This window comes from Microcaecilia unicolor, chromosome 2, assembly GCF_901765095.1.
Source record: "Microcaecilia unicolor chromosome 2, aMicUni1.1, whole genome shotgun sequence".
NCBI classification, from domain to species: domain Eukaryota; kingdom Metazoa; phylum Chordata; class Amphibia; order Gymnophiona; family Siphonopidae; genus Microcaecilia; species Microcaecilia unicolor.
Genome location: NC_044032.1, coordinates 485061535 through 485133623, shown reverse-complemented (window position 1 = coordinate 485133623; position 72089 = coordinate 485061535).

Sequence of the window (72089 nt, the reverse complement as noted above, 5' to 3'; positions counted from 1 at the left end):
AGAGTTAAGTGACTTGCCCAGAGTCACAAGGAGCTACCTGTGCCTGAACTGGGAATTGAACTCAGTTCCTCAGGACCAAAGTCCACCACCCTAACCACTAGGCCAGTCCTCCACTCCATTATTGTGGAGTTGACACAACTCAGCCGGCTTTCAGCAACAATGCCTGTATCAGGAGTCCCAATATTTCAACAAGGACTGATTGAAATACAAAGCTTGCTTTCCACCTTGGAAACCTCGGAGCAGAACTCACCAGGCAGCAGGAATTGTTGCCGAAACCCAGCTAAGTTGTCACTTCCATAATAAAGTTATCCTCAGTCATGCCTTGGTTGTTTCTTGTATATGTTTTTGAAGAGGTTTTCTTCTTCTTGTTTCTCCCTGCATTTTAATGTTCAAAACTTACCTTCTGTGAATGAAGCATACATTACATCATATAAAACATTGCAAATCTTCTCATGTACTATCATAATCAATGATATTGCTATAGAACCCAACAAACTCGTTATTAGATTAAGCTTTTATAATATATCTATCATCTGAGAATTACTCACATTACTAAATTGCTCTCCTGAGCTTTTTTGAACACTTAATCCATCCACTTGATCAGAATTATACTGCTTAACCACAATTGAGGAAAGCCTATCAATCTTCATTGCAAAATAATCCGAAAAACTTTGAGCAGAAGGTAAATTAATATCAATAGAAGCCTGAGGGACACATAAAAGCCTCTGTACTACTAAAAGCAATTCACAAGGCTGAGATAATGATTTATGAGTCCTTTAAGTATAATACTTCTTCTTTGCTTCATCAGTGTGGCATCGGCATTCTACTAAATCAGTACTATATGCAACCTTATTTTCAGTTGAATATTTCTTACACCATCTGTGCTCTAGGTATCGTTGTTGAGTTCTGTCTCTCAATAATGCACTATAAAACCTAAGTAATATGACTCATTAAAGGTAGCTCATATAGAAATATTTCTGTGGACCTTCAGACAGTATGTCATAAGACATTTAACATTCTGATGCTCAAGCCGCCATTCCTCATCAGTCCAGTTTTGCATTTATTTTTTTTATTTATTCCACAATCCTGCTATACCTCAGAGGGTCTGGCATAGGCTTCATAGTGGTTCACATGTAATAAAAAGAACCGGGTAAGAAAATGTCTAAAGGTAAGGGAGGGGGCTAGAAATTCAAAAAGGGGGTTAAAGAGTAGCTGTACACAGGGAGTTATGGTCAAATGGAGACACAGGTTGTCATGGTACGATGGAGAAGGTAGCAGTGAATAAAAGTGGACTTTTAGTGCTGTTTGAACATGGAAACAATCAGTTGGTCACGGATATGGCGTGGCTGCTCACTCCAGAGATGGGGACCTAAGTAGCTGAAGGCAGAGTCACGGGTGATGTTAAGGGGAATAATAGAAGCTGGCGGCAATGTGAGGAGATTGTTGTTGGCCGATCTGGGACAACGGAGAAGTGAGTAGGGAATAAGTAACTTGTTAAGGTAGAGGGAAGCTGAAGAAAATCTGGACTTTACACTAAAAGTAATATTTTGAACTTTATACATGCCAAAAGAGGGAGCCAGTGTTCAGACAGTAAAAGGGGGTCACGTGATCAAAGCGGTGTGCATTATGGAGTAACTTGACTGCTGTAGATTGAATCAGTTTTAGACACTTAATGTAATGCAGAAGCAGGCCAGAAAAAAAGGGAATTACAGCAGTCTAAGCATGAGATAAAAAGGGTATGAATAAGTGGGCATAATGAGGTTGAAGAGAGAATAGATCGAACAGCAAAGCATGAAGCACGAAGAACAGAGTCTATGTGAGATTTGACTGTTAAGGCTGAATGTGACCCTTAAAATCCTAACTGAGTCTTTGATGGATAAAAAAGCACCATCCAGAGTGGGTGCAGGCAGAGAAGGCATAACGCTATGTTTCACATTAGCTGCATCAGGGAAGCATTCTAAATTATTAAATCTCTTTCGGCACATGCTCCATTCTTCCCACTGCTGCATGCTTTCAACTGCCAATGTTGGGACTCCTCACACGTGCGTGAGAAGTCTCAGTGTCAGTAGCTGAAGGCATGTGCTGACTTCTGCCTTAAGAAAGCAGAGCGAGGAGGAGAGGAAGAGGTAGAGATCCTTTATCTTCCTTTTCAAAGGTCAACATTTAGTGCTTTTATATATTTACTAGGAAAAAAGGCCCGTTTCTGACACAAATGAAACGAGCGCTAGCAAGGTTTTCTTCGGCTGCCCTGCAGCCACCCATGTCCAGCGACCCTCCTCTCCCCCTGCAGCCACCCATGTCCAGCGAACCTCTTCTCCCCCTGCACCCACTGCAGCCACCCATGTCCAGCGAACCTCCTCTATCCCCTGCCCCCCTCCAGCCACCCATGTCCAGCAACCCCCTGCCCCCCTGCAGCTACCCATGTCCAGCGACCCTCCTCTCTCCCCTGCCCCCCCTGCAGCCACCCATGTCCAGCGACCCTCCTCTCTCCCCTGCAGCCACCCATGTCCAGCGAACCTCCTCTCCCCCTGCACCCACTGCAGCCACCCATGTCCAGTGACCCTCCTCTCTCCCCTGCCCCCCTCCAGCCACCCATGTCCAGCGACCCTCCTCTGGACATGGATCAGCTGTGAGGCATGTTTCCCCCCCCCCCCCCGGGTTCTGAAGTTGACATCATAATGGCTACGGTGATGTCAGCCTGATCTACAGAGCCTAGCAGACCAACTCGGAATGAGCCACGGTCCCAGGCAGCAAGTCAGAACCTTGGAGGTGAGAATTATTATATAGGATACTGTTCTAAGATTAGTTTCCACCTGAGTGAGGCAGGATCAGAAGCTCTGTGCAGATCAACATGAAACCCAGAATACGTACCCGAACTCTACCAACTAAAGAGGGACACAATCCAGTTAATTTTAATGATCTACCAATTTTAGGCCTTCAAATTTTCTACCAGATCTTTAAGTCTTTAATAATATCAATTCTCTTATCATTATTGCTCATATGGTGGCCCTTTTACTAAGCTGCAGCAAAATGTGGGTGCTTGGATTTGTAGCGATATCAGGCCACTTTTTACCACAGCCAGAAATTCCATATATCTCTATTGAAATCTTAAATGGCCGTGCACTAATTAAAACAATTGGCACGCAGCCATTTACTGCTTGAACTCTTACCACCTCCTATTTAGAAGGCAGTGAGGGCTCATGCATTAACTCGTCAGTAATCGGTCAGCGCGCAGTATTGCCCAATTACCACTGGGTATGCCTACTCCCCATCCTATGTGCTAGAAAATTTTAAAGTATTTTTTATCACGGGAAACGGCACATGGCAAACTCAGAACTACTGCCAGGCATCTGGACCCTTTAGTAAAAGTGCCCTATAGTTCAATTAGTTTTGTTTTACTGTATTTTTGAGAGACACTATCAACCTTATAAATTTTCGATATCACATGTGAAACTGCATTTTGTTTTGCTGGACCACCCTTGTGGAACTCACTCCCTATCAACATTCACACTGAGCCTTCTCGGAATACATTTAAAACTTTATTGAAAACATGGCTATTTCAATCTAACTGAAAAACTAAGATATCCTCACTATAAACAAGAGTAGAAAAAACATTGTAATTCTTCTTTTTTTTAGGAGCTGAAATGAGTCTGCTTCGGGAAATGCACATCTTTTCAATTTGTATATTTTTCAGTGTACAGGAGGAAATGTAGCTCTGTTTCTCCTTTTTAGTGTTGCTTTCTGGGGTTTCTATTTCAGTTTTTGTCTGCATGTTTTCATTTCTAATTTGTAATCCCTATTCCATATTAGGTGAAGCTCTGTCCATGTTCTGTTCGTGTGTTAAGAATTCTACTAACATGTACAATAGTTCCTGTGTAGGAATGAATATGAATCTAGATTGTTCCAGTTTCCCAATTGCAGATGTACTGATACTCTAAGGCCCAGTGTAGTATATATAGCACTGATTTTTTTTATAGGTAGGATTTTTGCAGTTTTGGTTCCTAGCTAGTTTTACTGGGTGGCTAAAACAAATGGGGGGGGGGGGGGTGACTGTGGCGGCCTTGACCTTTTCTCCTATGGGATCTTTTACTAAAACTTAGCTCGAGTTATCTGCAGCAGGGCCCACAGGAATAAAATGAGCCCTGCTGCAGATAACTCGAGCTAAGCTTTAGTAAAAGATCCCCTTAGTGTCTTTTATAGCTAATTTAGGGCCTCTTTTACAAAACCACCCTAGTGATTCCCATGTGGCAAATGAGAGGAAGCCTATAGGAATTGAATGGGCCTCCTCTCATTTACCGCTCAGGAATCGCTAGCGGCGCTTTGTAAAAGAGGCCTTTAAAGATGGGGTGAAGAGGGCTGTGATGTGATGGTGGGTATGATGTGGAAATGTCACTTTGGATTGTACTTTCCCAATATTTAGTTTGTCCCCTGCTGCTACCCAAATATTTCTGTCTGGAGACACCACTGTTGTAACATCAGCTTTAAAAAGCCCAGTGGCATTTCTGCAAGGGATCCAAACAATTTTATCAAATTTTCCCTACCTTCAAAATCTAACTCAAATCCATATGATTAAAGCTTTTGATCCCTATATATTCCAAAAGAATAAAAATCAGAGAATGTTTTAAAACACCATCATCTAATGTAACAGCAGAAAGATATAGAGCACCGAGCAAACATGTGCAGCCTGTAAGAGCTTCTATGCATTAAAAACCAGGCAGGGGTTAACTGACTGGTCATGTTGGTTTTTTAATAAAGCTATAGGTGGGAAGTGCTGGTTAGTTAAGCCAGTGAGGATCATGAAATGAAAAAAGCAAGTGCAAGGTGGCTTGCATCCTTGGCTACCTCAGAAAGCTGTGTTCACAGAAAAAAAATGGAGCAAATCGTAGCTTCTGCAACTGCTCTGCAGATCTTCTATGAATTTAGCAGGTTAAGAACTGGACTCATTTCTAGAAAATAAACAGGTAATAAGTAGAAATAAATCAAAAGACAGAAAAGAGAATAAGATGATACCTTTTTTATTGGACTGACAATATATTTTTTGATTAGCTTTCAAAGTACATAAGTATTGCCATACTGGGAAAGACCAAAGGTCCATCAAGCCCAGCATCCTGTTTCCAACAGTGGCCAATCCAGGTCACAAATACCTGGCAAGATCCCAAAAAAGTACAAAACATTTTGTACTGTGGTAACATTTTTTCTTCAAATCAAAAATAAACAAATGCTGACAAATATCAGTATGTATAAGTCAAACACAAAAGCATTCCAATGACAGTCTCACAGGAAAGAGGGTGGGGCAGGGTCCCTCTTTCTCATTGGAATACTTTTGTGTTTCACTTATATATTCTGATATTTGTCAACATTAGCTTATTTCTGATCTGAAGAAGAAGGGTTGCCTTTGAAAACTAAATTTAAATTGGTTCAATTTAAAAAAAGTATATTATTTTCTTTTCTATCTTTTGATTTATTTCTATTTATTACCTTTAAAAGTGGACTAACAGGGCTACTACATCACTTTAGAAAAACAGACAAGACTCAGCTGCTTTCTGTTGAGCAACAGTGCCATCTACAGTTGGGTTCTGGGATATAATGATACCAGAAAAATATTTTGCTTATCAAACTGAAATCTACCAGACAAAAATTTTGTCATAACTGTTAACAAAAATATAAATCTGGGGGAGGGGTTGATAGAACTCAAAATCTCTGATCCCAGAGGGACTGATATCATCCCAATCTGAAAATGACCTGGAAGAGGAAAGATCACAGAGAAATTAAATCAGGAATGCTCCTAGCAGATTATTTTTCTCTCTCTCTCACTGGTTGTGAGTGCAGCAACACATGAATTTAGAGTGCCAGGGGCTCTGACAGTGATATGGCTTAAGAATAGGCAGCAGTGCTACTCTAATGGGTAAGTAGAGAACCTGCTGCTGCTGACGTACAAAAAAAAACGGACTTCTTGCAGAGGATCTGAAATGTGCGTCCACTGGATTCCCCACAGATCCTCCCAATCCTAATGCCATTACCATCCGCTTCTACCTCATAAAAATCTCTGTCTAGTGCACTCAGCAGACCCAACCCTCCTGCAGTGAGAAACTGGTATGACCAACAACCGGGAAAGCAGTCAGAAAGAAAGTACAGTCCGGCTAATCAGTGCTATTTAACTGGCCGGGAATGGCTCCTGGCCAATTAAATAGCAATTAACCAGCTAAGCACTAATATTCAGAGCAAGATAACTGGTTATCTCTGCTGAGTATTACCTCTTAATGCTAACCACCTATATCACATGATATAACCGGCTAGCAGTAAATATTCAACACACCACCAGCTAAGTTTAGCAGCCAAATAGGACCACCTAAATAGCAGTCCTATCTTTGGCCACTATAAAATTAACCGGTCAGCACTGAATAGTAACTTAACCAGCCCCAAAAAACGGATACTTAATGCCGGTCACCGGAAATGGCCCAGCATTGAATATCCAGGATCACATGACTTAGTCGGCCTGCTCCCACGGTCTGAATATCGGCTGCTGTCTAAGAATTAAGGGGGCTCTGACTGGAAGGGGCTGATGATTTAGAGGGGCTAGACTAGAGTTTGTACTGGTGGAGGGGCTGATGCTGGGGAAGGGCTAAGATTGGAAAGGAGCTGATGGAGGGCTAGGGTGGGAACAGGGCTGATGCTGGGGCTGGGTGAGTTAGGATTGGAAGAAATTGATGCTGAAATTGGGGGGGCTAGGGTTGGTGATGCTGGGGGTGGGGGTAGGATTGGAAGAGGGCAGATACTGGGGAGCTCAGGGAGTTGGAACTAGAAAAGGAATGATATTGAGAGGGGGCTAGAGCTGGAAGGGGGCCCTGGCTGAATATATGTAGCTACTAATATTTTAGAGGAGTTTTATCGATATTTAGCAGTGATTCATTTAGAACATCGCATTAATGCCAATGACCTGGATCACCTACGGCCATGTGCATGTCAGGCACTTATTAGAACATAGGGCTGCTTAAATTCATAGTATGTTTTAATTGAAACAGATTTCTATATTTAATAGTCGTGGGAATACTTCAGGCTCTCAAAAGCAGGATTTGGAAATGTCCTATTGTGGATTAAAAACTGGTTGAAGGATAGGAAACAAAGAGTGGGGTTAAATGGGCAGTATTCACAATGGAGAAGGGTAGTTAGTGGGGTTCCTCAGGGGTCTGTGCTAGGACCGCTGCTTTTTAATATATTTATAAATGATTTAGAAATGGGAGTAACTAGCGAGGTAATTAAATTTACTGATGACACAAAGTTATTCAAAGTCGTTAACTTGCAACAGGATTGTGAAAAATTACAGAAGGACCTTACAAAACTGGGCGGCTAAATGGCAGATGACGTTTAATGTGAGCAAGTGCAAGGTGATGCATGTGGGGAAAAAAGAACCTGAATTATAGCTACGTCATGCAAGGTTCCACGTTAGGAGTTATGGACCAAGAAAGGGATCTGGGTGTCGTCGTCGATAATACACTGAAACCTTCTGCTCAGTGTGCTGCTGCGGCTAGGAAAGGTATGGAAAACAGGTGTGAGGATGTTATAATGCCATTGTATCACTCCATGGTGCGACCGCACCTTGAGTATTGTGTTCAATTCTGGTCACCACATCTCAAGAAAGATATAGTAGAATTGGAAAAGGTGCAGCGAAGGGCGACTAAAATGATAGCGGGGATGGGACGTCTTCCCTATGAAGAAAGACTAAGGAGGCTAGGGCTTTTCAGCTTGGAGAAAAGACGGCTGAGGGAAGACATGATAGAGGTATATAAAATAATGAGTGGAGTGGAACAGGTGGATGTGAAGCGTCTGTTCACGCTTTCCAAAAATACTAGGACTAGGGGGCATGCGATGAAACTACAGTGTAGTAAATTTAAAACAAATCAGAGAAATTTTCTTCACCCAACGCATAAAAAACTCTGGAATTCGTTGCCGGAGAACGTGGTGAAGGTGGTTAGCTTGGCAGAGTTTAAAAAGGGGTTAGACGGTTTCCTAAAGGACAAGTCCATAAACCACTACTAAATGGACTTGGGAAAAATCCACAATTCCAGGAATAACATGTATAGAATGTTTGTACGTTTCGGAAGCTTGCCAGGTGCCCTTGGCCTGGATTGGCCGCTGTCGTGGACAGGATGCTGGGCTCAATGAACCCTTGGTCTTTTCCCAGTGTGGCATTACTTATGTACTTATGGACTTTTGCATCTAGCAGGTATATTTAGTTTCTTGTGCAAGTAGAAGACGCCATTGGCCAGCCACCACTTTCAGCTTCAAATTACAGTAGGGCTCATCACATCTAAAGAGTCTAAAGGAAAAGAAAGCAATGATAGCATTATTATTCTTATTATCATTATTCTGTAAGACATAGGATCCTTCTATAAAGAGAAAATCTGCTGATCTAGCTGCCTGTGACATTTTGAACATTTTCTGTACTGAGCTATAAAAATACAACCTTCTTAGAAGTTTTTCCTGTCATGGGTTGATTCTGGTTTTGTAGCAGTCCAGGAATCTCAAGGTTTCAGTGTCCACTAGCAATCAAATCAGATCTTGTATACCGCTAAAATCCCCTTACCAAGGTTCAGTAGGGTTTAAATATTAGGAGCCAGATGCATCAACCAAACGTTAAAAAATCTAAATCGTTAAAGTCCCTAATGATTTTTAAAAAACGAAGAATGCACCAAAAAAACAAGTCGCACATGCTCGGTGCGGTATTGAAAAGTACAAAGAATCATAATCCCCATCCGTAATCTGCCCCTAAAGCATGCGCAGAGCAGCCAAGCGTTTTGCTGGCTGCTCTGCGCATGCCACAAACGTCAAAACACCACCAAAAAAAAAAAAACAGAAACACGTGGCTCCCCGCTTCCCTCTGCATATAGAAAACAAAAATCAAAAAAAGGATCGGGAGGGAGCAAAGGCGCTCATCAGTAGCGCCCTGTATGGATGGCCTTGCACCCCCCTTGCACCCCCCTTGCCCCCCCCCCCCCCCGAGGTTGCCACTGCTCCCCGCTTCTGCTCGTATAAAATAAAAAATTAAAACTAAACGGTTTAGCAGCCCCGGTCCCCCTCCCTTCCTGTGTTTCTCTGTACTCCTTCTCCCATAGCTCCGCCTCCCGGCATCCTCCACCCCCGTGCCCCACGCCCCTGAGGTCATCACTGCCGCTCCCCCCTCCACTGGACCCCCCCCCCCCTCCGCATTACCAGGCCCGTGCAGCGCCTCTCACCTCTGTATGAAGGTGCTGCACGGGCAAGAAGACCATCTGATCAGTGTGAGTCTTCAGGATGTCTCTCTCCTTCGTCTTCCCTGAGCTGGGCCCGCCCCCATCTGATGTAAGTTAGACGTAAGTTAGATGTAAGTTAGATGTAAGAAGACGAAGGAGAGAGACATCCTGAAGACTCACACTGATCAGACAGTCTTCTTGCCCGTGCAGCACCTTCATACAGAGGTGAGAGGCGCTGCACGGGCCCAGTAATGCGGAGGGGGGGTCCTGTGGAGGGGGGAGCGGCAGCGATGACCTCAGGGGGGCGGGACACAGGGCGGAGGATGGCAGGAGGCGGAGCTATAGCAAAAAGGAGACAGAGAGAGACACAGGAAGGGAGGGGGGCCGGGGCTGCAAAACTTTTCATCTTTGTTTTTATTTTTTATGTAATACAGGCAGGGAGCAGCGGTGACCTCAGTGGGGGGGGGGGGGCACGGGGCGGAGGAAGGCGGGAGGCAGAGCTATTGGCAAAAGAAGCAAGAGAGAGACACAGGAAGGGAGGGGGGCCTGGGCTGCTAAACTTTTCATTTTCAGTTTTGTTTTTATTTTTATTTTATATAGGGGGAAGCGGGGAGCAGGGGGGGGGGCAAGGCCGTCCATACAGGATGCTCCTGACGAGCGCCTTTGCCCCCTCCCGATCCTTTTTTTGATTTTTGTTTTCTATATGCAGGGGGAAGCGGGGAGCCACGTGTTTCTGTTTTTTTTACTGGGTAAGGCTCAAACATGCTCTGGATTGGCTAGTTTTTGTTTTGTTTTTACATGACAATCTTCGCGAGTCTTTGCGAGTCCACACAGCCACAACGAGAGGTACAGACCTCTCGTAGATTTTCCAGCGTTTTTCCTGCGTTACGTCAATCGGAAAAGGTTAGTGCATCTCGTTACAATACAATTTCTACAGGAATCCCTCATCTGCATTCTGTTTTCGTTAGCTGCTACCCTCGTCGGAAAATGTCCTTTAATGCATGCCACGGTTCAAAAATTGGTCGTTAAAGGGTCGTTAAAGTTTAGTGCATCTGCCTCTCGGTGTTAAAAAGCAGACAGAAGAAACCTTATAAGAAAATCAGATGAATAATAGGAAGATTCAGGCATCGTAATGATTGTTATGAAACAGACTTAGGGAAGAGAAAGCTTTTTTTTTTTTTTGGCCTCTTCCTGTTTTCCGTTCTGATGGAAATAGGTTGAGAGTTCCATATTGTAACTCCAGGTACAGGGAATAGAGAGACAAAGATTTTCTGATATCAGATTGCCTTATGAAATTGTGTCACTAGCATCAATTGTTCTTTTAGTCTGTTGTGATGGGCCAAACCCAGTGAAGCCACTTTAATTAGCAGCTCTGATATAAAACCCTGTAAGATCTGAAGTACTAAACATGCAGTTTTTAAACTTGATTCTATCTGATATGGTAAGCCAGTGAAATTTGATTAAAAAAAAAGATGAAACACTATTATATCCATTCAATTTGAAGATTAGTCTGACCACAATGTTGTATATGATCTGCAATTTTTTCTGATATTGACACTTAATACCAAGAAATAAGACATTGCAGTAATCCAGGTGTAGTAGGATTAAGCATGTGAACCAGCAAAGCAAAGACTTTTTGGTCAAAGAGAGATCTGATTAGACGAAGCTGTCTCATTTTGAATAGAGATTTCTTCCACAGCTGGTTAATATGTGAAGACAACGTGAGCTATGTGTTTAAATTATGGATGTTAATGTGATCATTTTTGTTGGATATAATTTTTAAAAAATAAGATTTCCTTTTACTAAGGCACGCTAACAGATTTAGCGCTCACTAAATGCTGTGCAGCACATTGTATACCTAAGGGGTGCATGCCACTTAATGCACACTAAATCTGTTGGCACCTTAGTGAAAGGACCCCTAAATAAGTTAAAATGTTGAGGCCATTTTTCTAATGTAGGGTAAGTTTTTGTATTTACTGAGGTTTAACAGGAAAAATTAAAATATGTCTATTAGATTGTAAGCTCTTTGAGCAGGGACTGTCTCTCTTTGTTAAATTGTACAGCGCTGCGTAACCCTAGTAGCGCTCTAGAAATGTTAAGTAGTAGTAGTAGTAGTAAGTGCAAAGGCTGTGTGGTAATTTTAGGGGCATGCCCAGCAGGTCTTCTGCAATTACCAAGACAGCTTGCAGTTAGCACAGATTCACTTAACACCTCCTCTTGAGCATAGCCGCCGAGAGGGGGGGGGCAGGGGGGACAAAATTCCCTGGGCCCAAGCCTCCAAGGGGGGCCCGGCACCACAGTCCCACCTGCCCTCCATCGTCGACCGTCTGCCCCCTGCATTGAAATCGCAGTCTCACCTCTGTGAAAACAGCACTGCAGGCAGCAGAATGCCTCCCTTCGACCCGCCATCCCTCCCTGTGTCCCGCCCTCGTCTGATGTAACTTCCGCGAGGGCGGGACACAAGGAGGGAAGGAGGGCCAAAGGGAGGCATTCTGCTGCCTGCAGCGCTGCTTTCACGGAGGTGAGACTGCGATTTCAACGCAGGGGGCCCGGCCCGGTGGCGGACAGAGGGGGGAGCAGCGGCGACCTCGGGGGGTGGAGGGGGGAGCGGTGGCAGCGACCTCGGGGGTGGAGGGGGAGCAGTGGCTGCGGCGATCTCGGGGGTGGAGGGGGGGAGCAGCAGCAGCAACCTCGGGGGGGCAGGGCAGCAGGGGCATGGCCACGGGGGCAGCCTTGCCCCGGGCCCAGCCCAGTCTCTCGGTGGCCCTGCTCTTGAGGTGCTAACTGCACAAGTGACGGTGCATGGTAAGTACTATACACTGTGCAGTCCATACTCATTCTCTTCCTATAACCTGCCCAGTTTCTGCTCTCTATCACAGTGTTCAGTTCATGTGCGAATTTTCATGCATTGTCGGGCCACCACGATAACAATTACTGCACTAGTATGGTAACAGCACACACTAATTCACACGTTAAGGACTAGATTCTATATATGGCACCTGAAAATCAGCACCAAAAATACTTCCACCTAGGCATTCTGTAAACCACGTCTAGATTTAGGCATGGTTTACAGAATATGCCTAGCTAGTTTATAGAATACACCTAGCGGCCATGCCTGCGCCTAAGTCTATCTAGTGTACAGACTTATTGTTATTATTTGTTACATTTGTGTCCCACATTTTCCCACCTTTTGCAGACTCAATGTGGCTTACATATAACCATTAACGGTGTTAGCCGATTATGGTTTGAACAAATACATAGTATGAATGAATACAAAGTGATATTGTGGTATAATGAGGTATATGTATGGTAGGAAATAGTTGGGGGGAACTTAGAGAGGGAAAGGGGGAAGAAGAGTCAGGTAATGTCTGTTGCAGTCTTTGGTTATGTTGTGTCGCAAGTGACCGATATTTTTATGTTGGGTCAGTGGGGTATGCTCTTCTGAACAGGTCTGTCTTTAGTGCTTTCCGAAAATTTAGGTGGTCGAGTGTAGTTTTTACTGCTTTTAGCAATGCGTTCTATAGTTGTGCGCTTAGGTAAGAAAAGCTGGTTGCATAGGTGGATTTGTATTTGAGTACTTTGCTGCTTGGGTAGTGGAGGTTTAGATATGATCGTGCAGATTTTGTGGAGTTTCTGGTTGGCAGGTCGATGAGGTCTGTCATGTATCCCAGTGCATCGCTGTAAATAATTTTGTGAACAGTCGTACAGATTTTGAAAGTGATGCGTTCTTTGATTGGTAGCCAGTGCAATTTTTCTCGAGTGGTTTGGCGCTGTCAAAACGTGTTTTTCCAAATATAAGCCTGGCTGCTGTATTTTGGGCGGTCTGAAGTTTCTTTATGATTTGATCCTTGCATCCCCGTGGCTTAATACCATGGACTGTACCAGGTTACGAAATATTTCCCTCAGGAAGAATGGTTTTACGCATTTGAGTTTCCACATTGAGAAAAACATTTTCTTTATGGTGGACTTATAATCTTTCAGGCAGATAGCTCAAAAGAGTACTCCATATAATATGGAAAAATCTACCTGGTTTAAGACCCCTGTTAGACAGATATTTATAGAAATTGTTTTATAGATATTTTTGGGACCTCAGTTTGGGTATTAAGCAAAACAGTTTGTTCTAATGTTGCTTAAGTGACCCCAAGCTCATCACTGGTCTGCTTGACTTTTCATAAACTTAGAATTCTTGATAACACTTTTAACTCTTGACTTTTAACTTGTTAAGTCAATAAAATAATACTTCGCTTATTCAGCGAAAACCCTCTGAAGCTGACATTATTTTGCTGAATAAGCTAAGTATTGTTCTATTGATTTAACAAGTTAAAAGTCAAGAGTTAAAAATGTTATAAAGGATTCTAAGTTTATGAAAATTCAAGCGGACCAGTGACGAGCTGCGCCTAAGTCTAGGCACATCTATTTACACCAAGTAAAAACATGGTGTAAATATTGGCGCCTAAGTTTGGTGTGGAGCAGGTGTATTCTATAACTGTGCATATAGATTTTTGGACCATCCACAGTCCGCCCATTCCACGTCCGTGGGCACGTCCTCTTTTTGGCAGCACACATTAGAATTGATGTGCACCACTTTATAGAATACTAGTAAAAAAGGCCCGTTTCTGACACAAATTAAACGGGCGCTAGCAAGGTTTTCCTCGGAGTGTGTGTGAGAGTGACTGTGTGAGAGAGAGTGAATGTGCAAGTGTGTGTGTGTGACAGAGAAAGAGTGAGACTGGGTGCGAGTGTGTCCGTGAGAGAGAGAGTGTAGGTGATTCTCCTCTCTCCCCTGCCCCCCCCCTCCAGCCATCCAGCGATTCTCCTCTCTCCCCTGCTCCCCCTCCAGCCACCCAGCGATTCTCCTCTCTCCCCTGCCCCCCCTCCAGCCACCCAGCGATTGTCCTCGCTCGCCTGATTACCTCCGTCGAAGCGGCCTCGTTATTGAAAGCCCTGCCTGTCTCTAGCCTCCCCTTCAAGTTTGTTCCCTCAGAGTCCCGCCCTCGCGGAAAGAGGAAATGACGTCAGAAGGCAGGACTCTGAGGGAATGAACTCAAAGGGAAGGCTGGAGACGGGCAGGGCTTTCAATGATGCGGCTGCTTCGACGGAGGTAATCAGGGGAGCGAGGAGAATCGCTGGGTGGCTGGAGGGGGGCAGGGGAGAGAGGAGAATCGCTGGGTGGCTCAGGAGAGACCTATGAAGTGACGCAGAACAGCCTCTGATACGTCCCTCATGCTGATGATGTCGCATTCCTTTGCCTAGCAACTCTGCAGCGTTCCCTTCCCTCTCACTGTTCCGCCCTCGATGTCATCATGTTTTGACGCGAGGGCAGGACAGAGAGATGGTTACAGAGTTACGAACCCTTCACTGCAGTCTGCCACGGAGTCAGCTTCAGAACATTGGAGGTGCAAATTATTATAGTAGATGCCTAGCAAGTTGTTCGCATGAATTCTAATTAATGCCTGATTGGCTTGTTATGTAATTAAATTGCATGCGCAAATCCAGAATGTGTCCAGATATGTGCATGCAATTTCGGTCACACTATTTAGAATCCAGGGGTAACTGCTTAATGCATTTGAGTGAAAAGGCGAAAATAGGCCATTTATGGCCTCAGTAAAAATGGCTTAAGCATGTGGGAAAGATCCACGTAAGAGCTCACTAAGGCCACTTTTTAATGCAGCTCAGTAAAAAGACCCCTAAGGCAGTTATGCATGTATGTTATAAAACAGTTTCCCAAGTCTAGTCCTGGAATACCCCTTGCCAGTCAGGTTTTCAAGATATCCACAATGAATATGCATGAACTTGATTTGCATGCACTGCCCCCATGATATGCAAATCTCTTTTATGCATATTCACTGTGGATATCCTGAAAACCTGACTGGCAAGGGGTACTCCACGACTAGACTTGGGAAACAATGTTACAGAATATTGCTGAGTGGGCATCTGGCACTTAAATGCATGAGCAGGATATGCAGATATATGCCACTATGCCATAATATATGCACACAAATGGGCCCGGATTCTATATATGGCGACTAAAGTTGTGAGTGCAAATTTAGCAGTGTGCTCAAATTATACGTGCAACTTAATTGATTAGCAAGCTAATCGGCGCTGATAATTGACCAATAACAATAACAGGCAATTATCAGCACTAATTGGCACTAATTAGAATTTGCGTGTGCAACTTTCTAAGCGTATTGTGTGAAGTAGTACGCATTAATTCTAAAGTGCGGATCACAAAATGAGGTGTGGAGGAGCATAGGTAGGACATGGGCATTCCTAAAAATTGCACGTAGTGTTATAGAATATGCCCAATCCGCTCCAAAGTTAGGTGCGAGCATTTACATCAGGCTTTAATTTTAGTTGTGGAGAAAGGCACTATGCGTATTCTATAAATCACGCTTAACTTTAGGTGAGGTTTATAGTATAGTGGTAAGCGCAGTTTCGTTCGGTGATGATCTTTTACACACCATTTATAAAATTTCCCCCATGGTGCCTAACCTTAGGTGCCCAGTGAAAGGATGAGGGGGATTGTGGTTTCTGATTTATTGTTTTGATGAGCATTATTTAAAAATAGCACATGCTAACATGAAATCACTTTCCATAACATGGAATATGATGGGCCAAAGTGAAATAGGCACAAAACAACATGAAAAAGGCACAGCTCCCATTCTCCTCCTCTGTCACTCCTGATCTTCTGTACTCAAACTCTCACATGCTGTAGACGTCTTTAATGCTTTGCCTTTCAAGCTACACACCCTAATACAGAGAAAGCTTGTTAAATATATATGTACTCATTCCTCAGATACCAAATACCCACCTTAGAATATTAACAAAGACAATTCAATTGTCTCATGGCAGTTGTATTATGAAATACAGTGTGGTCAGGATGGTACAAGAATTGTCATTTTATAGATGAACTTCTGGCCTAAAACAAATGGCTTGTAGTACTTAATCCGGTTTAACTGGTATGTGGGTTAGTATTTATAAACTGGGTTCCATATCTGTCCTGTCCACCAGATTCTGTATAGGTTGTTTAAGAGTCTGTTGTCAACTTCTATTTCTTATAAGGCAGTATCATTTTGGAATATATTACCTTTAGAACTTTGAATGATTAGAAATTATTTACTTTTAAGGAAGTCATTGAAGACTTTTTTATTTCAGAAATATTTTAATGCATTATCTTGAGTTTTGTGATTCTTTAGTTTTAATGTTCATTGTACCTAGTCTGCTTTGTATAATCTGAACATATGGTGGGGGAGGCGCACCGCCTACTAGACTGTTTACAGCCACCATCACACTCCCAGCACTGTAAATTAAAGAAAACTCCCTCCAAGTTGCTTAGCAGACTGAGAAATATGTCAGATTTTTTTTTTCTTCTCACTTCCTTTACCTGGTGTGTGCATGCAAGCTGCTTTGGTTTTCAAAGCTGCTATCTAACCACAGGTTATTAGTGGCACTTCAAGCCCATCCTGAGCATTCTTCAGTCTATGTCAGAAGCAATGCCTTCTCAAGAGCAGAGTGGAAAGAAAACAAGACCAACTTTAAAATGTCACTCATGACTTAAAATGGTTGTCAGCTCTGGTTCTGATCAGATTCTGTAGCCATTACAACTTCTTAATCCTGACCATCTGTGTTTACATGTTTACCATGTCTTTATGTCTTGCTCTTTTCCCACCACACCTTTCCTGCCTTAAGCGTCTTGACCTTGTCATTAACTTGGTTCTGTTAAGGGTGCGGCCTCATTTTTCCACCTTCTACATCTATTACTTCTAAATATTTGCTTATTATAGAGGTCATAAAGAACCAGGTTTACGTTTTAGGTGGAAATACGGCATAAAAGTATGAGAAACATCACAGAACACCTGCCTCATTATAATAGGCGAACTCTACGGAGCAGTGCTGTTTGGTTAGAATTGTTTTCCGAACTGATTACCTTGTGGCTTCCTTGATTTTGTCACGTATGTGAATGTTTCCTTGTCTGTGCTCACCTCGCCCTCTGGTGGCCAGAACCTGGACTGTCACACGTTCCAGATTTCAGCCCAATCCGGTCCAGATCTTCCAGGCTGCCAGACTTGCTTTTCTTGTTCGTACATGAGCAGCACCCGTAGTTGCCTTGTGACTCCTGCAGCTGAACTTCAGCTGCTGATGGGCTTTATTAGCCATCTGGAAACTTCTGTGTTTGCCTTTGCATCGTCTAAGGTTCCTGGTATGTTGGTGCTTGTTGCACTTCTGCCTAGTCTGGTTTCTTGTCTGGTTCTAGTTAGCCTCTGTGTAATTTAGCTTAGGTTTATTGCTTATTTCCTTGTCTTGTTTCTGGTCTGTATCCCTTGTCTAGTTCCTGTTGTTTGTGTTTCTTGCTAGTGGCTGCCTGGCAGCTTTCAGTCCTGATTCTTTTCTGTCTGTGTTTCTTGCTAGTGGCTGCCTGGCAGCTTTCAGTCCTGACGCTTATGCCTGTCCATTTCCTGCCCTGTCCTGTAAGTCCTGCCGGCTGCCTGCACCCAAGGGCTCAACTTCTGGGGAAGGGCGGTCAAGTGCAGGTGAAGTCTAGTTGCTCCTGCCTTACCTGTTCCAGCTTGTTGCCTCAGCTGTAACTCCAGTCCGGGGTTCCAGTCTTGTCCTGCCTTGTCTCAGGTTTGGGTGTGGTTTTGCCTGCCACTGCCGCTCCTTAGCAGCAGCCCAAGGGCTCACAAACCTAGTTGCTGCTTTGAAAACTTGACAGGTTTCTTAATGTCTTTTTCTGAACACTAGTGTGACCCCTGAGGCAGGCATTCTGTGACGCTGAAATACAGACCATATCGGGTCCTTTGTGTCCAAACAGCAAATAAAGCATCTTTTAAAGCACCATCTTCCATGTTGGATTGTCCTTTGGCCAGCCTCTACTCCTTTGCTCTTGTACTGTTCACGTAGAAGTTCTTCCTGATCATTGTGCCAATGAAAGTATGAGAAACCTGCAAGTAATGCTGTGTTATACACCCCCCCCCCCCTCAATATTGAACACTAATTAACTGGTCAGGAAATAAATAAATAGATAAATAGCACTTAACCAGCTATCTGCAAATATTCGGTGGGGGATAGCCGACTATCTCCCACTGAATATTAGCAGCCAGCACATAGCAGCTAACTGGCTATCCTGCTTATTTTCGAAGGAGAAGGGCGGCCATCTTCCGACACAAATCAGGAGATGGCCGGCCTTCTCCTAAAGCCGGCCAAATCGGTATAATCGAAAGCTGATTTTGGCCGGCTTCAACTGCTTTCTGTCGCAGGGCCGGCCAAAGTTCAAGGGGGCATGTTGGCAGTGTATCCTTGCTCAAAGCCCACCTCTTCAATGTCGCCTTTGGCACCTAACCACTATACCTCTATTCAGGAAATCTTGACTGCCCCAACTTGACATTTCGTCCTTTAGATTGTAAGCTCCTTCGAGCAGGGACTGTCCTTCTTTGTTAAACTGTACAGCGCTGCGTAACCCTAGTAGCGCTCTAGAAATGTTAAGTAGTAGTAGGACGGGGGCGTGGTTAAGAGATGGCCATCCTCGGCTGATAATGGAAAAAAGAAGGCCGGCCCTGACGAGCATTTGGCCGACTTTACTTGGTCCCTTTTTGTTGATGACCAAGCCTCGAAAAGGTGCCCAAACTGACCAGATGACCACCAGAGGGAATCGGGGATCACCTCCCCTTACTCCCCCAGTGGTCACCAACCCCCTCCCACCCAAAAAAAATTTTTTAATACATTTTTTTGCCAGCCTCAAATGTCATACCCAGCTCCCTGACAGCAGTATGCAGGTCCCTGGAGCAGTTTTTAGTGGGTGCCGTGCACTTCAGGCAGGCGGACCCAGGCCCATTCCCCCCCCCACCTGTTATACTTGTGGTGGTAAATGGGAGCCCCCAACCCCCCCCCAAAACCCACTGTACCCACATGTAGGTGCCCCCCTTCATCCCTAAGGGCTATGGTAGTGTTGTACAGTTGTGGGGAGTGGGTTTTGGGGAGGATTTGGGGGGGCTCAGCACCCAAGGTAAGGGAGCTATGCAGCTGGGAGCAATTTGTGATGTCCACTGCAGTGCCCCCTAGGGTGCCCAGTTGGTGTCCTGGCATGTGAGGGGGACCAGTGCACTACAAATGCTGGCTCCTCCCATGACCAAATGGCATGGATTTGACCGGGTTTGAGATGGCCACCATTAGTTTCCATTATTGGTTAATTTAAAAAAAAAAAACAAAGATTTTTCACATGTAGATGCCTTCATGTGTGTACAAAAGGTCTCATAAAATTACCCTGTGTACGAATATGTGCTATGACAAGTAGGTGTGTATTTGTACATGACTCAGATGTTAGCATATTCAGGGCCCAGTTTGGATAGAGCACAAGCAGAATTATGAAGTAAATCAGCTGTATACATTTGTGCCTGCTTCTGAGCTGGTGGAAATGTCCACAGCTGCATTTTAGCTGAGATTTCAGTTTTCTTGTGAACAATATTACTGGTACTTGTCCTTATTTGAACATACACATTACATTATAGGGCAAGCAAACTCTCTCTGTTTCCTTGATAACCAAAATAAATAAGGAAAAAAGACTTCAGAAACTCCGCGCCAGCTGGTCCTAATGATAACCAGACCACTGACAACACCGCTCAGCGTGGCTCAATATTGAGCTTACGCTGGCGAGAATCTTCATTAGTCTACTTCCTCTAACACACTAGCAGTAATCATTTTACATATTTTCAATTTATTTATACATGCTGTGTGATATGAGTACTAAAAAAGTACTTAGCTGTGGCTGTGCTTGAATAATAGCGAATGTCCGTGCCCAACAGCAAGCTCCTGTTTTGCTCTACGCTTCTTAAGGAGCCGGACCTTACATCTTTTCACAGCACCTTCCAAAGAGCCACCAGCTGCTCCAAAGAGACCTTCCCAAGACCCTCTTGAAGGCTCCCACCTCCCACATATGATCTCCCTAGAGGGTATATTTGGGAGGAGGGGGTCTATGAGGAGGTCTTAGAGGAGGAGGGATCACTGTTCAGGTTTGTGTAACTCTGGCACCTTGGAGCACTGAGCTGCAAGTTTGCAGCCTGATGTTCTCGGGCAGGAAAAATAATACCAGCTTTGAATTTATTTTTATTTTATTTTTGTTATATTTGTACCCCGCGCTTTCCCACTCATGCCAATTTTGCTTAATGAGGTTCTTTGCATTCCTTTGCCTGTTTTGCATCTCATTATTGTGCGACTCATGATGACTTATGTTAACATGCTTTGTGGTAAAATAACACACAATTTTGCCAATTAGCATGCATTAAGGGACAAAAAATGGGGTGTTATTCCCTTCACACATTAGTAATTATCTCCCTTAGTCTAGTCACCCACTCCATAATATCTTTGTAATGCAATTTCTTTTACCTAGTTTTCTCTTCACCTTGCAAATTTTCTAATCAAGTTAAGAGTCAAGTTTGCACATTGCCATCTCCTCTAGCTGTCTGTACTTTGTATCACAGGAAGATACCAGAAAGGATGTGCAATCTGTTCAAAAGGGAATTTCCAAATAAAATCCTCAAGATTGTCAAGCTGAATCTCAAGGAAGTGTTCACTGAAAATATATATATTGATAGTCAACTTCTGCTCACAGATCTTTCCCTTTGAATATTTTTGCCAGGTACTTGTGACCTGGATTGGCCAGTGACAGAAACAGGATACTGGGCTAGATGGACCACTGGTCTGACCCAATATGGCTACTCTTATATTCTTATTTCCAAATTTATATCCCACAATCCCTGTCCAAAGGGCTTCCTAAAGCAGTTTGCAAAATAAAACAATACATATGTCCCATAAAATCAATAGGCAATAAACAAATGAAGCCCAGCACAAACACAGAAGACCAACCAGAATTTGCCAGGAAAACTGAGTTTAGAACAGAACCTAAGAAAACCCCAACTTTTCACAGATTTTCAAGCCAAATATTCACTGGAAAACCTATCTGAATAAGTTCCACTGAATATCTGTATAAATGCATTCAGCCCCATTTGCCAGCTTTTTCAATATAAAGCTCAGCATTTTTTTAAATTGGTTTTTGCTTCACAAGCTTTCAAAATAGTCACCACTTAGTCACAGTCACTGGCAAATAAATCCACAGTAAATTCACAGAAATCTGCAGAATTTTTCTGGCTACGGCTGGACTTCTGCAGATCAGCTCTGGATATTAATAAGATTCAAGAAGAAAGTCCAATCTTATGTTACCAACAAGCTTGGTTGGTTTTCCAAACTTGAACTGGAGTGGTAAGCTGCAACTAATCCATCTGATTCAAACTTGAACCAGCTTGGTTTGCACATTTCTACATACCAGATGAAGAGACACTGTCTATCAAAACAAGTTTGCTTCCTCTTCCTTTAGTAGCAGATCATGCAGATAGTCAATTTGAATCTGTTTAATTAAGGTTCAAGAAAGGCATACAAATTGCAGTGGTGAAAAACAAACAAAACAATTATCAGAAAAGCATCTAGAACAGCACAGCCATAAACATTCCCTGGCCACAGTCCTTCATTGTATCACAATGAAATTTATGCCCTGTTGGCACATACAGGGGTGCTAAATTATGTTGTAAACTCCCTTAAAGACAGAGCTACTATGACAGTGAACTATGAGTAGGACACTTTGGTAGGCTTGATTGAATTTTAACTACATGTTCAAGTCATATTTGGCAGTTAATGGTAGAATATATATAGGACTTCTGCTATTACAAAAATAGATAGCTACATAGAGATTTATTTATTGATTTATTTATTTATAACTTGATATACTGCCTTTAACTGACAAACAGAGCAACGCAGTAATAATACAATCAAAATGAAAGCAAGGAAAAAGAGCTACAATGTTTAGACAGGAAAGGTAATGAAACACACAAACAGAATCAAGCACTCCACTAGAGACAGACATCAGTTTTCCCTCTCCCAGGTACTGATACTCCCAACAAGCCATCGCAATCAACCATTGTAAGCTTGCTTAAATAACCAAGCCTTTAACATAGCCTTAAATTTCTTCGTATTAAGTTCACTGCGTAGAGGTAGACGCATGGAGTTCTAGAGATGGGAGACAGCAAAAAAGAATGCACTGCAATGAGTCATCTCCATTTGGGCAAGACGAGGCCCTGCTAGAACCATGCGATACCATAGATTATCCTCCTGATATTGAAAACCATTTAACTGGCCAGGAACGGCACCTGGCCAGTTAAATGGCACATAACTGGCTATCTGGCGATATTCAATGGGAGACAGCCGGTTATCCCCTGCAGAACAGTCCCAGTTAGCACCTAAGAGATAACTGGCCATATCGCGCGATATAGCCAGCTATCCACGAACATTCAATTCATACCTAGCTATTGTAAGCAGCCACATTGGGCCACTTAAATAGCTAGTATATCTTTAGCCAGTTTAAAGTTAGCCTAGCCAGTTAACTTAGCCAGATATTCAATGTTGGTCACTGGAAACAGCCCAGCATCGAATATTCAGGCTGACCACCAACCACAGGAGTTAGCCGGTCTCCCTCCCACATGGCACCCTGAGGTGTTGCAGTAAACTCTCAGGACTGCCGCGGTATATATTCCCCATTTCCTTCCTGCCACTACCCAAGCTGCTACTGCTGCTTCTGTAGATTTTCATAGGTCATCACAATGACTTGGGCAAAGCTTTTATAGTGGTCATCAATGAAACTTTTGCGGCCTTTTTTCAATCAGAAAAGCATGAGTGGCTTTTTCGTTGTTCTTTTTTCCCCCCCTTTGTGACATAGGGTTCAGTGGAGCAAGGGAGGCAAGGGAATAATTGCATATGCCAATGTTACTGGATAGCAATAAGAGTAATCATATCAACCCTTCAGCCATTCCTTTGGAAGCTTCCAGGCAGTTTGCATATCAGTAATGTGCTAACAGACCATCCACCTCAGAGGGTATTATATTAAAAGGGCTTTGAAAAGTACGACATAATTTCTAACCATAAGACTGAAAAACTAAAGGAACTTCTCAGTAGCAATAATAAAATGTTACCTGTGAACAAATGCACAAAGATAAATTATTTACAGGTCAGTATTTAAACACCATGGTTGGCAGGGTGAATTAGGAATTGATTATTGGACAGAAAATAGAGGGTAGGGTTAAATGGCCATTTTTCTCAATGGAGGAGAGTGAATACTGGAGTGTCGCAGGGACCTGTACCGGGACTGGTGCTATTTAACATATTTATAAATGATCTGGAAAATGGAATGACGAGTGAGGTGATTAAATTTGCAGATGACACAAAACTATTCAAGGTTGTTCAAACGTGGACTGTGAAAAATTGTAGGAAGACCTTACAAAATTGGAAGACTGGGCATCCAAATGGCAGATGAAATTTAAAATGGACAAATGCAAAGTGATGCACATTGGGAAGAATAATCTGAATCATTGTTACCTACCTTGAGGGTCCGCTCCCAAGAAAAAGATCTAGGTGTCATTGTAGACAATACGCTGAAATCAGTGTGGGGTGGCAGCCAAAAAAGCAAACGGGATGCTAGGAATTATTAGGAAAGGGATGCAAAATAAGACCAAGAATACTATAATGCCTCTGTATCGCTCCATGGTGCAACCTCACCTTGAGTATTGCAGTTCTACTTTAGTTTCTAGGTTCTTAGTAATCTCAAAGATGGCTTCTGGTCCATGAAACAACAGAGTCCTTCCTCCAATCTGGTCAGCTATTTCCCATCCTGCTTTATTTATTTATGACATGTATACCCCACATTATCCCAAATGGGTTTGGGTCCAATGTGGCTTGCAAACAATTAATTGTAGTTAGTTTAACAATGTAAGATAATAGTAATATTGAACAACGGTCATAGATAAACATAGTAAGTAATACAGGTATTATCAGTTATGCATTTCAGACATACATTAAGATAAAATCAGTTGGCAATGAAAGAGCCATGATGAGAGAGCCAATCATCAGAAAAGTTTTCAATATAATCTGCTATAAATCTTATATTATTGGTAATGAGTTCCATTTCATGGTACTTTGATAGGAAAAGCTTGCACTGTGTATTGTTTTGTAGATAATTTTTTTTTAACAACAGAGAAAGTGAAGAGAGAGGTAATTTCTAGAGTTAGTGAGTGAGTTTCGTTTGGGTAGGTCTATGAGGTTTTGCTTTAGTGTCACTGCACCCTGGCTGCCTTCTTACTGGTGACAAACTTGAAATCCTGGTATTTCTGTTTGATTTACTGATGGTCCTGAACAGGGTTTCAGAGAGAGGGGACAGGAAGGGCAAGGTTCCTCAGACCCGGCACTAGTGCTGATTCATATTTGTATCTTTTAAAACAGCAGTTTTCATCAACAGCGAGCACAAGCAGACAGCGACTGATACACACTGCTTGCACCAGCTGCACAGCCTTCCCTGTGATGCAATTTCCTGTTTCGGCATAGGCGAGAACACATCAGAGGGAAGGCTGTGCAGCTGGTGCAAGCAGTGTGTATCAGTCGCTGGCTGTTCATGATTGTTGCCGGTGAAGAGCTGCTGTTTTAAAAGTTATATGGGGGGGGGGAGGTCTCAATTTTAAAAAAATGAGAGCAAGAGCAGCAGGGCAGGGGTGGGGGCATAGTGGAGCAGTGGCAGGCCCCTTCTTTGCCTTGGGCCCCTGTTTTGCCCCGGACCTGACTTTGTCTCTCAGAGGTCTTGAAGACCATTTCTAAGATGTCTTACTTCTGCTTCTCTCTCTTTATAGATGCGCTCTTCCCAGTTAGGGACTTTTGTGCTGAATTTTTACAGGAAAAACTGCTGCAATTGTCCAGAATTTGTTCCCGCATTTTGTTGTTCTCCTCTGGTGTACTTGAGGATACACAAACATGTCCTCCAGCATTTCCTACTCCTGTTCTTGCATTGCTGATCAATGCTGTTGGACCTCCCTACTTTCCTGCATTCTCCTCAACCACCCTTCTTCCATCTCCTCTCACCCCTTCCTGTCCTCTCCTGCTATCTTCCTCCATCTGCTTACTGAGCTTTAACATTGGATGGTCCCCTTCCTCGTCTACCTCCTTGAGCTGCCTACACTCCTCCTCTTCCTCCCATTCCACTCCAATACGTCCTCTCTCTGCACATACTCCATTCTACTGGCCACCCCCACTGTCATAATCTGTCCCTTTGTGCTCATCTCAGCCCTGACCCTTTCCTCACCACACTCAGCATTTATGCAGGACTGACATTAGGGAGTAGCAGCCAGTGAAGGTGCCCCAGGCCCCCATACCTAGGAGGACCCCGAGCCTGACTCAGGTTCAAAGAAGCATAGCCTGAAGATGGGATCTAGGACCCCTTCCCCAGTTTCTGCTCTGGTCCTTTGTTTAACACTGACCTTGCACATAGCATCCTTCCCAAATTTCCTTCAGTGTTACCATCAAGCACAAGAAAGTATTAGTACACAGATTAAAATTATTGATCACACATTAATAAGATGCTTAACGTACAGCATTAAACAAAAATAATTAGGACCACTATGCTAACATTTTTAGCATGACATTCAGTAAATTGACCCCATAGTGTAAATGCTAAAATGTCTTCCTGACATAAGAAGTCCTGTGATCTATTTGACCTGAAAGGAAATATAATTTCAAAAGCTTACTCAATCAGGAAATACTCGCTAAAATTGAGTTTACTGTACTATGTATATTTCTACTAAACAGACTGTTCAAAAATATAATTCCCATTTTTTAAAACTATTAATCAAGGATAGCTTGGAGCTGCTGACAAGCCAAGAATGATATAACCTTTTAAGTGGTACTTGAAAACCATCTGTCAGTTAGTAGCAGTGTATAAGAGTCCAGTGCTGTTCACACACTGAGTCCAGCAGTGCAGGATTCCTGCAGCCCTTAGCAACTCACAGCACAAATATGTACCAAGACAGAATTATAAGTGTCCCAGGCTCCAGCAGTGAGACAACTGGGTTTTAGCTTTGTAAACATGAAGTGTATAATGAATAAGTGGCTCAAAAGTAAATAATGGGGACTTTTATATGGTTTTTAATATTTATTGGAAGAGGGATTCAACATCAGGGTTTTTGTATTATGTTAAACACAAAATGGAATGTGACTCCAATGTAAATAGCATTTGCAAAGTACACATAAATCATTTGCATACAAAAGAGACTGTTTCAGTCACTGACAGCTTAGAGGGTTAGTTAGGTCTGAATGATCAGACCCAGATTGTCATTATTTAACTGGACATTAGAAGTGACATCCTGGAATGATCCAAAATGAAGATGATACAATGAGCCTCCTTAGGATTAGGCACAATTAGGACAAATGCATGCTTACCGTGTGAGGGAAATGCACTACCGCGGGGTGTGCTCAGGCGTCCCACGGTAATGTTGGCATCAGGGAAATTAGTGTGTGGCCATTAATCGAGGAAATGAAAAATCGACCATTTTACAGCTGCATTACAAGTGTCCTCAGCATGCGGGGAAACCCACGCGCAAGTCATAACGCAGGACACCTTTTAGCGCTGCTTAGCAAAAGGGCCTCTTAAAGTAGAAGGAAGCACTCACTTATTTGGCGGGTTGACCCTTAGTAATAGTTCCACTGTAATTGAGCTGCTGTTAACTTTCAATGGATAACATAGCCTGTGGAAGTTAATGCGAGCTATGATAATAATTTCACAAAATAAATTGCTTTGTATTCAGGGCTTATTAGTTAATGTGCATTGCAGTAAAAATTCTTACAGTAATCTGCTTTATTGGCCAATAAAGCATACTGCTGTTAATTAACACATATTAATTAGCAAATAATGTGCATTATTGACATAATGCAGCTTATAAACACAGACATATTTTTTTTAGGACAAGACAAATCAGGATCTCTGCCAGCTTCACTGTGGCATCTTGCTGCATTCAGAATTAGACTCATTATTAAACAGTCAGAAGAAAAGCTATGCTCAATAGTCCAGTAATGCCATGTCATTATGCAATTTTGAGGATTTTGGCTCTTAAAAATTAGAGGATAATTTTCCAAAGCCATTGACCTAGGTAAATAGAGATTAATATGGGTAATATGGGCAAAGGACTCAAATACAAATCCACCTATGCAACCAGCTTTTCCTACCTAAGCGCACAACTATGGAACACATTGCCAAAAGCAGTAAAAACTACGCTCGACCACCTAAATATTCAGAAAGCACTAAAGACAGACCTGTTCAGAAGAGCATACCCCACTGACCCAACATAAAAATACCGGTCACTTGTGACACAACATAACCAAAGACTGCAACGGACATTACCTGACTTCTTCCCCCTTTCCCTAAGTTCCCCCCAACTGTTTCCTACCCTATTGTATACCTCATTATACCACAATATCACTTTGTATTCATCCATACTATGCATTTGTTCAGACCATAATCGACTAACACCTCTCTCATTCAAACTAGAGCATAGTCATGTGGTAGCTGTATTAGTCCACTTTTAAAGATAAGAAATAAAAATAAAACAAGGCTAGAAATCTAGTGAGGCGCCTAGTTCAGCTCTGAGCCACAGGACACTTATCAGCTGTGAGTTCTTACAGTCCATCAGGCAACTAGAAATGATAATTGACCTGCACATCCAAGTACCACCTCTCCATCAATAATTCAGTGCACCCACCAGTTCTCTGCCAGGGCTGATGCAGCAAGGCTTACAATGAAAACTTGGACATCTTGGAGGAACCTGGGCAACTATACTCAGTGGCTTCATGACCAGAATCCTCTGATGCTGGACCAGCTTTCTGTAAAGGAGGCAGACTGACCTTCCTGCAGGTCAGTTATCATTGCTAGGAGCCCGATGTTGGGCTGGATCATTTTGGAACCTTTATGTTGCATGACCCCTGATGCAGGCATTGCGTGCCGAAACATGGCCCGTGTCGGGTCAATGATGTACATCATCAATTTACACGACTAATTTAAAAGACCTGTTGCAGATTTGAAGGATCTTGGTGCTTTTTTGCCTTGTATTGTATGTTGTGTGCTTTGAACCCCTCTCCATACCACTGTGCTCTGTAGCTATAGCAATGTTCAAAGGAAAACTCATAAGCAGAAATGTTACCTATTAAGGCTTCAGTCGTAGGGGAGCTCACAACCTTGAGCGGTGAGCTGATAACATCAGCCGGGCATAGCCGTGCTATTGTTAGTGTGAGTTGGGGTGGAGAGGGTGCAAGTACGGGGAAAGGAGGGGGGTTAGCAGCGGGAAAGAGAAAGTGAGGTGTTTGGAGGAAGGCTGAGGTGATGATTGCTGATTGGTTCTCAGGGTTGCTGGGCATGTGAGGTAGAACGGTGGTAGGGAAGTTCTTAGTGGGCTGATTAGTTGTGGAAGCAGCGAGGTGGTCATCTGCCCTTCCCTCTCTCTTTGGAGGTCTGTGTTGATGATTTGTGGGTTAGCTTGTGGGTTTGGGTGGGCTCAGCTGGGTGGCTCCAGCTTTTGCAGGGTGCAATATTGGGGTCTGTGGAATTGTTGGGAAGGTCTTTGTACAGTAAGGAATTGGATGAAAGCAAAGGATACATTGTGTGCGGGTACTGCTAAGAGTATTTTGCAAGTCCAGCATTATGCAGACTTTTGGGGTTGGACAGGTTGAAGATTAAGTGCTTGAGGAGGCTAGTTTAGAAAAGACCTTAGATTTGGGATATTTGCAATTATATGTTAAAGAATTTACATTGATATGTTAATTATTTAAGCAGTATCCTATATAATAATTTGCACCTCCAACGTTCCATCGCTGTCTGGCTGCCTGGGTTCGTAACATCTGATAACGTCAGCCAGCTTCCAGCGTTCCATTCCCCCTCACTGCCCCGCCCTAACGTCAAAACGTAATGATGTCAGAGGGCAGAACGGTAAGAGGGAAGGGAACGCTGGAGGCGAGCTGATGTCAGGAGGGAAGGGAGAATTGATAGACATGGATGGAATGGGAGGACAGTAGAGGAGAGAATCGCGGGACACGGATCAAAAAATGTCATTCACTGATAATAATAATACACATTCTTCTTAACGAGGGCACACACTGTGCAAAGAGGTCACATTCTTATTAAAAAGTATGCACTATGGGAGAGACTCTATATATGGCGCCTAAAAAATTAGCATAGAAATCAGTGCTGACTAAGCGTATTCAATAAGCGACACCTAGATTTAGGTGCAGTATATAGAATATGCTTAGTTAATATCAGTGCCTAAAACTACGTCTCCATTTACACCAACGAAAATGTGGCATAAATCCTGGTGTGTAGATTTAGGCACACTGGGCCATATTCTATAACTATGCGTGTAAATTTCAGAATGCCCACGAAATGCCCTTTTTGCCTGCATGCGTTAGAAGTTAGGCACACTGCATTACAGAATATGCTTAGTGAATTGAGCGTGTAAATTCTAATTAGTGATCGTTATTACTTGTTAAGAGTTCTTATCAATGCTGATTAGCTTGTTAAGCCAATTGAGTTATGCGCGTTGTTAGAGAATACGCTTGGATTTTGGCACGAATCTCTAGGTGCGCGATATAGAATCCAGGGTATATGCACTCCTTTCCGATAGTGTGTGCATGCATGCACATGCGTGATAGTTCATGCATGTGTACACTACTGGTGAAAAGAGCCCACTCTTTGCACAAAATGCACACTTTTTAATAAGTGTGCACTCTCTTTGTACAAGAGTGTGCACTATCAGTGGCATAATCGAAAGAGAAGGACGCCCATCTTCCGACACAAATCGGGAGATGGGTGTCCTTCTCTCAGGGTCGCCCAAATCGGCATAATAGAAAGCCGATTTTGGGCGTCCTCAACTGCTTTCCATCGTGGGGATGACCAAAGTTCACAGGAGTGTGTCAGCAGTGTACCGAAGGCGGGACGGGGCGTGGTTAAGAGATGAGCATCCATGGCCAATAATGGGAAAAAGAAGGGCGTCCCTGACGAGCATTTGGCCGACTTGACTTGGTCCAATTTTTTTCATGACCAAGCCTCGAAAAGGTGCCCGAACTGACCAGATGACCACCGGAGGGAATTGGGGATAACCTCCCCTTACTCCCTCAGTGGTCACCAAGCCCCTCCCACCCTAAACAAAAAAATTAAAAAACATTTTTTCCAGCCTCTATGCCAGCCTCAAATGTCATACCCAGCTCCATCACAGCAGTATGCAGGTCCCTGGAACAGTTTTTAGTGGGTGCAGTGTACTTCATGCAGACGGACCCAGGCCCATCCCCCCCTACATGTTACACTTGTGGTGGTAAATGTGAGCCCTCCAAAACCCACTGTACCCACATCAAGGTGCCCCCCTTCACCCCTTAGGGCAATGGTAGTGGTGTACAGTTGTGGAAAGTGGGTTTTGGGGGGGGGTTGGGGGCTCAGCACACAAGGTAAGGGAGCTATGCAGCTTGGAGCAATTTGTGAAGTCCACTGCTGTGCCCCCTAGGGTGTCTGGTTGGTGTCCTGGCATGTGAGGGGGACCAGTGCACTACGAATGCTGGCTCCTCCCACAACCAAAGGGCTTGCATTTGGTCATTTTTGAGATGGGCGTCCTTGGTTTCCATTATTGGCGAAAGCCAAGTCGTCCATCTCTAAGGTCGACCATCTCAACATTTAGGTCAACCATCTCTTAGGTCGAGCTAAATGTTGAGATTTGGGCATCCCCAACCGTATTATCGAAATGAAAGATGGACACCCATCTTGTTTCGATAGTACGGGATGCCCCGCCCCTTCGTGGGGACATCCTCAGAGATGAGCACCCTTAGAGATGGGCATCCCCATTCGAAAATGCCCCTCCATGTGCAAAAAGGGCACACTTATTAAATGGAAAAAAACCAAAAACATTTTCTGGCTCCCCATTCCTAATAAAAATATGTGTTAGTGGCAACACTATGCATTCTTTTAAACATTTTTTAAGTCAGTATTCCCAAGGGTGAAGTTGAGCAGAGTTTAGGATTTGCATGTACACTTAGCAGATAATCATGTATATATTTACACCAGATGCCGTTATATACATGTTTAACAGTTTGAGAAGGGAAAGTATGAGTGTGCTTTCCCTTTTTAAAATTGCCACTGTTCACACGTACACTAGCTGCATCCACTTCTGTAATTGATTCTCAAATAAAAACAGAGAAAATGTAGGCAGAAAAAGACCATCCAGCTTATTTTCGAAGGAGATCGCCGGCCATATTCCAACACAAATCAGAAGATTGCCGGCGATCTCTCGAACCCAGCCAAATCGGTTTAATAGAAAGCCGATTTTGGCCAGCGCCAACTGCTTTCCATCGCGGAGCCAGCCAAACTTCAAGGGGGCATTCCGGTAGGGTAGCGAAGGCGGGACGGGGCGTGGTTATGAGATGACCGGCTTCACCCGATAATGGAAAAACAAAAAGCCGGCCCTGACGAGCATTTCGCCGGCTTCACTTGGTCCATTTATTTTCACTTGGTCTCAAAAAAGTGCCCCAATTGACCAGATGACCACCGGAGGAAATCACCTCCCCTTATTCCCCCAGTGGTCACCAACCCCCTCCCACCCAAAACAAATTTTTTTAAATGTTTTTTGCCAGCCTCAAATGTCATACCCAGCTCCCTGACAGCAGTATGCAGGTCCCTGGGTGCAGTGCACTTCAAGCAGGTGGACCCAGGCCCATCCCCCTCCTCTACCTGTTACACTTGTGGTGGTAAATGTTGAGCCCGCCAAAAAAAAACCAAAACCCACTGTACCCACATGTAGGTGCCCCCCTTCATCCCTAAGAGCTATGGTAATGGTGTAGAGTTGTGAGGAGTGGGTTTTGGGGGGGATTTGGGGGGCTCAGCACCCAAGGTAAGGGAGGTATGCACCTGGGAGCAATTTTTTAAAGTCCACTGCAGTGCCCCCTAGGGTGCCCAGTCGGTGTTCTGGCATGTCAGAGGGGCCAGTGCACTACAAATACTGGCTCCTCCCATGACCAAATGCCTTGCATTTGGCCGGGTTTGAGATCGCCGGCATTAGTTTCCATTATCGCCGGAAACTGATGCCGGCCATCTCTAAAGTCATCCCAAATGCTGACATTTGGCCGGCTCCAACCGTATTATCGAAACAAAAGATAGCCGGCTATCTTTTTCAACAATATGGTTCGGCTGCTGCTTTACTGCGCCAGCCATATAGATGGCCGGCGCCGTTCGATTATGCCCCTCCACATGGCCTATCCAGGCTGCCTATCCATGCTATCTAATATCTCTTACTCCCTTAGAGATCCTATATACTTGTCCCAAGCTCTCTTGAATTCAGATACTGTTTTCGTCTCCACCACTTCCACCAGGAGGCCATTCAATGAATTCACTACTCTTTCCATGAAGTATTATTTCTTCATGTTACTTCTAAGTCTATACCTTTCACCTTCATCCTATGCCCCCTCATTCTAGAGCTTCCTGTCAATTGAAAGAGACTCGCCTCCTATGCATTTATGCCATGGAGGTAATTAAATGTCTCTATTATATCTCCCCTCTTCTGCCTTTCTTTCAAAGTACAAGGTGAAGTCCACCGAAGTGGACAAACTCCAAAATCCCACGAAAAGATAACAGTGTGAAGGAAAGTGGGAAATGGGCCAATGATTCAAGAGACCAGGACAACTGATTCTAATTTGCAATGGTTTATTGTAGACTTGACACAGATCTGTGTTTCGACCACAAGCCTGCCCTCAGGAGTCTTCGCTAGCTGCGTGATCAACTAAAACTCTAGTAGAGAGATGACAATGGTGGTCTTGAAAAAGACCTTCCGTAAGAATAAGCTAGAGCAGCTGAAAGCGTATAAACTGCTCGAGAAGCTTATTCAAATGCTAGTAAATAGGGCCCTTAATTTTCTGTAGGAACTATATACACAACTGGTGTGGTGCCTGATTCTTTAAACAAATCACAGAGGCACTGAAAATGCCGAACAAAGAATTCCACACCCTCAGGGAAAGACACCTGTGTTAAAACTGAATAGCACTGATGGGCAAATGATTAAAAGCCCTGTGCTGTTCTAAACAGCACTCTAAAAATAACACTGGAACAGCGCGGGGCTTTACCAAACCAAAACTGAGAGGTCAATATTCAAAGCAATTTAAACAGGCAGAAATAGCTCCTAGCCAGTTAAATCACTTGTTTGGAGCTACCAGTCATATTCAGCAACACTTAACTGGTCAGTGTCCCTGAAAATGTTCTGTTAGTTCCCAATGCGAAACCAACTATTTTGGGGGCATTCTAGGGGCAGAGTCAGCACTTGGTTGGTTAAGAGGGGCATATTCGATGTGTCGTGTAAGTCCAACTTCGGACGTTTTGCTAAAAATGTCCAAAATTCAAGTGGGGAATGCGCCATTTTCAAAACAGAAAAATGTCTTTTTTTTTTTTTTTTAATGGCTATTTGCTAAATGTTTTTGTGCATTTATCTTTTTGGTCCATTTTCAAAAAAAAAATGGCCAAGTAAAAAATGCACAAAATCAAGCTATTGGGCTGTAGGAGGAGCCAGCATTCTTAGTAGACTGGTCAAACAGACATCCCTGGAGAGCAATGGGGCACCCTAGGGTCACTGTAGTGGATTTCAAATAAATGCTCCCAGGTACACATCTCACCATTGCTCCCTTATCTTGTCTGCTGAGCCCCCCAAAAACCCACTACCCCCAACTGTAAAACATTACAATAGCCCTTATGGGTGAAGAGGCACCTATATGTGGGTACAGTGGGTATCTAGTGAGTTTGGAAGGGATCACAGTTTCCACCACAGGTGTAACAGGTAGGGGGAAGTATGGGCCTAGGTCCACCTGGCTGCAGTGGACTGTACCCACCACTAGACTACTCCAGGGATCAGCTAGATGCTCTAATAGACCTGAGTATAACATCTGAGGCTGGTAATTAATGTTTTTAATCACATCTTTGAGGGGTGAGAGGGGGTAGTAAGGGGAGGTCATCTCTGATTCCATCCAGTGGTCATTTAGGGCACTTTTTTGTCGCTTATTCATTAATAAAACAGGTCTAGAACAGAACATCCAACTTATAGCCCTGGATATTTTTGCTTTGTTCCATTATGGCAGAAAAACATCCAAGTGTTAGGAATGCACAGATCCCACCCTTAACACGCCCCTGACATGCCCTGTTGTGATCTGAGTGCACTTCTGATGTAACTTCATAGAAAAATGGCTAAAAATTGATTTTGAAAATACAAATTTGGACATTTTTGTGAGAAAAACGTCCAAATGCAGATTTATGCCACATTTTGGATGTTTTTCCCTTTTGAAAATGATCCCATAAGTGCCACATAAAAGTCAGTCCTATCTTTGCGCAGTTTGCCAGAGCCAGATAAGCACTAAATATCACATTTAACCAGTTATGTTTTCGGCGGCTCTGTAAACCTGGAAATTCAGTGCTAAAACCCAGCATAGCCGCCATTGCCAGTTAAGTACTGAATATCAGCCTGAGTGTTTCATGGCCTAGATAGCCTATGATGACCAAGAGCCAGTATCACAAAGAAGATGCTACTTCAGCACAGAGCTCCCTTTCACCTCCATTCAGAAATAACACAATTTCTTTTCCAAGTTCTCTATCTGCTGCCTCAACCTGCCTTTAAAAAAAACATAAATAAAAAGCCTGCTCCTAAAAGCCGACTGCTTGGTCTACATTAGAGCCAAAATCCTGAGTTTGCAAACTCTACTCAGTGTTTAGCAGGAAGTAATTTTATTGCATTGGAGTTAATAAACTAAACATATGTCAATGCACAAAACTCAGCAAACAAAGCTTGTGTGAAACCAAACAACTTCACTGAGATGTGCAACATTTGACCACAATACTCAACACCGCTTTTCCCACTCCTTCCTCAAAAGTGAAATATGCCTGTACATTATCAAAGTAAGGGTCCCTTTTACTAAGCCGTAGTAAGCACTAATTCGTGCCTACTGCAGGTTAAAATTCATTATCGCAGGGTGCGCTCAGGCGTCCCATGGTATTGTTCAGCACGTGCTACCCATGTGCTATAAAATAGAAAATATTTTTTAGTGCTGGGGCACGTTTAGGGCAGAGAGTAGGCATTCCCAGCATCAGTGGCGTAGCTACATCGGTCCACAGGGGCCTGGGCCCCCTCATATTTCCTCTGGACCCCTGGATTTGCTGGTGGAGGTCCCAACCCCCGCCAGCTGAAGCCTTGTCCAGCACCGGTCTCCGGCGCCACAGCATTGCCTGCCTTGCTGTCTCTTTCCCCTCACGTCCTCCATGCTTCTTTTAGTGAAATTGAGCATGCTCAGTTTCACTAAAAGGAGCGTGCAGGACGTGACGGGGAACAGAGAGCAGGGCAGGCAACGTGGCAGTGACGGAGACTGGCACTGGACAAGGCTTCAGCTTGGGGGACTGGGGACCCCCCACCAGCCAAGGTATTTGCTGCAGCAGTGGGTGGGGAGCAGCGAGGCAGTGGTGGGGCGGCAGACCAAAATGTACCCCCCCACCTCGGGCTCTGGCCCCCTCCCACCATAAGGTCTGGCTACGCCCCTGCCCAGCATTAATCAGTTTAGGTGGCTGCATCGCCATGTGCTAACCAATTAGTACATATTTAGCATGGCAGCCCTTACTGCCTAATAAATAGGTATCAATAAGGGCTCCCACACTAATGGCCACGTGCTAATTGAGAAATTAGTGCATGGCCATTAATGGAGGAAATAGGACATGTGGCCATTATACAGTGGCAGCAGAAAAAAGTAGAGGCTGACCCTGTTTTGTACATTATACAGTGGCCTCAGCATGTGGGAAAGTCCCGCACTAGTTACACCACAGACTACTCTTTAGCGCAGCTTAGTAAACGTGCATCCAAATCTTACACTATTTATAAATATCAGACTTTAAGGGCTCCTTTTACAAAACTGTGTAACTGATTAGCAGCACATTGAATGGGAAGAAGCCCAGCTATACCTTTAGCAAAACTCCATTACTGGATGATAGAGATGGGCTGTCATTTGCAAGGACATGGAAAATGTCAAATGACATATCCCATGCCTTTGCATTTTATTAACAACCAATACGAGTAGAAAGAACATGACATGTTGTGGGATTTTTGTTTAAAAGCACACACAGAGAGGGTAGAAAGTACAAGACAAAGTCCAAAGCAACAAAAAGAAAGCACTAAGGGCCAGATGCATTAAACTTAACGAGCCAGCAACGTGGTTTTTAAACTGGTTCTAGCCAGTTTAGCGCGCAAGTAGTAAACCGGGACATGCACAAAAGGGTTCTCAGAGCCATTTTCCTGTCATGGTAGCAGCTAACGAAAACAGAATGCAAATGAGCTAATTACTATTATAATGTGAATGCGATGCGATGCGATGCACTACTGTTTCCAACCCCATGCACCGTGGAAAACCTAACGGGAGGTCTGCACCTCTCGTTGGGGCTACTGTGAGTGGGACCCATGCAGAGGAGGACGCCCATTGCAAAAATCGGAGGAAAAAAAAATGTCCAAGTGCTCATCAGGGACGTCCTTTCAAAAGCCTAACACTTGGACGTCCTTCGCTCAAAAAAAAAAAAGGACGTCCCTGACGAACACTTGGACATTTTTTTTCTTCAGATTTTGTGATGGGCATCCTTCTCTTGGACGTATTTTTCTTAAGTGCCCGAAAACCGCTGGAGAGAATTGGAGATCAGGACATGCGAGGACGTCCAAATCAAAACTATTTGGACGTCCCTTTCAATTATGCCCCTCCAGGTCTCTCTCAGCCAATCAGAGCGCATTTAGCTGTCAGCTAAACGTGCTGTGATTGGCTGAGAGAGAACTGGAGGGACATAATCAAAAGGGACGTCCAAATAGTTTTGATTTGGATGTCCTCGCACATCCCGATCCCCGATTCTCTCTGGTGGTGTTCTTTGATGTGTTTTTCTTACGTGCCAGAAATGACCACCGCCGGAGAGAATCGGGGATCAGGACGTGTGAAGACGTCCAAATCAAAACTATTTGGACGTCCCTTTCAATTATGCCCCTCAGGTCTTTCTCAGCCAATCACAGCGCGTTTAGCTGACACCAGGGGTGGGGTTTAGGGCAGGGTTATGCAAAAAGGGTCTGGCAGTACTATGATGTCATATTCGGTGATGTGATGTCATCTAAAGTGGCTGGAAGTGTGGGCTTGGCCGGTGTAGATCCTTGTTTCTGATTGACTGATGTGACCGGAAGTGGCATGGCCACCTGTCAAAAGGATAATTAATGGTTGATGAGTGCTAGTGAGGTATACTACTCATGTGGGAACACACAGCCTGGCCAGGAATAGCATACCTGTAGTATACAGAGCTTTCCAGCAGCTGGGAGAAGGGACTGAGGTCCTTGATAAGGACTGTGGCTTTTTCTGAAATACTGCCTGCCTATGGAAAGGGTGAGGAAAGACTACAAAATATAGAGAACTGCAATAGGTGGCTCAAAACCTGGTGCCAAAAAGAAGGTTTTAAATACATAGGAGGATGGGGCAATATATGGAAATGGGAAATGGGACTGGGACTTGATATACCGCCTTTCTGAGGTTTTTGCAACTACATTCAAAGCGGTTTACATATATTCAGGTACTTATTTTTTGTATCAGGGGCAATGGAGGGTTAAGTGACTTGCCCAGAGTCACAAGGAGCTGCAGTGGGAATTGAACTCAGTTACCCATGGAAAAACAAAATACTGTTTTGTTATGATGGGCTACAACTTTCTGATATGAAACAAAAAAGTGAGGAAAACGAATGAAGATATCAAAAAATGCTTTATTATATAAATAACGACCCGACACGGCCATGTTTTGGCCCAAAGGCCTGCCTCAGGGGTCTCGAACAACCTCAGATGATATGGTGTAAAACGTATACTGTTGAAAATGTGCTATAACGAAAGCTTCTTTAGTCTCCTCTCTTCCAAAAAAAATATATAAATGTCAATACCAGGAACAAGCCTGTTCTGCATCTCTCCTAAAGGAACGTGTGTACAATTGCCCACTTGGATATTGTTTCTGTCACAGAGACGTGGTTCAGTGACGCCCATGAATGGGATGCAAACATACCAGGCTATTCAGGAAAAATAAATATTAAATGTGAAAAACAATATTAATGCAGCTGAAATGCAGGGACTTGGGGAGAGGAAGAAGCAATATGGATTGTCTTATATGCTTGTCTAATGCTTTCTTAAATTCAGATACAGTCCTCATCTCCACCACCTCCACTGGGAGGTCATTCCAGAGCTTCCTTTTCAATTGAAAGAAACCCACCTCCTGTGCATTTATACCATAGAGGTATTTAGAGGCCAAAAATGGACGTACAGCAAAATAAAAATTGGCATGTGTCCATTTTGGGCCTGAGACCGTTACCGCCACCTATTGACCAAGCATTAAGGTCTCACGCATTAACCAGGCGGTAATGGTCTACGCGTGTACAATGCTGATTCCCGCTCAGTTAGCACCGCACGCCGGAAAATCTCCGGCGCACTTAGTGGACATGCGTAAAAAATGAAATTACCACCTGGGCCACGCGATAGTTCAAAATTAACGTGCATAGGACGCACGTATGCCCCTACGTTCCTTTCTCTTCCCCTCAGACATCTCCAGTGAATACCTGTGATGCCCTTTCTTTTTCGCAGAGGAGTGATGGCGCACACACGAGGATAGTGTAGTGAAAAGGATAAATATTTGAGTGTGAGAGAGGATGAGATGTATGAGAATTAGCTATTTGATTATAACTGATGCTGCTTCTTCCTTTCAGCCTTACAGTCACATCTGAAGAAAGGTCCTAGTTCATTTCAAATGTTCATGTGCTACAACTACAGTGTCTTAAAGGAAGTACAGCATCTAACTGTAACTGAAAGGTTATCAATAGAAATCAAACAAAATAAAACATGGAAAAGAAAATAAGATGATACCTTTTTTATTGGACTTAACTTAATACATTTCTTGATTAGCTTTTGAAGGTTGCCCTTCTTCGTCAGATCGGAAATAAGCAAATGTGGTAGCAGATAGTATATATAAGAGAAACATCAAAGCAATACTTTGACAGTCTGACAGAGTGGAAGGGTGGGGGTATGCATGGGGACATCAAAGCTTTTCATTGATATTCTAACAGAATGGGTGTTGGTAGGTGCTACCACATTTGCTTATTTCTGATCTGAGGAAGAAGGGCAACCTTCGAAAGCAAATCAAGAAATGTATTAAGTTATGTCCAATAAAAAAGGTATTATCTTATTTTCTTTTCCATGTTTTATTTTGTTTTCTTTCTATTGATAACCTTTAAGAGTGGACTAACACGGCTACCACACCTCTCTACTGTAACTGAAAGAAAGGCCAATGCTGTAGCAGATGGGTTAGTGTGGTTGTTTAAACTTTACTCTGTTGTATTTTGTCTAGAATGTTATTGATTTCTTGTTCACCCAAAAACTGTTAGTCTTGTGCAATTAGCTACTGTATGTCCCAAATGTACTGCAATCTTTTCCTCACATTTTCTTTTTGAGCAGTGACATATTTTGGAAATGTAACATGGTCCAAGTCTATTTACTTCTGCCATCTGGTCCCAATTAATCATCCGTCACATACATTTTGTCTTTCAACCATTATTGGTCCGTCAAGCAGCTGATTTGGTCTGCTTGAAGTGAAATGGTCCAAAGTGGAATGCATGCGAACTTTCCCAGGCTGTCTCGGACCAGGACGTGCTGTAAGGCATGAGGCAAATTACAGATTATAAGCAGACAGGCTGACTCCAAGTCTTCTCTCCTCTGAATGTCAACACAGTGGTAAGGATTAAAGTAGTGGAAAGAGATTAAATAACTCTCAAAGTTCATGCTGATGAACTCCAAGTATTAAAAGGCATATATATTTGTCTATATAACTTTGCTGCCTAAAAAAACAGCTTAGTGTGAAATACTAGCTGAGGAACAGCCAACAATATGAAACATCCTGCAGGATCCAGACTTTAGTAAGTGTGTTTTTTGAAGAATGAGTAGCTATCATAAAGTTGCACTAGAAAACAGTAACCTTTGCAGTAGAGTGCAAGCACACTGCATAACTTATTATCACAGTCTTGTATTAAGGCTTTTCACTGTACCTTGGAAGACTGGAGACTGGGCATCCAAATGGCAGAGGAAATTTATTGTGGACAAGTGCAAAGTGATATACAAAGGAGAAAATAATCCCAACTACAGACAGGGAGTGCCAGGTTCCATTTTAGGAGTCACCCACCCAGGCGAAGGATCTAGGTGGATAATATGTTGAAATCTTGAGCTCAGTGTGTAGCAGCAGTCAAAAAAAGCAAAAGAAGCTTCAGAATCCCTAGGAAAAGAACAAAATAGAGAATGTCATAATGTATATGTATCTCTCTATGATTGCATTTTCAGTACTGTAAGCAATTCTGGTTGCCACATCTCAAAAAATGATATAGCAGAACTAGAAAAGATACAAAGAAGGTTGACGGAAATGAGAAAAGAGGATGAAAAGGCTCCCCAATGAGGAAAGGCTAAAGAGGTTAAGGCTCTTCAGCTTGGAGAAGAGACGGCTGAAAGGAGATATGATAGAGGCTTTAGAAAATCATGAGTAGCGTGGAATGGGCAAATATGAATCAATTGTTGACGCTTCCAGAAGTACAAAGACTAAGGGACATGCCATGAAGTTATAAAGTACATTTAAAGCAAATTAGGGAAAGATTTGTTCACCCAATACACAAGCTCTGGAATTTGTTGTTGGGGGATGTGGTAAAAGCAGTTAGCGTAGCTGGGTTTAAAATGGGTACGTTTCAGGGAAAAAAAGCACATAAACCATTGTCAAGTTAGGCTTCGGGAAAGCCACTGTTTATCCCTGGGGATAAGCAACATTGAACCTTGAACCTATCTATTTTTTGTGGATTCTGCCAAGCAGTGGCATATCTAGCTTGGTTACCACCCAGGGCAGAGCACCTCCCTCCTCCAAGCAGTAAGGGGGTGCATCAAGCAGTAACAGAGCTGCAGTCTACATGCATGCGGATGTCAGCTCAGCTAGTCCCCTGCCCTGAACAGGAAGTTGATGTCAGAGGGGACAGGGGACTGGCAGAGCTGACAGCCGCATGCATTATGCTGCAGCTTCGCAACTGCTCGATGCACCCCCCCCCCCCCTTATTGCCTGCACCCGAGGCGAATCGCACCCACCGTCCAATCCTTGGTGTGCCACTGCTGCCAGGTACTTGTGACCTGGATTGGCCACTGTTGGAAACAGGATACTGGGCTTATGGACTTTTGTGCTGACCCAGTATGGAAGTTCTTAGTTTAATATTACTGTTTATCCAGAGAATATTCGTCAGCTTTTTAAAATTTCTGGCTGCTGGAGGCCGACTTAGATCCAGATAGTCAGTGCAGGGCTATATCCTGCTGCTGACACTGCATGTCTGAGTCTTTGGCAGCTGCCGGAAGTTATCCAGGTGCCATCGATATTTAGTGTTGGTACCCAGATTGCCCGGTGGCATTCTCCGGTAATGTACTGCTAAATATCTGCCTTGGACCCAGTCAGTAACATAGTAACATAGTAGATGACGGCAGAAAAAGACCTGCACGGTCCATCCAGTCTGCCCAAGAAGATAAATTCCTATGTGCTACTTTTTTATTTGTACTGTCCTCTTCAGGGCACAGACCGTATAAGTCTGGCCAGCCCTATCCCCAGTAGGAGCTAACTGTGTAGAAGCTGCTTCTACCCCGTTAACTCACGTTGAATAATGACCCCTATAGTTATAAATATGGATTTAGTCTCCTGTGCTTTGTTTCTCCCAGCCCTGTTTCTAGATGGCTCTCCCTCACTGCAGCAACCTCTGTCCCTAAAGCATTAGCAGGAGAAAAAATAAATCTGTAAAATAAGTCCATCCCTTGTTGGAGACTGTCAGGAGAGAAAGTGGTTACAAGATTGGTAGGGGTGTTAAAGCAAGAAATAACTTTTATCATCTCTTTTTCCAGGGGGAATTTAACCTTACTTCCCAACTCTTTGGAAATTGGAACAGGGGACTGGCTTTACAGAAATTTCTGAACCACAGGTACTGTCAGGTTTAAACATAAAGCTAGTCAAATGAGGTAAAATCATCCACAAGCTTAAAAACAGAAAGGTAAACACAACAATCATGAAAATCAGTACCTGGTACAATTGTTTATTTTTACACATTGTAAATGTGAAGAGGTGGAGCTTGTTTTGAGTTTATGTAGCTGTCAGGACCTGAGGGTCTCAAGTTGGTGGAAAACAGGCCACACATTTTCCAATTTTTTGTTTCCGCTACAGCAGCCACATCCCCAGGAAAACAGAGTTTCCAGAAGTAGTGCTAGTGAGAGAGCAAGCGGTGGGGGAGGGGAGGGGCAATGCTGAATGTTGGGGGAAACAGAGAAAGAAAGATGGATTGGGCAATTCTCGATGGTGGGGGATGAGAGGAAAAAAGAGACAAGGCGATGCTGGATGGTGGGGGAGAAAGTGACACTGGATGATAGGGGCTAGAGAAAGAGAGATGAGATGATCATTGATGGTGGGGAGAGAAGAGATCCTGAGTGGCTTGAGGAGAGAGAGAGACAGAAAGGAGATGCTGGATGGTGGGAGAGCCAACTACTAACTCAAGAGTAAATGCACAAAACCTTTTTACTCTGTGTATATCAAAAGTATGGAGCAAAATACCTCAAATCTGTGGTAAACAACAGCAGATAAAGTAATCATCAGCCAAAAACCTCCATGTGAAAACCAAATGGTGCTCAAGGTCCAAAACTAATACACACAAAAATAATATTCTCTCACTCCACTGTATATTGTAGTTCATTACTTAATGTCCTTTTAGTTTATAATTAAGTGGAGCACTTATCTTGACAGCTCAGTTCTGTTTTGTACTAGGCTTCTTCTGGAGACTTCACTATATCCAATCCATATCTGCAACAAAGAGAAATTCAAACTTCAAAAGAAATCCTCACACAGTTATTTTAAAAAAAAACCCTAAACTCATGGTGACTCACTTCCTCAGCTTCTTTGTTCAGTATTCAAATGGCAGAACAGTCCTTCCAAGATGGCGTCTGCTGATACACTAACTACAAAGGAAACCAATCACATTAGCAACATCAAAGAATAGGTGGTCTCTTAGGTACTCAAAAAAATACCACCCATTCTAACATTAAATTCAACCCAAAAGGTTCATGTTTTCAATTTAGAAATCCATCACTACTCTCGCTAGAGGAGTTTTCTATCCAGCTCTCTGCCTTGGTTAATGATAAAAACTTGATCACCCAACACTGGAACAGGTCAAAATCATTATGCAAATCCTTACAATGGGAAACCAAAGGAGCATCCATATAATTATAGGCAATACAAGATCTATATTCATTCATTTGTGTGCTTAATTTCCTTATAGTCTTTCCAACATATAACTTGTTGCAGGTACACTTTAACACAGAGGACTACACGGTCAGATCGACAATTAGTATGCACTTTCAACATATATGCTCTATTGTGAAAAGGATTAACAAAGTCAGTACTTTCAGTCACCATACTAAAAGTTTAGCAGATTCCATATTTGTAATGTCCATTACCTGCTATTGGCTGGGTATCTATTCTTAGCTGAGGCAAAATGGCTGGACTGAGCAATTCTTCCAGGTTTTGCCACCTTGAGAAAGCAACTCTCCCCTGAATGTAACTTGTGAATGAGATCCTGTGAGCATTTGTTGTTAGGATAGTGGAAGAAAGACAGATAGAGACACAGGGCAAGAGGGAAAAGTTAATGAAAGACTGGAGAATAAGAGGAAGCATAATGGGAGGGTCTTGGTTAGGGAAAGAGATGGAAAGCTATTTGGCCTGGCCTCTGAGAAATTGGTTTATAGTGTGAATATTCCAAGATCTTTTATACCTACTTGGCTGACTCATCATATGAAACTTAATTATCCATCAATGAGAAATATTTGTTGTAAACATCTCTTAGAGCTTACTTTTGCCTTTCAGAGCATGTCAATTTTGAATCAGCTACCTCTTCAAATAAGGCAAATTGATTCATATTCTCTGGTCAGGAAGGCCTTAAACTCTGAAACCTGTTGATTTTGTTTACTGAATTATATGATCTTCTAATTGTTATTCTCCTTGACTAGAAGACTTCTTTATTATGGAATCCGTGTTGAACCTTTGGGATAATTGCATTATAGAAGAACCTAAATAGAATAGAATAGTTCTATAAATATGCAGATGAAACTCCCCCCCCCCCCCCAGGTCTATCATGCCGCTCTGCTGGTCTAGTGGCTAGTTGGGTCAGTTGCTCCTACCCATGCCAGCTCCAATCTCAAAATACTAACTACTACTTATTTCTATAGCACTACTAGACGTACACAGCGCTGTACTCTGAACGTATAAGAGACAGTCCCTGCTCGACAGAGCTTACAACTAATCAAGACAGACAAACAGGACAAATAAGGAATAAGGGAATTACTTAAGGTGGGAATAATAAAACAGACACGGGTACTGAACAAGTGAGTAGGAGTTAGGAGTTAGGAGTTAAAAGCAGCCTCAAAAAGGTGGGCTTGTAGCCTAGATTTGAAGGTGGCCAGAGCTAGAGCTTGATGTACTGATTCAGGAAGTGTATTCCAGGTGTATGGTGCAGCAAGATAAAAGGAATTGAGTCTGGAGTTGGCACTGGAGAAGGTTACAGATAAGAGAGATTTACCTGATGAACGGAGTTCCAGGGGAGGAGTGTAGGGAGAAATAAGAGTGGAGAGGTACTGAGGAGCTGCAGAGTGAATGCACATGTAAGTCAATAAGAGGAGTTTAAATTCTATGTGGAAACAATTCAAATTCCTCTTATTGACTTATTGATTCCAGCAGCAATCTTGCATTGTTTCTGTATCCCTGTCCCTATGCTCCAACTATGCACATCTCTTCTCTGTGTCTCTGTCCCTCTCCTCTCTCTTCCCTTCCTCTAGCACCCTTCCACCCCAGGGTCAGAATCTCTCCCTTCAATTCTCCCTGCAGTCCACCATTTCTCTGTCCCTCTCTTTCTCTGTGGATCCAATGTCTTTTCCCCTCTCTCAGTACTGTCTTTTTCTATGTACTGTCCACTCCTTGTTACCCCCCCCCCCCTCACACACACACACACACACACAGTCTCACCAAACTTGCATTGATCTAGGGTGTTCCCTCTGCTGAATACCACCTATGCAGAAACAGGAAGAATTTGAACTAGGCTTCCCTAGTTGTCAGCCCAGTGCTCTGACCAGGAGGCTACTCCTCCACTCTCAATATATTTCATTCTTATATTAATTTGTTGATTATGTATCACTTTGGATAGAACTTTTGTTTGAGGAAGGTGGTATATAAACATAACAGAAGTGGGCAACCTTTATACACAGAGGGCTGGGCGGGTGTCCGGCTGATGCCCCTGGAAGTACGGGCGGGTGCCAAGATCAGGTGGGGCGGTGCTGATTTCCAGATGCAGTGATGGGCTGCAGTCGGCACTCCGTCCGAGATCGGGATAGCTTGGTTTGTCGCAGGCCGCTCTGTGTTCCCGGAGAGGGATGAGGCCGCAGTCAGTTCTCGGCTGTTCTCGGCATCCCGCCAGGGAGGATGGCCACTGGGTCGCTTGCTCCTTAAGGTGAGACTGCCGATCTGGGCTAGGCAGCCCACCGGAGAGGGTGGCCGTCTGTCTGTCTGTTGACCTCTGATCCGCTTAGGGGTTCACTTGGGGTCGGTTGGTCCGTTCCCTGCCGATTTCCAGCCAGGGTCGACAGAGTGATCCCACTAGCCAAGTCCGTATCGAACCAAGGCCTTAACCCTTTCATCTACGCAGATGATGTCATAATATACATCCCATACAAAACAAAACTGGCAGATATCACCAACGAAATCAAGCTAAGCTTAAACATCATGGAATCATGGGCAAATTCTTTTCAACTAAAACTCAACAAAGAGAAGACACACTGTCTCATCCTCTCATCCCAACACAGCACAGATTACCCCACAAGTATCAATACCCCAGATTACACCCTCCCTGTATCAGACAGCATGAAAATCCTCAGCATTATTATAGACCACAACCTAACTCTGGAGAGCCAAGTGAAATCCTCCAGAAAGAAAATGTTCTACTCAATGTGGAAACTCAAATGCATGAAACAATTCTTCCCGAGGGAAACTTTTCACAACCTGATGCAATCAATAGTAATAAGCCAACTAGATTACTGCAATGGAATCTATGCAGGATGCAAAGAACAAACCTTAAAGAAACTTCAGACCGCTCAAAACACAGCAGCTGGGCTTATATTTGGAAAAATGAGATTTGAAAGTGCAAAACCCCTCCGCAAAAAACTACACTGGCTCCCAATCAAGGAACGCATCGTCTTCAAAATCTGCACAATCGTTCACAAAATCATCTACGGTGAAGCCCCTGGATACATGACAGACCTTATTGACCTACCAACCAGAAACGCATCCAAATCAACACGAACATATCTAAATCTACACTACCGAAGCTGCAAAGGACTTAAATACAAATCTACCTATGCATCCAGCTTTTCTTACATAAGTACAAAACTGTGGAATGAGTTACCAAATGCCTTGAAAAAGACACTCGACCACCTTCACTTCTGGAAAACACTAAAAACCACCTTATTTAAAAGGGCATACCCCACCGAGCCAACGTAAATGTCTGATCTTGGCTACACAAGAAAATCAAAGCATGTAATGAACTTAACACAACTCTTCCGCTCTATGATCCCAAATGTGACTTCTGCCACATGGACTTTATCTTGCCACTAACCATATTGTATTTGTTCACACCGGAGTCGGCAAACGCCTCCCTGGTACTATGTAAGCCACATTGAGCCTGCTAATAGGTGGGAAAATGTGGGGTACAAATGTAACAAATAAACAAATAAACAAACACAGAAAATGAACAAATGTGCCATTTAATTCCCTGCCAACAAAACTCAATGTAGTAACTAAATGAACATAAATTAGTACCATAATTGTCTGTTACTGTATACTTCTGTCTGTCCAAACAGTTGCTAACATTGTCAGACAAGTCTTATCCCATTGTTGTATCTTCCAACAGTTCCACTGACAACAAAACTATGGTTAATAACATTTGTGCAGTCTTTCTACTGTGAATACTTCCCATGGTCTCACAGGCCGCATAAAATTCAATGGCTGGCCGCAGATTGCCCACTCCTGATACTGATATTAACATATCCTCTGAAACTACTCCCACCTGTTATACAATGACAGCAGTGGAAAGGAATCATTGGATAACCTGCACAGAACACCAATTACAGTCTAAAACAGCAGTGGTAATTTGTAAGAGCAATGGTGTATCTTGCTGATATAGGTTTGCACAGTGTTCCACAATGTATATACTTTTATTGCAAGTTTCAAAGTGAAAACATTACATAGTTTCACCTTGAAACTTGGTAGAAAGCCATGGCTGGATTAACCATTAGGCAAAGTATGTTGTTATCTAGGGTGTAATGGCAAAAAGCAGCTCCGCTCAAAGCAAAACACTAAGTCCTGAGAACTACAAAAATACAGAGATGCATTTGAAAGATAACAAACAGTAAATTAGGCCATTTTTGGTTTGCTCCTATTTAAACAAACCAAATGGACATGGACTGAATTGAGCCAAGAATCAAGTCTTTGGGGCCAGGAAAAAGGCCTATCTACTTACTTAGCCAGAACAGCAAAGCTACCTTGGGGCAGAAAAAGGAAGAAGCAGGAGTCACAAGAATTATCATATTAAGACTTGGCTAGGCCTAGGCTCATTTGACTGCTTGTCAGAAAGTTTCATTTCTCTAAGCCCATGGTTGATGATATCAGGGATATAGCAGAAATGGAAAAGGTTCAGAAAACAGCTATAAACAGTTAAACAGATTAGTGCTCTTCCGCTTGGAGTAACAATGATTGAGAAGGAATATGATAAGTTTATAAAATCATGAATTGGATGCAATGGTTAAATAAGGAACTGTTGTTTAAACTTTCAAACACTAAAGAGGACAAGCCATGAACTAATGACCATCAGATTGAAAATGAGCAGTAGAAAGTATTATTTTAATACAGATTAGAATTAAGCTGTAGAATCTGTTTGCAGAGGACATGGTCAAGGTGACTAACATAGCAGAGTTCAAAAGAGGTTTGGACATATTCCTGAAGGAAAAGTCATAAAAATATATTGGCCAGATAGTTTTACAAGAACAATTGCTTATCCATGGATATGAGCTATGAAAAATAGATCTAGTTTTGGAGATCTGCCAGGTATTTGTGATCCAAACTGGCCAGTGTTGAAGACAGAAAGCTCAGGGTCTACCCAAGGGTTTCTACACATGTGTTGGTGCAGGTATGTGTGAATATGTTTATATGCTGAAGTAGCACAGTAGATGACAGCATATGAAGACCAAAATGCTCAGTAAAGAGGTTAGGGCTCTAACTGCAGATTACCACCTATCTTCTGAGAAGTGAAATCTCACTGCTGCTCTTTTGAGCTGGTGACGTTCAATGCTGGTTGACCGAATTCTTGGTTTCCATCCTCTTGCCATTAAGTATTTTCTGAGTTTATCCCATATACTTTTGAATCCTAGCACTGTTCTTATCTTCTCCATCTCCTCCAGGAGGACATTCCAGGCATCCACCACACTTGCCAAGGAAAAAATATTTCCTGGCATTGCTCCTGAGTCTGCCTACCTGTCACGACATATGACATTCCCTAGATCTACAACTTCCTTTCCTTTGGAAAATGTTCGCTTTTGCGCTCAATACCTTTCATGTATTTAAATGTCTGTATCAATCTCTCCTATCCCTCTTATGTTTTAAGGTATAAATATTTAAATCCTGAAATTTCATCTGATATATCTTGTAGTGCAGACCTCACACCATTTTTGTTGCTTTTCGGTAAATCGCCTATAGTTTCTTTATATCCTTACTAACATATGGTCTCCAGAATGGAACATAACATTCAAAATGAGATCTCAACAACCACCACAATGCTATAGAATCTGAAATACTCTGTTGACTGTGTATGTCAGAGTGCTGGACAGTGTGAGCATGATACTCAAAAAGCTTGATGTTCTTAACTGTGGAGTTGCACACATATGTAAGTTAATCGCAGTTAACTCTGCTATTAATGCATTAAATATTAATCATGATTTTAAAAATTAATCTTATTGCAGCATCTCCTGTCTAATCCAAACTTCTCTTCTACTCTCTTCCACTCCCAACCCTGTCCTTGGTGCAATCTGGCATCACCCCACCCCCACCCCAGTCTGGTCTGCCTTAAAAATAGTTGGTCTGTTGGTCTGCGGCAGCATTGCACAAAAGATGCCTGCAGTGTGGTCCAAATGTTTCCCTCTGATCCATCCTGCCCATGTAGAAACAGAAGAGGTGGAACAGACCAGAGGGAAAGTTTCTGATGGAAGGCAATTATCAGTCCTTTAGGGGAGGCAGTGGCGTAGCAAGGGCGTGGCGGTGGGGGCGGTCCGCCCCGGATGTCAGTGGGTAGGAGGGTGCTCCGCTCCTGCTGCTCCCACCCTGTCCTGCCTTAAAAAAATTTTTTTTGAAGCACCGGAGTGGCAGGCAGCGCCTCGCGTCTGCCCTGCTAGTAAATAGCTCCTGGATGTCGTCGTCGGGTCTTCCCACATTGAGTCCCGCCCTCCTCTGAGGTAATTTCCTATTACCACGAGGGCAGGCAGGACTCAATGTGGGAAGGCCCGACGACGACATCGAGGAGCTTTTTACTAGCAGGGCAGACACCGGCGCTGCCTGCCACTCCGGCGCTTTGAAAAAATTTTTTTTAAGGCAGGACAGGGTGGGAGCAGGAGAACGGAGCTGGTAGGTGTGTCGGGTCGGGTGGGAGGGGGGACTCAGAGGGGTGCTCAAAGGGGAGAAGGGGATTGGGGAGGGTGGGGGAGCCCAGATGGGTGCCCAGAGGGGAGAAGGGGATTGGGGAGGGTGGGAGAGCCCAGATGGGTGCCCGAAGGGAATTGGGGAGGGTGGGGGAGCCCAGATGGGTGCCCAGAGGGGATTGGGGAGGGTGGGGGAGCCCAGATGTGTGCCCAGAGGGGAGAAGGGGATTGGGGAGGGTGGGGGAGCCTAGATGGGTGCCTGAAGGGGATTGGGGAGGTTGGGGGAGCCCAGATGGGTGCTCAGAGGGGAGAAGGGGATTGGGGAGGGTGGGGGAGCCCAGAGGGGTGCCCAGAGGGGAGAAGGGGATTGGGGAGGGTGGGGACAGACCCTGGATGGAAGGGGGGAGCGTGAGGGAGGGCAGACCCTAGATGGATGGGAGAGGGAGGGCAGACGGGTTGAAGGGGCAGAGAGAAAGGGCAGATGGTGGGTGGAAGGGGGAGAGAGAAAGAGGGCAGACTGGGGCAAATGGTGGATGGAAGGGGCAGAGATAGAGGGCAGATGTGGATGGAAGTGAGAGAGAGAGGGTAGATGTTGATGGAAGGGGGAGAGAGATGGCAGACTGGGGCAGATGGTGGATGGAAGGGGGAGAAATAGAGGGCAGATATGGATGGAAGGGAGAGAGAGGGCAGACAGTGGGTGGAAGGGACAGAGAGAGAGGGCAGACAGTGGGTGGCAGAGAGAGAGCGAAGACAGATGCTGGATGGAAGAAAGACAGTGAAAAGAAGATGAGGAAAGCAGAAACCAGAGACAACAAACTGTAAATATATATTTTTATTATTTTGCTTTAGGATATAGTATTGTAGCTGTGTTAATGTTTATAAATAGAACATGTAAATAAGGTAATCTTTTTATTGGACTAACTTTAATACATTTTGACTTAACATTCAGAGAACAAAACCCCCTTCCTCAGGTCAGGATAGGATACTGTAACAGCACTATACTGTATTGACCTGAGGAAGGAGATTTTGGCCTCTGGAAGCTAAATGTATTAGTCCAATAAAATGGTATTATTTTATTTTCTGTATTTGTTTATTTCTATTTGTTAATTTGTAAAGTGGTGATTGGTATTTGTTAGTTTTTTCAAATTTACATCTGCTGTCTTTACAGTGGTGGAAATAAGTATTTGATCCCTTGCTGATTTTGTAAGTTTGCCCACTGACAAAGACATGAGCAGCCCATAATTGAAGGGTAGGTTATTAGTAACAGTGAGAGATAGCACATCACAAATTAAATCCGGAAAATCACATTGTGGAAAGTATATGAATTTATTTGCATTCTGCAGAGGGAAATAAGTATTTAATCCCTCTGGCAAACAAGACCTAATACTTGGTGGCAAAACCCTTGTTGGCAAGCACAGCGGTCAGACGTCTTCTGTAGTTGATGATGAGGTTTGCACACATGTCAGGAGGAATTTTGGTCCACTCCTCTTTGCAGATCATCTCTAAATCATTAAGAGTTCTGGGCTGTCGCTTGGCAACTCGCAGCTTCAGCTCCCTCCATAAGTTTTCAATGGGATTAAGGTCTGGTGACTGGCTAGGCCACTCCATGACCCTAATGTGCTTCTTCCTGAGCCACTCCTTTGTTGCCTTGGCTGTATGTTTTGGGTCATTGTCGTGCTGGAAGACCCAGCCACGACCCATTTTTAAGGCCCTGGCGGAGGGAAGGAGGTTGTCACTCAGAATTGTACGGTACATGGCCCCATCCATTCTCCCATTGATGCGGTGAAGTAGTCCTGTGCCCTTAGCAGAGAAACACCCCCAAAACATAACATTTCCACCTCCATGCTTGACAGTGGGGACGGTGTTCTTTGGGTCATAGGCAGCAATTCTCTTCCTCCAAACACGGCGAGTTGAGTTCATGCCAAAGAGCTCAATTTTTGTCTCATCTGACCACAGCACCTTCTCCCAATCACTCTCGGCATCATCCAGGTGTTCACTGGCAAACTTCAGACGGGCCGTCACATGTGCCTTCCGGAGCAGGGGGACCTTGCGGGCACTGCAGGATTGCAATCCGTTATGTCGTAATGTGTTACCAATGGTTTTCGTGGTGACAGTGGTCCCAGCTGCCTTGAGATCATTGACAAGTTCCCCCCTTGTAGTTGTAGGCTGATTTCTAACCTTCCTCATGATCAAGGATACCCCACGAGGTGAGATTTTGCGTGGAGCCCCAGATCTTTGTCGATTGACAGTCATTTTGTACTTCTTCCATTTTCTTACTATGGCACCAACAGTTGTCTCCTTCTCGCCCAGCGTCTTACTGATGGTTTTGTAGCCCATTCCAGCCTTGTGCAGGTGTATGATCTTGTCCCTGACATCCTTAGACAGCTCCTTGCTCTTGGCCATTTTGTAGAGGTTAGAGTCTGACTGATTCACTGAGTCTGTGGACAGGTGTCTTTCATACAGGTGACCATTGCCGACAGCTGTCTGTCATGCAGGTAACGAGTTGATTTGGAGCATCTACCTGGTCTGTAGGGGCCAGATCTCTTACTGGTTGGTGGGGGATCAAATACTTATTTCCCTCTGCAGAATGCAAATAAATTCATATACTTTCCACAATGTGATTTTCCGGATTTAATTTGTGATGTGCTATCTCTCACTGTTACCAATAACCTACCCTTCAATTATGGGCTGCTCATGTCTTTGTCAGTGGGCAAACTTACAAAATCAGCAAGGGATCAAATACTTATTTCCACCACTGTATATTTTGCACAGTACTAGGGGACATTTTCTGTTTCTGTGGTATTGCATTGTATGCAGAGTCTGGCATCGGAGGTTCAGTTTAATTTTTGTCTAAATAGAACGTTTATGATTATTTATTCTATAGTGGATTAGGGTGTATCTGTGTGTGTGAAAAAGACATGGCTTTCAATTGGCTTTGACTGTGCAGGATAGACGATCTGTACTATTCTGTCTGGTTTCGTTTTTACAATAGGTGAATTGATGTTCTAGTGCTCACTGTAGTGTTTAAGATGCTTTCCTTTTCCTTGTGTGACTCGTAGAAAGGACTGCTTATGGTATGGTAGAATTGCTCTATAGGTCCTGAGTATTTTGTATTCTTGGTATGCCTAGTACTGGATTTGGGGGGGGGGGGGGGGTGTTAAAAAATGACCGGCCCCGGGTGTCAACTACCCTAGCTACGCCACTGAGGGGAGGGAAGGGGAATAGGATTTGATATACCATCTTTCTGTCATTACAATCAAAGCAGTTTACATATTATATACAAGCACGGCCATTTCAGGGGAAACTCTTACCACCACCCATTGAAGTGATGGTAAGGGCTCCCACACTAACCCAGCAGTGCATGGCACTGCACGATTACTGCCAGGTACACACCAGCGCTACAAAAATAAATATATTTTTATAGTGCCTGATATGATGGTGCGCTAGGGGTGGGAAGTACCGCCAGGCTGCTGCGGTAGCCCTGTGGTACTTCCTGTTTAGCGAGCGGTAAGCCTACATTGGGCTTACCACTGCTTTGTAAAGGGGCCCTCAGTGACTTGTCACAAGGAACTGTAGATGGAAATAAATAATAAAATACAAAATAAATGAATAAAATTAAATACCTTTCATTGTGCAATTAATTGTGATTAAAAAGTTGTTAATCACGTGATTAATTGTGCTTAAATATTTTAATCCAAATGCAGCCCTAATTTCTAATGTTCAAAATTTCAACCACAGATTATACTGATAGAAGAGGGATGGATCTGAGTCATTCTGGGGCATGACAGACGTATTCAGCCTCTATCTGGTTAAATTTATCCATTCAAGTAGGATCAGATAAATAGCTATCGTAACTTAAATGGATAACATCCATTTAAGTATGGACCTCATATTCAGCAGTCCTTCTTAAATGCATAGCGTAGATGGAAATATGCATAAAGATAAGCAGATATTCAGAGGCTGACTCAATGAGTATTGACTTCTGTATCTGTGGTAAATGGCACAGCTCCCTAAGCTACTACTCACAGAGGTACCCTTTTACAAAGGTGCAGAAGGGCCTATGTGTGTCCAGCGCATGCCAAATCAGCATTACTGCCCAGCTACCACTGTAATTCTGAATTTGGTGTGCGCCGAAAACACGCGGTGGAAAATATTTTCTATTCAAAGTGGTTAACTTGCTACAGGATTGTGAAAAATTACAGAAGGACCTTACGAGACTGGGAGACTGGGCGGCTAAATGGCAGATGACATTTAATGTGAGCAAGTGCAAGGTGATGCATGTGGGGAAAAAGAACCCGAATTATAGCTACATCATGCAAGATTCCACGTTAGGAGTTACAGACCAAGAAAGGGATCTGGGTGTCGTCGTCGATAATACACTGAAACCTTCTGTTCAGTGTGCTGCTGCGGCTAGGAAAGTGAATAGAATGTTGGGTATTATTAGGAAAGGTATGGAAAACAGGTGTGAGAATGTTATAATGCTGTTGTACTGCTCCATGGTGCGACCGCACCTTGAGTATTGTGTTCAATTCTGGTCGCCGTATCTCAAGAAAGATATAGTAGAATTGGAAAAGGTGCAGCGAAGGGCGTAGAAAATGATAGCAGGGATGGGACGACTTCCCTATGAAGAAAGACTAAGGAGGCTAGAGCTTTTCAGCTTGGAGAAGAGACGGCTGAGGGGAGACATGATAGAGGTATATAAAATAATGAGTGGAGTGGAACAGGTAGATATGAAGCGTCTGTTCACACTTTCCAAAAATACTAGGACTAGGGGGCATGCGATGAAACTACAGTGTAGTAAATTTAAAACAAATTGGAGAAAATGTTTCTTCACCCAACGCGTAATTAAACTCTGGAATTCGTTGCCGGAGAACTTGGTGAAGGCGGTTAGCATAGCAGAGTATAAAAAGGGGTTAGACGGTTTCCTAAAGGACAAGTCCATAAACCACTACTAAATGGACTTGGGAAAAATCCACAATTCCAGGAATAACATGTATAGAATGTTTGTACATTTGGGAAGCTCCCCAGGTGCCCTTGGCCTGGATTGGCTGCTGTTGTGGACAGGATGCTGGGTTCGATGGACCCTTGGTTTTTTCCCAGTGTGGCATTACTTATGTACTTATGTACCATGTGGCACTTACCTGGTGGTAAACAGCAGTAGGCGCGTGCTGCATGCCTACTGCATGGGTAGCACATGAGACCTTACCACTAAGTCAATGGGTGGCGATAAGGTCTCAGGCCAAAAATGGATGAGCGCTGGTTTTTATTTTGCCGCACGTCCATTTTCCGTCTCCTTTAAAAAAAGGTCCTTTTTTCCAGGACGTGGTAAAAATTGGCCTGGCACACGCCCAAAAGATGCATTCACACTTCCGCAGGCCACTTTTTTCCACGGATTAGTAAAAGGATCCCGGAAGAAGGAGATTTTTTATCACTCATAGAACCAGTGGCAGCAGAGGCAGAAAGCCTGGCCAATTACATCAAAAACAGAGGAAGCTTCTTTGTGGTGGGGGTAAAAAGCCTGGTGGAGTGTCCCAGCCTCTTTAGCTGAAAAGATAATGCGCAAGGGCAGAGGAGCTTGAATGAGAAGAAAGGGAAGAGAAAAATAGGAGTGGTTGAAACAGGGGAGGTGTGGGTGAGAGGACTAGGAAGGGGCAAAAAAAAAAAGAGGGGGTGAGAAACAAATAGGAAGGGGATGGTGTGAAAGAGACAAGGGTAAAAAGCAAGGGAGTGTGCTCCCCTCCCCCCCCCCCAAAAAAAAACACCAAGAAACCTTGTACCTCCTCCTATCCAGGGGACAAATACAGGGGAATCAACTGACAAAGTACCTGGGAGCATGGCAGGGTTTTCAACTTCTAATTTATCCAGAATTAGTATTACCTGCCAAGCTTCTACATAAGTACGTAAGTATTGCCATACTGGAACCCGTAAGGGTTCACATTAGTGCTATTAGTGCTTATCATCGCTGTGTAGAGGGTAAGCCTATCTCTGGACAGCCTTTAGTTGTTCGCTTCATGAGAGATTTGCTTTTGTCAAAGCCCCCTGTCAAACCTCCACCTGTGTCAAGGGATCTCAACGTCGTTCTCACCCAGCTGATGAAAGCTCCTTTTGAGCCACTGCCATCTGAAGTACTTGACCTGGAAGGTTGTTTTCTTGGTGGCTGTTACTTCAGCTCGTAGAGTCAGTGTGCTTCAGGCCTTAGTAGTGCATGCACCTTATACCAAGTTCCATCACAACAGAGTAGTTCTCCGCACGTACCCTAAGTTCCTGCCAAAGATGGTGTCGGAGTTCCACCTGAACCAGTCAATTGTCTTGCTAACATTCTTTCCCCGTCCTCATACTCGCCCTGGCGAAAGCAGTTTGCATTCCTTGGATTGCAAGAGAGCATTGGCCTTTTATGTGGAGCGGACAAAGCCCTTTAGACAGTCCGCCCAGTTGTTTGTTTCTTTTGATCCCAACAGGAGGGGAGTCGCCATTGGAAAATGCACAATCTCAAATTGGCTTGCAGATTGCATATCCTTCACTTATACCCAAGCTGGGCTGACTCTGGAAGGCCATGTCACGGCTCACAATGTTAGAGCCATGGCTGCGTCAGTGGCTCACTTAAAGTCAGCCTCCATTGAGGAGATTTGCAAGGCTGCAACGTGGTCATCAGTCCACGCATTCACATCTCACTACTACCTCCAGCAGGATACCCGACACGACAGTTGGTTTGGGAAGTCGGTGCTGCAGAATCTGTTCGGGGTTTAGAATCCAACACCACCACCCCTAGACCCATTTTTGTTCTGTTCCAAGCTGCACTCTCAGTTAGTTGTTTATGGTTTCAGGTCAATCTATGTTATGTCCTCACCGTTGCGAGGCCCAATTGACCAGTGTTCATTGTTTTGAGTGAACCTGGTTGCTAGGGATACCCCACATGTGAGAACAAGCAACCTGCTTGTCCTCGGAGAAAGCGAAGATACATACCTGTAGCAGGTATACTTTGAGGACAGCAGGCTGATTGTTCTCACAAACCCACCCACCTTCCCTTTGGAGTTGTTGTTTGTTTATTATTTGCTTTTTGATTAAACTGAGTGGGAATGCTCACACGACGGGCGGGACATCGGTCCGTGCTTACGCGGTGTACGCTGCACGCACGCCAGAAGACTCTGGCAAGATTTTGTAATATTTTGCTTGCAAAAATGCTAGTTCCTGAGCCGACACGGACGTTGACCCACATGTGAGAACAATCAACCTGCTGTCCTCGGAGAATACCTGCTACAGGTATGTATCTTCGCTTTATTAGAAAAGGAATGGAAAACAAAAATGAGCAGTCCAAAACTGAGCCTGCCTTGACGCCGAGGAATGACGTCCTCGATGGCGGCGCTGAGAAGCTTCCTCCACTGACATCGAAGGGGAGTCGACCTGGGTGGCAGCCGAGACCAATGCCGCAGGCGGCACCGAGGTCGGGGACATCACCACAGGCGATGGCCAGATACCACTGCAGCAGACGGTATGGAAGGTGCAAGCACCCCAGACACAGAAGCAGACTGGCGCAGTAACCCTTCCAGAAGCTCTGGAAGCAGGGCCCTGATGCGCTTGTCGACAGCCACCATCGGACAAGGCTTCAGGGTCAGTAAAGGAGCCGGTGGCAGAATCTGTTGAGGCTCAGGAGCTGATACGGGCTGCTAGACCGACGCATCGGCACCTCCTGAATAGAGGGAGAGCGATCCTCTCGGCGCCAACGCTTCTCAGGTGCCGAATCCCTCAATGCCCCAGAGATCCCGGCACCATGTGTCGGAGAACGATAACGGTGCTTCTTTGCCTTCGCTCAACGCCCATCATCGAGACTCCTCGGTACCGATGAGGAAGACGTGGAATCCTCACGTCTCCTTGGGGCCGGGTCTGATGAAGGTCGGTCCCGGGGGGCCTGCATAACAGGAGACCTCGAGACAGGTGGAGACTCACTCGATGCCTCACTGCTCCCAGCACGAGTTGGTCGTTCCGCAGCCATCACCTTCGCTCCCGACTTCGATGCGTCCCTCGATGTCGACACTGCAGACCTCAGTACCGATGTCAATGTCGAAGGACCGGACCGAGCCCCAAAAAGCTTCTCTTGTTGGGCCTCTCGAGACACTTGAATCCGTTTCTTCATGTGAAGACACAGACTACAAGCTGCTGGGCTATGGTCGGGCCCAAGGCACTAGATACACCAGACGTGAGTATATGGTACCCGAGATGGTCTGGTTGCACCGAGTACAATGTTTCAAGCCGCTGGGTGTCTTCAATGACATGGAAGGAAAAACGGTTTAGGCAAAATCAAAAGACACAATCGTGCCTGTTAAAAGAAAAAAGGGCACGAAAAGAAGGGAACAACCCGACCGTGCGGCCTAAGCTGGCCTCATCGAAAAAGAAAGGAAACTTTAAAAGGGCAAAAAAATAAAGAAAACTATGTGAAGTTTTTTTTTTTTAAACGGTAAATTGAATTAAAAAAAGAAAAGAAATAAGGCAAAAGCCTGAAAACTAAAGAGTCTCTTTCCCGTGAGAGGAGAGGGGAAAAAACTCGACCGTACCTCAACGCGTAGAAAAAATAACTGAGCGGGAATGCTCACGTGATGGGCAGGAAAACGGTCCGCGCACGGGCACCAGAAGACTCTGGCAAGATTTTTTGATATTTTGCTTGCAAAAATGCCAGTTCCCGGGCCGACACGGACATCGACTCACATGTGAGAACAAGCAGCCTGCTTGTCCTCGGAGAATACCTAACATTTTATTTGCTTTCTTAGCCGCAGCAGCACACTGAGCAGAAGGTTTCAACGTTTCATCAACGATGACACCTAGATCCCTTTCTTGGTCCGTGACTCCTAATGTGGAACCTTGCATGACGTAGCTATAATTTGGGTTCCTCTTTCCCACATGCATCACTTTGCAGTTGCTCACATTAAACGTTAAACATCATCTGCCATTTAGACGCTCAGTCTCCCAGTCTCGTAAGGTCCTCTTGTAATTTTTCACAATCCTCCCGCGATTTAACAACTTTGAATAACTTTGTGTCATCAGCAAATTACCTCACTAGTTACTCCCATCTGTAGGTCATTTATAAATATGTTAAAAAGCAGCAGTCCCAGCACAGACCCCTGGGGAACCCCACTAACTACCCTTCTCTTGAGAATATTGACCATTTAACCGTACTCTCTGTTTTCTTTCTTTTAACCAGTTTTTAATCCACAATAGAACACTACCTCCTATCCCATGACTCTCCAATTTCCTCTGGAGTCTTTCATGAGGTACTTTGTCAAATGCCTTCTGGAAATCCAGATACACAATATCAACCAGCTCACCTTTATCCACATTTGTTCACTTCTTCAAAGAAATGTAGTAGATTGGTGAGGCAAGATTTCCTTTCACTAAATCCATGTTGACTTTGTCTCATTAATCCATGCTTTTGAATATGCTCTGTAATTTTGTTCTTAATAATAGTCTCTACCATTTTGCCCGGCACCTGGGCCCATCCATGCCCACCCGTAGCTATACCCCTGGCTGTCCTTGATTTTATCAAGGAATTTTACCTCCCTAACATGCCCCGATGTTACATTTACCCAGTCAATATCAGGGTAACTGAAATCACCCATTATCATTGTGTTGCCCAGTTTGTTTGCATCCCTAATTTCCTCTAGGAACCCAGCCCCCTGCCTCTCCCCTTTCCTGGCATTTCAAATAATAAAGACCAAACGTGTCCTATCCTTGTCTAAGCAAACCCATCCCTGGCCTTCTCCTATATAGCCCTTCTCTTGAAATGTTTTAGGATCCTCACTGTATGGAAATACCAGCTCAATGTGAGCAATTGTGCCCAAAAATACTGGCAAGGTAGCATAGGAGCCAGCTTTTCAAAATTATTGGGGGTGCTAAGCCCAGTGGAAATAACACTTCCTTGGCCACATACAAGGAATGTTCTCAATATTGGGGGTGCTCAAGCACCCACAGCACCCACAGAGTCGGCTCCTATGCAAGGTAGAAGGGCCTGAATGTCTCCAAGTAAGAGTGATGGAAGAGAACAGTTGTCCAGCTGTGTGCTCCGTGAAAAGAAAAAGTACTGTTCAAGCTGGCAACCAACTAAAGTCTGATTTTTTTTTTCAGGGCCCAGAGGTGAAAAAAGCTTCATTTATCATTACTCAATTTTATGTAGAAGCTTACAATAAAAGATGAACCCTTCAAACGTAAATCAAATTTATTGGGTCACCTGTTAATATTACAAATGCTCTCAGTTATCAGAGACAATCTCAGGAAACATTGCTTTCACAGAAAGAGTGATTGCCCTCCCAGAGAAAGCAGTAGAGATTAAAATGGTGAAGGAATTCAAAAGGGAGTGGGATACACACAGAGGATACCTAAAAGGAAACCAAACATTGAGTCTCTGCTCAAAACTGCAGTGAAATGATTTTGTGCACTTTCTACGGAGAGATGGAGGGGGGAAGGGGAGAATCACCTGTGTGGATCAGCAGTTATAACTCTAAAGGAAGGCAGGGAGGGTAACCTGCACAGAAAGGCCATTACAGCTCTAACCATCTTCCTGAGCAGTATGTATGGAGTGGACCAGTCTTTATCTGCCACCATCTTACTAATTTATTATCAGCTGCAATGAATTGTGTTAACTATATAGGTCCATATGCATAGCTTTCTGAAAAGCATAATAGTGACATCTTGTGGAAAAGTTGTGCTACTACTGCATACCTGGTTATCAGAATTCTTTAAAATTAAAAACATATTTCACCTTAAAATGGCCATTTTGTCATTTCTCAGAATATAGGGAGGACTCAGATACTAGTTCTTAGCATGTGTGAATTTCATGATGCATAGTAAAGACTTGCATTTTATTAAAGCACTTGTCCACAAATGATATTTTACCTGTAACTGTTCTCCAAGGACACTATTTTGATGAATACACATTGGTGGTTCAAATTCAAGTGGCAACAGATCCTATGTTACAGTCAGTGTATGCTGCTTCTCCCATGGAAATGTACTGAGACTTTTTTGGGAGATGGGGGTTCATTTCTCTTCCATCGCACCCTCTATCCCAACCATCACCACCACCACATCAGCATCTTCATTTCTAAAGTACAGGAACTTCTCCCAACTTACCTTCTCCCTTTCTGTTCCTGTAATAGATGACACCACATCTAAATAAAACAGGCATTCAGCTCTCAAGAGAAAATGGGGCAGTACAGGAAAACATAGGAACAACCTAATGGTTATAGAGAGCTCACAAGCAGGAAACCCAGGCTTAAACCCTACTGTTGCTCCTTGTGATCAAGTAACCAAGGCCAGCAGAACACAGTAAGCAAGGTAAGCATGGTAGGGGGTGCCAATGTCTGGGGGCTGCCACACTTACCTTGCTTACAGCGGTTCCAGGCCCATGCTTCAGCTCTGTGTTTTCTGCCCCTTCTGAAAGGAAATCTTCAGAGGGGATGGGATGCAGCACCACTGCGGTGAGCCTGTGGAGGAAGAACTTGTGACAGTGCTGAAATAGGGTGTTTCGGGTGGGCCCGGGGGCAGTAGAAGTGGCAGCGCACCGGCCAGGGGAGGGGGGAGCGCTGGTCAATATTTCAGTGGGGTATTGGGCAACCCTAGTTCCATCGCTGCAAGTCACTTAGCCTTCCATTGCTTCAAGTAGACTGTAAGCCTTCCAGGGACAGGAAAATATCTTTTGTACTTGAATGTAACTTGTCTAGACTACTACTGATGAGGTTTGAGCTAAATCTAAACTAAGGGTGGTGCAAGTTGACTTGCCTAAACATTTTGAGTCACAGATTGGATATTTCGTATCTCTCAGGTTTGAATCAGGTCATGGTGCTTCAAATTAATTTAGTTGTGCTGAACTCATTTTATTATTAACTGCATTTATTCTGGCATTGATATTTAACATAAGGATTAAAATATGGCATTTTGTAATCAGCTTTGCTCACGCTCAGTTAGCAGTGCTTTGCTGGAAATCTGATGGTATTAGTCGTGGCCGACTCCCAGCTTCCACACCACTGAGCATCAGAAAGCTGCACAGGTCACTAACCACACCCTTTACTTCCTAGAATTAAAGGGGGGAAAAAAACTAAAAATTGGATTACTCCTGATTCTGAGGAAAACCAGACTAGCTTGGAAGATGTAATAATTTTATATTTATTAAATAACACCAACAGATTCAGTGAATGAAAATAGTCAATAGTTTTTGTATTAATTGAACTATAATTTCTATTATCAGTTTCCTTAGTTGAACCAATTACAAAACATTAACCTTGTAACTTTTTTTCTTTCTTTACAGGTTTCACAACTTTACCATCGCAGACAAGAACAAATCAGATAAGTACTATAACGTTCAACCTACCCCTTTTTGTACAAGAAAATGTATATGTTTAAGAAAAACCCCTACAATCAGCGACCCACCCCTTTTTAGAATTTGATTCTTTGCTATTCTTCTCTTTTACAGGTGTCAAGGATCTTCACTCCCGGGAGACTTAAGGTAAGTAATAATTTTTGTCTGTTTCTGTTATCTGTATTCTTTAACTCTCTTTGTTTATACAAATGTACTTAGCTGTCGCCGAACTTGTACACTGGATCTTTCTTGCGGTGGGGCCCAAACTTCGGATGTCCACTCTTTCCTCCGTGACGTCTTTGTGCTACACCTCTCGCTTAATAAATAAAATGGGAGCAAAACCCTACCTTCTTATTTTAAACCTTTTAGAATATTCTATTTATGGGAATTTATAATAAACTGGGCACACTAGCTAAAGTCAAACAAAAATTAACTTAAACACCCTTCTATTTCAATTCTAGGCTTTATTTTATATATGCCCTAGGCTAAACAGAGTGTCTGATCACTTGCAGCAGAGCAGTGCAGCTCAACATTCCACTGCCAGCCTTACTTCCCAACATTCCGCTCCTTCATCTTCCCTGCACTCATACAGCCTTTCAAGATTCTTTCATTTTCCCTCACCTAAAACCCCAAAACCCAACTTTAAAAAATACTTAACTCAAACACTTAACCTCCCTCCTCACCTTATCTAACCTAACGTTCACTCTCAATCACCTTTTACTCACCCAGGACCTTCAAACTCAAAATAAACTTAATGGAACACTCTTCACTCTAAATTTTAATCACACATACATACTTCCTAACTACCCTTAATAATTCTATTACCCTAAAATTATTTGTTCTCCTCTTTTCACCCAAAATCACTTTTCCACACTCACAACACCACAGCGCTTCCTCACTCTCTGAAGGTCAAAACCACTCTGACCAACTGTCCACCAAGCCGTTTCCTAGGAAACGGACCCTTCAGCTTGGGGTTCCAAACCCTAGCAGCCAATCCTAAGTCCTGCTCAACATTCCGCAGCTGCCTGCTGACAAACGGAATGTTGAGCAGCACAACTAAATCTCCATTTTAAATAGGAAATCCCCATAGAAATCTATGAGAAATTCCTAAATTATTTAAAAACCACAATAAATTTATGTTAAATCACCCCAAATTTACTATGCCCACTAAACTTCCCATTCCCTACTAAACTGTATTTTTAGAATTTAAATATCCCACAATTTAACGTCCGCCCGCCATTATTCCACCTAAACCCCTTCCAAAAATCCCAAACTCAGTAAAAACCATTCCAAAAATTCAATAAATACTTCCTTAACCTGCCCCATCGAATTTATCAATTTAACCCTTTCCTAACCCTGTTAAACCCACTCCTGTCAAAAACTCCTATTTAAAAATTAAAAATTAAAAAACTAAATCACCACAAAAATCCTAAAAAATTCCCCGAACCTAAAACTGAAAACCCCGTCCAAATCCGTTGAACTCCTGATTTATTAAAAATCAAAAACTGTATTTTCATCATTTAAAATTAAACTAATTAAAATTTTAAAACAAAAACCTCCTTATCTGATTCCTGATTTTCTCCTCACGTTTCCACTTCCCTCCGTTCCGGTCCACGACGTCCCGACGCAAAAAAGGAGCCAAAACAAAAAAAGCTCTGAAGCCGGCCCAAAATTTAGGCCCCGGCTTCGGCCTACACGCGAAGACGTGCCGCCTCATGCACACTCGCGCATGACTCCTCCTTCTTCTCCTCACAGCCCGCCGCCGCAAACTCTCCTCTCCCTCATCGGACTGCCCTTCCCAGCACCCAAAATCACCACCATCCGGCCCAAAACGGGGCCCCGAAGATCCCGGCAGAGCCTGATTACCACTCAAATTGTTCCCAGACCTCCCAACATCTCTTCGGTGCCGAAAATCATGGCGCTGCATTCTGCAGCGCTTCACCGGGCCTCCCCTTCCCAAAAACCAGTCACCTTCCTCTCACCGGCCCCAGCGCTTCTTCCCCTGCGCCGAAAGCAGCGACAGCGCCCACAAACAGTGGCGCTGTTTCTTTCAGCGTCTCTCACATCTCTCCCAAGGATTTGCCTCATCCTCCCCAGGAGTCAGAAAACTCCAGCGCCGTCTCCCCTACGCGCGAACGGCCCCAAACCGTCCCGGATCTCCCCAAAACAGCACTGCTGCCCTCTGCAAGGCCTCCAGCCCTGCCAAAACCAGGGTCTGGACAACCACAGTGCCTGGACACTGGCACGTCTCCCTGGCAATCAGGTAAATTAAAAAAAACCCCTTTCTTTTTTTTTTTTAATTCTTAACCCTATATTACAATTTATCTTCCTCTTTCTGTGATCTCTGTAGTTTATGAAATGTTTATGATTGGACCCCTTCTGAGCCCTGCCAAATGTTTTATTTTCAACTATAATAGGTTTTATTTCACTTTCCTCTGAGGAAGCTTATGGTGAAACACAAATATGTGTTGGGACATGACAACATGACCTCCAAATAAAGACTATTTGAATTGAGTAGGACATTATCTTTCTTTTTGCAAGCAGTCCTTTTTAAGCACAAGATATTTCTGACCAGCACTCAGGATAAACACTTGATTTTTTTATAGCTACAATAGAAAGCAACAGTTTATGAGCTTCAGTCTACTTGAGTGTACACACTGATTTAATGTGATGTGTGGCACTTTTGAATTACTGAACACATTATATAAACAAATTGTAAATATTATTTATTATCTCTAGATATATTTTCCTTTTTATAGTTCATGAAAGGTAACCTTTTTTTTCTTTCAGGGAAAGGGAATGGGGCTTGATATACTTCTCATTTTCCCCCCCAAACCCACCTCCCCGCTCCCCCCGTCTTCTATTTCTGTTGATGGCTCTCTCATTCTCCCTGTCTCCTCAGCTCGAAACCTTGGGGTCATCTTTGACTCTTCTCTCTCCTTCTCTGCTCATATCCAGCAGACCGCCAAGACCTGTCGTTTCTTTCTTTACAACATCCGTAAAATCCGCCCCTTTCTTTCCGAGCACTCTACCAAAACCCTCATCCACACCCTTGTCACCTCTCGTTTAGACTACTGCAATCTGCTTCTTGCTGGCCTCCCACTTAGTCACCTCTCCCCTCTCCAGTCGGTTCAAAACTCTGCTGCCTGTCTCATCTTCCGCCAGGGTCGCTTTACTCATACTACCCCTCTCCTCAAGACCCTTCACTGGCTCCCTATCCGTTTTCGCATCCTGTTCAAACTTCTTCTACTAACCTATAAATGTATTCACTCTGCTGCTCCCCAGTATCTCTCCACACTCGTCCTTCCCTACACCCCTTCCCGTGCACTCCGCTCCATGGATAAATCCTTCTTATCTGTTCCCTTCTCCACTACTGCCAACTCCAGACTTCGCGCCTTCTGTCTCGCTGCACCCTACGCCTGGAATAAACTTCCTGAGCCCCTACGTCTTGCCCCATCCTTGGCCACCTTTAAACCTAGACTGAAAACCCACCTCTTTAACATTGCTTTTGACTCGTAACCACTCGCCTCCACCTACCCTCCTCTCTTCCTTCCCGTTCACATTAATTGATTTGATTTGCTTACTTTATTTATTTTTTGTCTATTAGATTGTAAGCTCTTTGAGCAGGGACTGTCTTTCTTCTATGTTTGTACAGCGCTGCGTATGCCTGTAGCGCTATAGAAATGCTAAATAGTAGTAGTAGTAGCCTTGCTGTGGTTTTTGCAACTACATTCAAAGTGATTTGTATAGTATGTACATGGTTAAGTGACTTGCCCAGAGTCACAAGGGGCTGCAGTGGGAATTGAACCCAGTTCCCCAGGATCAAAGTCCACTGCACTAACCACTAGGATACTCTTCCACTCCTTTTTCACCTTTTCAGTTTCTTTGTCTTTTGAAAACTAGTAATCTCTTTTTCCTGATAACTTTATTCACTCTCCAGAAAGATTTGTTGACCTTACAGTAACTCCTTTCAGTTTTGCCCACTCCTCATTTTCTAGATTTTCCCATCCAGGTATTCGCTCATCTTGCCAAAGTTAGTTTTCCTGAAGTCTAGGATGCTTGCCTTTGAATGAATCGTCATTGCCTGTACTAACATATTAAATTAATGTTGCAGTCACCCCTATTCCCTTAACTATATACCATCCCCTCCTTACTGGTCACTCTAGTGTGCCCAAGTATCTATTAGAAGACCAACAAGGGGTATGAGGACTCAAGAGACCAGCTGTGATCAAGGCCAGTGGTCACCTTGTCAACATCACACTTTACATGTATCTATGCATCCCAGATGATGGCTTACATCATTGTTTGCCAGTGTGTTGTCCAGTGTAGTAATTATGTGTGCATATATACCTTTACATTGTTTGGCAGTGGTCCAGCTTTTCCACACCCCATTATCTCTGCTTGTATGTGTGAGTGTTATGTCATAATTTTGATTCTGTTGTTTAGACCTGGTTTCTCTTGTGTGCAAAGTAATATACATGCTATTTGTCAGCAGTGAAGGGCACATCGCGATGCAGCTAACTCCTGGCCTGTCAGTTGTTACATGATCTCTATTCTTTCTGGGTTGTTGTAACCTTCCAAGCCTTGGGTATGAATGTATGTATGACTACTTACCCTTGTATTTTTACCTTTTATTCTTTCCAACCCGATTGAAGTTGGAAAAAATATCCACAAGAGGTCAAGAATATCTGTCTGTCTGGGAACAAAATAACTCTCAAAGTTTAAAGAATGAAATGAAACGTGACCTAAGGGAAATACCAGTAAACATACACTAAAGTTTGAAAATGGACCACAAACTGAGGGTTCCGGAGAAATAAGACCCCCACCAAAATGGTCCAATGTATTGCCTTGGGAGAAGGTGTTCTGTATCATAGAATAATGGTATATAGGAAAGACCAGCAAAAAGAAACACTGAGTTCCAAATTGGACCAGAGATTACAGAGATAAGTTCCCCACATGTCCCAATGCATTGTTATACAAAAGATGTTCTAGATTTTGTAGCATGACAACTTAGATAGTGTGAAATGTAGCACATAGAGAACAGGGCAAGGCAGTTTAAAAGGAGGTGTGACTATTGGGTGCCACTGTTTGTACTTGTTCTCCTATTATATCTTTTCTACCTCTGTTTAATGCTCTTATCACATAGCTTCTGCCTTTCTGATGCTGCATGGAGTGATCACGTGTCTCTGCTTTTTTTCCCCGCACACCTGGCTGCTTTTCTGCACACACTACCATCTTCTCCACAACCACCATCACCAACTAAATTGGGTAAAGTTGAACACCACAGAGCCAGATGAGGACTCTGGTGCAGGACATGGCGTGACCAAACAATTCTGATGCCACCCATCAACTGAGACCATGGAGAACACTGCTGTCTATACTGGCACACAGAAGTACTCAGGCTACAGGGGGGGGGCATAGACCATTGCAGAGCACTAGTTCCTTGCACCAGTAATCCACCAGAAGAACCAGGGTTAGCTGCTGCAGCTTAGGGAGGAACTAATAACACCTGGTGCTAGCAGCCATCAATGGAGAGGGTGGCACAGGGTTGCCCGAGAATCTCAGAGGGGTTTTTTTCCCCACTTTATTTTTTATTGAAGATTTTCTCATTTACAATTAGGAAAACAAACACTTTATCACAGGTTTTTCTCCCACCTCAAGGTGCTGAGACTCGAAACATGGTACATGCTGTTGGAGAGGCACTGGAGCTCCTGGTCAAGGTTCCTCCACTGGCAAAAGACCAGCTGCAGGTCCACCACATGCGTGAGGGTGACTGGTTCTGTGATGGCCAGCTGTAGCTGTGGGTAGAAGTAGTTCCAGGTGACCAGCCATGACTAGGAAAGCTCTACAGTGATGTTTTTACCCACTGTGCTCAGTAATGGGTGCAGAAAGGCAAAGTCACACAGACAGAATTCCAGTACCGACTGACTCAGACATACCAACAAACTCTCTCGGAAGCAAGACTTTTAGATGCTGACGTTTGAGCTTCCAAAAGTCCTGCTTCCTCTTTCAACACCTCTATGATCAAGTGGTCTAGTCTCCCTAAGCAAGATGCAGTTGCACATGACATCATGGAGTGGCAGTTGATTTTATCTGTTGCATTTTGTACCCTTTCCTATTGAAAAAAAAACCCCCAAAGTAGTTTACCAGACCTTTAAACTCCAGGAGATACCAAGTCAAACAAATCCCCTTACTCAAACATATGTCCAGCTTATGGTAGGTTAAATCAATTAGCTTTGGTTCCAAACCATAAACACATCTCTTAAACACAGTTCAGTAACTTTTCTGGAAGGAGTACTGCATCATACCTACCCAGTCAGTACAGGATTGTATGATAAAAAAAAACATCAAAATCAACACAAGAGTATTAAACATGTAAGCAATCCTTCACCCTTGCACGCCCCTCAATTATTTGACAAGCTCATAGGCTGTTTTTGAGATTTTGATAATTAAACTCAACAACCATGATTATATCAGTACCACCCATTCCAGTGCAATGCTATAAAACTTCTTAGATGGGTACCAGATTAAACTTTGTTCTATATGTACTTATGCAATGAGGGCAATTTCCCAGAGCTATTCACCCTATACATGTCTATTTATCCAGGTAAATAAGCAATTTGAAAATGACCTACCCTCACTGTAGATAAAAATATATGCTAATGGTTTTTCACGTTAATGTGGCCATCAGGAGTTAGGGTTTTGGTTTGACAGCAGCTGCTCCTTGCAAGCTCTCTGACAGGCTGATTCTCAGAACTCCCATGGTAAAGCAAACAGTGCACACCCCATACTGCCAGAACCCCACAGAAACCTAGCTCTACAACAAAGGAAATAATATTCAAGTTATATGCGTGCTGTAAAACTGAAAGAAAGGGGGAGGAGCATGCTTGGTGTATGCACAGTAAGCGCAGCTCTTAGGTGCATGCACTAGGGCAGTGATGGCAAACCTATGGCATGCGTGCCAGAGAGGGCACACAGAGCCCTCTCTGTTGTCACATGCGCCATCGCCAGGGGCGGGCCTGGACGGGCCCAGGTCCAGCCACTTTCCCTCCAGGCCCGCCCACCCAACATCCCCTCGCATGTCCTCCCCGCCAGCACCGATTACCTCCATTGAAGTGGCCGCGTCTTTGAAAGCCCTGCCCGTCTTTAGCCTTCCCTTCATGAGTTCGTTTCCTCAGAGTCAGTCCCGCCTTCTGACATTTCCGCGAGGGCGGGACTGACTTTGAGGGAACGAACTCACGAAGGGAAGGCTAGAGACGGGCAGGGCTTTCAAAGACGCGGCCACTTCGACGGAGGTAATAAAAAAGATTTACATGCAGGGCATGGATGGGAGCGGGAGGGGGGGCAGGGGAGAGAAGAGAATCGCTGGGTATGGATGGATGGAGGGGAGGGCAGGGGAGAGGAGGGTTGCTGGACATGGGTGGATGGATGAGAGGACAGGAGAGAGGAGGGTTGCTGGACATGGGTGGATGGATGAGAGGACAGGAGAGAGGAGGGTTGCTGGACATGGGTGGATGGGAGGGCAATTGTTGGACGTATGGAGGGGAGGGGAGGGAAGACAGGAAGGAGATGCACATGGATGGAGGGGAAGGGAGTTATCAACATGCATGCAACAGCAAAAATCACATTAATTATTCAAAAGCATGCCAAATGCTTTTAAAGTTCTGTTATTCAGGTTAAATTGCCCTGTTGGCACTTTGCGATAAATTAGATTTTGGGTTGCTGTTTGTGCTGAAAGGTTCGCCATCACTGCGCTAGGCAAAGCCGACTGTGAAGCACACATTGGTGCCACTCCCCTGCACCTTTAAATATAAGCTTTTCAATTTTTTTTTTTAAACTTGGAAGGTATATATTTAAGCACAGAAAACAGGAGCCAATATGTGCTTTCACATTCGGGTTTGCTCAGACTTGCGCACATTTCTTTCTCTGTACAGATGCTTACAGGCTTCTCTTCCACTTTCAAAAGAAATCAAAATGGTAGATTTTAAATTGGAAACAAAAGAAATTCTCTCTTCAACCCCCACCCCCACCAGCTCCGAGCTGGTGTTATTTTTTCCAGTGGTACAATCAGGGTTTGTTTGTGTGCTGTTCTTTGAGAATTAGGAAGGCAAAGCAAACAACATCATTAACATATATTTGACTGCATTTAAATATAATTTGGAGCCATCTCTGGCATGCACATTATTTCCTACAATAAAGCCCTCTGGGCATCCCATGCAGATTAAACTGCCTGCTATTCCCGCATTAACTGACCTTACCACTGCTGGTAGGTTTTGAGAATTGGCCTGCCAAGCTGCCATCCCAGGTGAAAGCCTAGTTTGCTTAATGGTTAAGCTGACCTGGTGAAAGATAATTTATGAATGAGAGCACAGCAGGTTGGATTTGCTACAATCTTCAGCTGAGATAATGCTACTGTTTCTTTAACATCCTGAGAAAGAGTTCTGAAATGGTAACTTGAGATTCTCTCATTTCCTTCAAATTTCATACCTTCTCAAGAAAAAGAGTAGAAAGGCAGGTTATAAATACAAACAATGTAACAGCAAGAACAACATTGCTTTAAGACTGCTGCTGAAATCAGGGTCAAGCTGAAGACTGGCCAGAAATATGAAGCCTACCCTTGAGGACAGCAGCAACAGCTTTTCTCTTCAGCCTCTTCTAATAACAAAATGCCTTCAGCAGAGATCTGAAGCCAACCTCTGCTTTCAATGGAATCTGCTTTTGATTAGGTACTGTTTGAATAGACTCTCTTCTGTAATTCCATGTTATTATTTTTTAATTCCAACAGGAAAAGGCTTTGACTCACCACTCTGAATTATAAAAGAAATATGACTGGGATTTATTGTTTGACCTCTTACTTATATTTCTTTTTAATAAGGGAAAAGTTAGAGCCTGGTCCAAAGGTAACAATTTTTGGGCCCTTTTTACTAAGTGGCAGTAAGCACTAATGCGTGCTAAAAGGCACTACCACAGGATGCACTCAGGTGTCCCGTAGTACTTCTGGAATCAGCGCACATCGATCCCACGCTAACAGATATGGAAAGACTTACCTGATAATTTTCTTTCCTTTAGTCGCAGCAGATGAATCCAGGAACTAGTGGGTTGTATCCGTCTACCAGCAGGTGGAGATAGAGAACACTAAAAGAACAGGCAGTGACCCTCTGTGTACCAACCCCTGTCCCTTTAGTATAACATAATTCCAAAGCATAACACAGTCACATCAGCAAACAACCAACATATGCAACCGGAACTAACAATGCCCCAACTAGATAACTTATACTCTGCTTCAACACAGATTTGCTGAAAGAACCACAGACTGCAACCGGTAGGGATCCTGGATTCATCTGCTGCGACTAAAGAAAATTTCAGGTAAGTCTTCATTTTTCCTTCCTTAGCTTTAGCAGCAGATGAATCCAGGAACTGGTGGAATGTACCCAAGCACTCCCTAAACTGGGCGGGAAGTTGCAGCTCCCTGAGAAAGAACCACAGCTTCAAAGCGCGCATCCTCTCCTGTCGCCACATCCAAACAATAATGCTTAGCGAAAGAAAGATGTGACGCCCTCGTCGCCGCCCGACAAATCTCGAGAGAACAAACCAGCCTCTGCCCACGAAGCCTGCGCCCGCGTGGAATGCGCTTTCAACGCTTCCGGAGGGGTTTTCCCCGACAAAATGCAAGCTGACACAATCGCTTCCTTAAGCCACCTTGCTACCGTGGCTTTAGTGTCACGTCTGTGGTCGTGACCACCCTCAGACTTACCCTATTGTTGAGGGTCAGCGTCTGTGCTGGCT